The sequence below is a fragment of the Chenopodium album genome, chromosome 26 (genome assembly GCF_948465745.1).
Source record: "Chenopodium album chromosome 26, dcCheAlbu1.1, whole genome shotgun sequence".
In the NCBI taxonomy this organism is placed as follows: Eukaryota; Viridiplantae; Streptophyta; class Magnoliopsida; order Caryophyllales; family Amaranthaceae; genus Chenopodium; species Chenopodium album.
Window position 1 is genome coordinate 36,370,221 of NC_137859.1, and position 59,996 is coordinate 36,430,216.

At 35.6% G+C, this 59,996-nt stretch overlaps 3 protein-coding genes and 1 pseudogene across 5 annotated transcripts; 2 read left to right on the forward strand and 2 right to left on the reverse strand.

Moving 5' to 3' along the window:
• The first annotated feature begins 8,183 nt into the window (after positions 1 to 8,183).
• Positions 8,184 to 8,976, forward strand: LOC145617149 (non-specific lipid-transfer protein-like). The gene is made up of 2 exons (XM_081671832.1): positions 8,184 to 8,551; positions 8,967 to 8,976. The coding sequence occupies exons 1-2, from the start codon at positions 8,184 to 8,186 to the stop codon at positions 8,974 to 8,976; spliced, it is 378 nt and encodes a 125-aa protein (XP_081527958.1).
• Positions 8,977 to 12,127: 3,151 nt separating this feature from the next.
• Positions 12,128 to 16,780, reverse strand: LOC145618513 (uncharacterized). Its single transcript, XM_081673285.1, has 8 exons — positions 16,581 to 16,780; positions 15,068 to 15,682; positions 14,697 to 14,846; positions 14,404 to 14,547; positions 13,870 to 14,190; positions 13,460 to 13,654; positions 13,085 to 13,314; positions 12,128 to 12,420 (listed from the first exon to the last, which is right to left on the reverse strand). Exons 1-7 carry the CDS (start codon positions 16,707 to 16,709, stop codon positions 13,111 to 13,113), a joined length of 1,758 nt encoding a protein of 585 aa, XP_081529411.1. The 5' UTR covers positions 16,710 to 16,780; the 3' UTR covers positions 12,128 to 12,420; positions 13,085 to 13,110.
• Positions 16,781 to 17,603: 823 nt separating this feature from the next.
• LOC145618341 (regulatory-associated protein of TOR 1-like) lies at positions 17,604 to 40,830 on the reverse strand. Of its 3 annotated transcripts, none has more exons than XM_081673118.1 (23): positions 40,589 to 40,830; positions 38,815 to 38,917; positions 36,491 to 36,573; positions 36,193 to 36,351; positions 35,993 to 36,097; positions 35,735 to 35,886; positions 33,464 to 33,618; positions 33,222 to 33,366; positions 30,267 to 30,345; positions 29,998 to 30,099; positions 28,864 to 28,947; positions 28,625 to 28,735; positions 28,123 to 28,476; positions 27,844 to 28,024; positions 25,235 to 25,777; positions 24,543 to 24,872; positions 24,322 to 24,445; positions 21,691 to 21,815; positions 21,440 to 21,585; positions 21,254 to 21,355; positions 19,657 to 19,742; positions 18,880 to 18,964; positions 17,604 to 18,499 (listed from the first exon to the last, which is right to left on the reverse strand). In XM_081673118.1, the coding sequence occupies exons 1-23, from the start codon at positions 40,784 to 40,786 to the stop codon at positions 18,161 to 18,163; spliced, it is 3,891 nt and encodes a 1,296-aa protein (XP_081529244.1). In that variant the 5' UTR covers positions 40,787 to 40,830; the 3' UTR covers positions 17,604 to 18,160. The 3 variants fall into 3 exon arrangements, with proteins under 3 accessions (XP_081529244.1, XP_081529243.1, XP_081529242.1); XM_081673117.1 differs by having other exon boundaries at positions 24,322 to 24,442; positions 35,993 to 36,109; XM_081673116.1 differs by having other exon boundaries at positions 35,993 to 36,109.
• A 16,595-nt stretch (positions 40,831 to 57,425) lies between these two features.
• On the forward strand, positions 57,426 to 58,589 carry LOC145617423 (RING-H2 finger protein ATL74 pseudogene; annotated as a pseudogene).
• The last annotated feature ends 1,407 nt before the right edge of the window (positions 58,590 to 59,996 follow it).

A 59,996-nucleotide genomic window follows, 5' to 3' on the forward strand; every position in this document is an offset into this window, starting at 1 on the left:
CCTGGTATGTCAATGAATTTGAGTATTGATTTGCAACTATGAGTAGTGTTTCATGACTCAATATTATGCACATGTGGAGGACGAAGGCATTTGTTCTTTTAGGTAGCCTTCAGATTTATTTAGATACATTTGTTCCCTTCTTGCTACCCATGTTGTTGCTTGTGCCCTTTTATTGTTTTTAGCCACATTACAAGCCATGTTTGCCCCGTTGGTTACTAGTCCCAAGCTTGGCTAGGGGGAGCTATTAGTGAGTGAGGTGAGGGAGTTTGTAGTGTGCACATTATTTGCACAGTTTGGGTGGGTTTGAGAAGTTATTTGTTCTTGATCATATTTTTGTTTTGATGAGTTTTATTGTGTATATATTTGAAAAAATAAAAGTGTGATGGAAAAAGAAAAAAAAAAGAGAAGTTCAAGAAAAAAAAAGTGAAAAAAAAAGAAAGTGAACTTCTAGAAAAAAAATGAAAAGAAAGAGCAAAAGAAAAAAAGTGTTTAATGTTCAAATTGTCTAAGTGAAGGTTTATCAAAAGAAAAGAAAGAAAGAAGTTGAGTTTCAGTGTAAATAATTGAGTTTTGAGTTCAAAATTTGTTTATTCACTCTAGTTCCATATTATCATATTTTTATGAGTGAAATTGTGAGTGTTGGGATTGTTTATGTTGTTTGGAGTAGTATTTGGTGGATTTGTGTTGGAGTTAGTTTTTTTGGAGATGTGTATGATCATTGTATTTGGTCATGGGTTTATTAGGATATGGCTCCCTTTTAGCAAGGCTTTTCTCTCACATATTCCCAAATTTATCCTACCCTTTACCCTAGCCTTACATTACAAGCTTTAAAAGACCTTTTGACCTTGTGTATAGAGTTGTGTGGATGTGAAAGTGTTGTTTATCAATGCGAGTTATGACTTGACATATTTCGAGTCGACTATTAGGTTGAGTGCTTATCTTTTTAAACACACGAGTGTGTGAGTTTGGGAGGGCATTGTTCACATAAAAGGGTGGTTGGAGAGCGATCGAGTACATCTTTTACTCGCCACATAAATGAGAGTTGAGTGTGTGAGCACTAGTCTTGAATTCTATATGCTCGTGTGGTTTGCTCTATTTGACAATTGTTGGGGAGGAAGAGTGATTGGATGAATGAGATTGATTGATATTGAAGCATGCTCATTAGATTTTCCTTGAATCGTCTGTGCTTGATTTGATTATTGGGGTGAGGAATGTTTTATATGTTCATTGATGAGCTCGTTGCTTAGGGACAAGCAAAGGTTTGGCTTGGGGGAGTTTGATATGTCTAGTTTATGTAGTATTTTACCCCCGTCCCTTGGTCATTATTAGTAGTGTTTTTGGCTCTTTAGAGCCATTTTTATTACTAATATGTGTTTTCTAGTGTTTTCGTAGTTTTGGTTGAGTTTTGTAGGGAATTGCACCTTTGGAGTACTTTCTCGGGATTTTATGGAGCAACTACGAGCATTGGAGGAGCACGGCCATCTTTCGTAGCCCAAGATCGGTTAGAGTAATCAAACCGGTGAATAAGGGCTCGACTTGTGTGAAGACGAGGCATTTGGACCGAATGATTAAAGCCCCAAAGAGGATATTTGGTTTGGGCCAAGTTACGAGCCTAAACGAGGAGTCCAAGCGGCCCAAGGGTGTCCGCCCGGTGGTCTGCCCGATGGTCCGCCCGGTGGTCCGCCCGATGGTTCGCCCGGTGGTCCGCCCGATGGTCCGCCCGGTGGTCCGCCCGATGGCGCGCCCGATCGGGCAAAGAAGACTTATATCGCAACAGCCCTTCGCCCGATCAAAAAGGCGCGCCCGGTCGGGCGCGTGTCTCTGATAGATCTTTTAAGCATCGTTTAGTTTGTTTTAGTTTAGGATTCTTGCTTATTATAAATATGTTTTTGTTAAGCAAGTTGAGGATTCTTTTTTTTACACTTCGTTATTCTTTCTTTACTTTTGTAATTCTTTCTCTTAGATTTTCTCTCTCTACTTAAGCTTATTTTCTCTCTCTACACTATATACTTTGTTCTTTACTCAACTCTTTATTCTGATTTCTTTGGTAACGATTTCTTTTCTCTTAATCTCAGTTATTTATTTTATTCCTTCTATCATGTTTTATTTTGTTGCTTTGATTAGTTTAGATTTAATTATGTGTGAGTAGTTCTTTTTTCTAGGGTTTATGGGGATCCATAAATAATATGAAGGGGTAATTTATTGTTGTTAATTATCAATGCTATATTAATTTCCTATTGATTGATTTAATGCTCTGTGACTAGATTAGGCCTGATCTTTTATGCATGAGTTTGACAATATTGATTCGAGATTCGAGAGATGAGAATTGATGTTTAGGTCTAGTTTCAATAGGCAGGTTAATCTATAAATGGTTAAGTCGAGATTCGAGAGATGAGATTTAATACCGGTAGATTAATTCTGTGATTGTAATACGTAGTGAAAGCCCTTTATTATCTGGTTAATTGATGCATTAATGATTGGTTATTATGTTTTACCCTGGAATATTATTTATTGGTGAACCTATGCCCTAGGTCTTTAATTCATTGATTCCTCTTATTTTATTCTCCCTACTTATATTCTTCGTAGTATAATCTTTAAATTACAACAACATTGGTTACCTTAATAATTTAGATTAAATTAATTAATTAGGAATAGAAAGACTAGTTTCCCTATGGATTCGACCCTACTTCCCTATCTACTTTAGTTAAAGGACTTAGGTAATTACTTTTGATTTGGTGATACGACTTTAGCCTGTCATGAGGCCCTTCTAATAAAACAACTTCTTGATTCTTTTCAAGGTCAATTCCCTGCCCCCATGGCCACTCTCTGGAGATTCATGGTGCCAAGAAAGTATTTTATTCCTGAGATGAGTGTCAGGGCCAACCACAATCCTCCCTTTTCGCTTAAGCAAATTGTTATCCCATTTAAAATCATGAACTGCAACATTGTTCTGCAACTGTTGAATAATGGCTAAATAGTTATCATCCAACTGATAACTTGAGGTAATCAATGCACCCAAATTTGAATCCACTACTGTAATAGCCAAAAACAAGACCTCAGAACCTTGAACTCTAGATAGAGCATCAGCAACCACATTCTCCTTCCCACTTTTATACTGAATTTCATAATCAAAACCCATGAGTTTCGACAGCCAAAACTGCTGAAATGGAGTTGTCACTTTCTGCTGTAATAACCATTTAAGGCTTTTCTGATCAGTTTTGATAATGAAATGAGCACCAACTAAGTACTGTCCCACTTTTGAACAGCAAACACTATAGCTAAGAGTTCCTTGTCATAAACAGACAATTTCTGCCACTTTGAACCCAGGGATATGCTAATAAATGCCAAGGGTGCCCTTCTTGCATAAGCACAGCTCCAATTCCTGTCTTTGAAGCATCAGTTTCAAGAACAAATAATTTCTCAAAGTTGGGAATAGCCAAAACAGGTGCAGTTACCAAAGCTAGCTTAAGAGCTTCAAAAGCCTGCTGAGCTTGATCACTCCAAACAAAGCTATTCTTTTTAAGAAGATCAGTCAAAGGTTTGCAGAGAACAGCATAACCCTTAACAAACTTCCTGTAATAACCAGTTAAGCCAAGAAAACTTCTCAAATCCTTGACACTAGCAGGAACTGGCCAGCTGCTGACAGCAGACACTTTTCTTGGATCAGTTTCTAGGCCATTTTGAGTAATGAAATGACCCAAATATTCCACCCTAGAAGTAGCAAAGATGCACTTACTTTCCTTAGCAAACATACAATGTGTTCTCATAAGTTCAAAAACTTCAGCCAAATGCTTCCAATGATCTTGAAGAGAACTGTTGTATACCAAAATATCATCAAAAAATACCAATACACACTTCCTAAGTAATGGCCTAAACACATGGTTCATCCACCCTTGGAACGAAGCAGGGCATTAGTTAAGCCAAAAGGCATAACTAAAAACTCAAAATGCCCTGTGTGAGTCTTAAAAGCTGTCTTATACACATCATCAGCATTGACTCTCATTTGATGATAACCAGCCCTCAAATCTAGCTTGCTAAATACAGCAGCCCCAGATAGCTCATCAATAAGCTCATCAATCACAGGAATAGGAAATTTGTTCTTCACAGTCCTATTATTCAATTCCCTATAATCAACACACAACCTCCATGTCCCATCCTTCTTCCCCACTAACACCACAGGTGAGGCAAATGGGCTTGAACTATTTTGAATAATACCCCTATCCAACATTTCTTGAACAAGCTGTTCAATGATGTCTCTCTGCTTTAATGGATACCTGTAGGGCCTAATATTTACAGGAGTACTACCGAGCATCAAGGGAATAGAGTGATCAAAAACACCCCTCTCAGGAGGCAAGGTAGTTGGTTCCTCAAAAACAACCCCATACTGCTCCTTAAGAGTAATAAACTCTGAACAAGACAAGACATTAAGATTGTCCTGATCCAACTGCATAACAGAACCATTAGTATCAGCAACCTGTAAGAGACACAACTGAGCTGCAGAATCCAAAAGTTTCACAGATGGATTGCCTTCAATAACAGACAGCTTCTTAGGTGGGACACCTTTGAGTACAAAATGCCTACCATGCAAATTAAATTCCATTCTCAACTTCAAAAAGTCCCATTGAATTGGACCCAACAGTCTTAACCATTGAATACCCAACACCATATCACAACTGCCTAAGGGAATCAAAAGGACATCTGTCTCAAATATATGCCCTTGCATTTCCCAAGCAAACCCTTTACACCCTAACTTACATGGAATATTGTTCCCATCAGCCACTGAGATTGTTTGCAAAGGAATATTATCCAGTGTACACCCTAATTTTTGTGCCACGTTTACATCAACAAAATTATGTGTATTGCCAGAATCAATTAAAATATGCAAATCCTTGCCATTAAGCCTTCCCAAAACCCTCATAGTCTGAAAGGAATGATTACCAGCAAGTGCATTCATAGAAATCCTAGGCTCAGAAACAGATTCATCAACCATTTCCAAATCCTCTATCTCCTCATCAGATTCTTGAAATGCAGGAATTTCTACTGTGAACAACTGAGGCTTCTTAAACTGGCACTGATGATCCCTAGAATAAGGTTGGTCACAGTAATAGCATAGGCCTTTAGCTATCTTCTCCTGTCTGACATCAGCAGGAATGTGTTTGTAATTTCTAGAATTGTGAGGTGTTTGAGGTAAAGCAGGAAAGGGTGGTCTAGATTTTGGTGTAGGTAAAAGTGGAGGTAATGTGTTTGGGTTAATTGGGGTTAAGGGTGTCGTGTTTGAGGTTTGAGTTTTTGTAGAATAGGTGATTGGTTTATTGTGTTTGAAACTGGAAAAAGAAGTACAACTCAATGACTGCTCCTGCAATCTAGCATATTCCACAGCCTGAGTAATTGTTAAAGGTTTAAAGGCCTTAACAAATGGCTTAACAGCAGGTCTAAGTCCTCCCACAGAACTTTCCAAAAAATATGAATCAGGTAATATATGATTGTTCATCAATAACACTGATCTCAACTTCTCAAATTCATCTATATAGTCTTCAATTGAACCAATTTGTTGCAATCGATTAAATTGCTCAACCACATCCAAAGTAGAATCATCCTTAAATCGAGCATACAAATCAACTACAAAGTCATTCCAATCAACAACAACAGATCTCCTAATTGACAAGTAATTCATGACCCAATTCTCGGCCTTATCAATCATATTCAAGGAAGCTAAATCGACTTTTTGATCATCAGCGATTTTACAAAGTGTAAAATATTTGCAACACTTCTTGACCCAAATACGAGGATTCATACCATTAAACTTCGGAAACTCGAGTTTAGGGTTCATACCTAAGGTCCTGGTTGGATTGGACCTGTTCAAGCTTCCATTAGAAGAGGTAGGAGATGAAGGTTCAGAAGTCGAAGGAGTTGAAATCTTCTCAGCATGCAAGGTTTGCATCATCTTCAACATCTCCTCGAATTTCTGCTCGATTTTGGAATTTTGATCCTCCAATCGTTGCTCCAAGGTTTTGAGCTGAGCTTCCATGGCTGCCACTCTTCTTGTAACAGGCGGAGGCGCCAGAATCTCTTACTGAAGAAACAGCAAGATAAGCTCTGATACCAATGATAGAGGAGTAAGCTAGAAGCTTCTCCAATGGCGGATTTATGGGTTAAGAGAGAGAATGAAGAGAGAGAAAGAAGGAAGAGAAATAGAATTGGGGAAAAGAAGATTGATTTTTTTATTGATATCTTCCAACTATTTTATTACAGTATTTATAGACTAGTGGGAAATGACGTGTAATCCACTAGCTAACAAACTTCCACTAACAATTCATGTTAACTAACTTCTCCACTAACAACCACCTAACGCACTCATAACAAACTAAAGCACTAATAACAACTTTCTTGCTTATTTTGCTAATTCTCAGTAATAATACCATAACACTGTACGGCAGCACCTTCAATGGAGGGGAGAAAAGAGAGCGCGCGGTGCAAAACACTACTACTGTAGGTCTGTAGTTTAATACATACTCATACATTTTTCAACAAGTCTTATATAAGGCGGACTTATGTTAATTTTATGGTAAAGACAGTCGGTATAATTTAAATATTAATTTAGTACTTCCTCCGTTTCAGTTTTTTAGTCCCATATACTATTTTGGGCGTTTCAAAAAAATATACCCATATTAAATGTATTCCACTTTTAACTTAGTTTTTATTTCCTATTTTATACATATTAAATTTTGATTGTTTAAATTAATTTATTGTGCATTGATGACATGACTCTAAGTATAAAAATTATTCCCTAGAATTATGCAATTATGGTTGACAGTTTCCTAAAAAAATCAAAAAAAAATTAAATAAGACAAAACTAATTATGAATTGTTTTTGACTTTAATGTTAGATTCCAAATATTTTTCTTTTTTTATTTTTGTAATTGATTCCATATGGGACTATCATATTGAAACGGAGGGAGTAACTCTTATGGTAAATTAAATCTTTTAAAAGATAACAATTATTTTATAAAAAAAATAATAATGAATTAGATTGTATTTTCATGTGAAGTTTCAATTTTTATTTTAAGTGGTTTTAAGAGTTAAATTTATTGGAAGATTTTTCTGTGTGGCTGGATTTACTCGAATTACTTTTTGGTCAGCGATTACTCGAATTCTTGACCGAGTAACTCCTCACCGAGTAACCTCTTGAGTAACCCCTAATTGAACCCTTGACCAAGTAACCCCTTAAGTAATCCCTGACCGAACCTCTCAAATAACCCCTGACCAAATAACTCGAGTAACCCTGACCACACGGTGAGACCAACCAAATATAAAAATTTGTGAAATTTATATTAGAAGATGGGTAACTTTGTAGTAATACAAAAGTCACTTATTAAAAATACTTTTACGGTAATTTTAACACATTTTACAATTACTACGTATTCAAAAAACCTTAATTAAGAATTTGTGTACACTTTTCTTTTACGACCTTTTTTTAAGTGTCTCACCTCCTTTTGACAACCTATTTCATTTAAAAATTTATTAATTCTATCACTTCGCATGGTCATCACTCAAACCCATTACTATTTTTAAAAAAATATTTCTTTTACTCTCATATCCCTTAATTTTTTACTAACATATTAACTCTAATGTTCTTTTTCTTATAAGTTTTTAGAACCTCATATTATATTCAATAGAGTTGCCAAAAACTATGTGTTGCTAACGTGTAACACTTAAAAATAATCGGAGGGAGTAAAAAAACCCCAAGAAAATAAAAGGATAGGTAGACAACGCGTTCAAAACTATACGGCATACACTCTTATTGACTACTCGGTCGTATACTCGTATATATTAACATGGCGGTCCACACATGACCTATACGTCTCCTTAAGATCAGTGGTCACAAGATTCACAACTCCCGAATTTATCAACATCCAAACAAAACTTCCATTCATAATACGTTAGCAATATATTCAGAATTAGTTATGTGTACAACGTTAATTACAACAAAATCAGCAAAAATTGACACCTACGTAAATGTCCACAAATTTAGCAATAATAATCCTTTTAACATTAAATTATGACAACGTCCAACTACCTATATCAACTCTATAAAACCATGCAACGTATTAACACTCATACTACACAACTTCATAGAAAAAAAATACAAAACATTCAACAAGAAAAATAAAAAGATTTGTGAAAATGGCAAGTGCAATGCTAAGGAAGTTGGTATGTTTTGTGGTGGTTTTCATGGTGGTGCAAGCCCTTGTCGCCCCGAATGCAGTCGAGGCGACCTTGCAATCATGTGGTGCGGTGACCAAGTACCTAGGACAATGTATGACGTTCTTGAGGGGCACGGCTGGGGGTGTACCGTCACCTCAGTGCTGTGCCGGGGTTGGAGGTCTTAAGGCCGCGGCTCAAACCACGGCTGACCGTAGGATGGCTTGTAATTGTATGAAATCAACAGCGGCTAAGACTAAGGGTCTAAACTATAACCTTGCTTCTAGACTTGCTTCTCTGTGTAGGGTTCCCGTCAGCTACTCCTTTAACCCTAAAATCAACTGCAACAGGTAATATACTTCGTATTACAATTTTATTTTATTTATGTATTTTTTTTTATTTATTTAATTTTTTTTTTTTTTGCAATTTAATTAGTAATTACATTATTTATATTAGTTCAATTTCAATTATTAATCCATAAAAATTATCAACTTGCAAATATTACTTAAAGAGAACATTAACAAAATAAACACTCTATCTACACAATAATACGAAATAGATGTACATTTTTAAATATACATCGAAATTTACTTTACTTTAGATTGATACTTTAATCAATTTCTTAAAAATGACCCCTATCAAAGTCGGTCTTATTATTTCCAAACGAAAAGAGTAATCAATAATCATATTTCAGTACGTCTTTTTAAGAACTGAAGAAAGCGAGTAATATAATGAGTATGTAACATTTGTTTTGGTGTTTTGCAGCATACAGTGAAGCCTTGTGGAAGAATCACCAGTAATCAATTAAGTCGGGAAATGAAAAATAAAGCAGTCTTCAGATCATACGTAGTTACATCTTTCTGAGATCTTTGATCGATGTTCTCATCATAGTGTTGCTCTAGTTTTGCAGCTCTAGATATGCAATCATGTATGAATGATGTATGTCTTGCTTATATGTATTTTCAATAAGCTATAATGTTATGAATTCCTTATGACCTTATCTATATGTGACATTATCTCTTACTAACATGGTTCAAAATACCTCTCCATGAGTTATGATTCTTGTGATTATTCTACGTGGACACGTATCACTATATGATATACGAAGTACTTCATATTTATGAAGACAACCATTCAAATTTAAGTTTAATAAGCGAATTCAAATCATAACTTTTTAACATTACTACTAAGGGTCCATCAAAAAATATTACTGTTTAGGAGACTTGACTTAGCTCCTGAGATGGGGTTCAAAAAACTTGTGGGATGGACAAAGACAGTATCGCAAATTCGCAATTTTAACTCATGTTGCACATCAAATTCAGAGATTATGTTGATGTACTGCTGTAGAGGCTGCAAAACTTGGCTGCAGACGGGTATGCCTAAGAACAATAATGCCAAAATTAAAAAAACAGAGAACCATGATCACATTTTTATTATGACAGTCACCCTTCAAAGTTTAAAGCATATGCCCCTTAGGCCCTCACAGAAACTTTCCTCTAGTCTCAGATACACTGCAGGTCTGTGGCCTCCCATATATTTTGATGCAGTAGTTGATACGGTTCAACGTTGTAATTAACATTTGCTTGATCCTCTTTGGTCCTACTAACGTGACTCAAACTATTCTATGCAATATATACATCCAAGATATAGCATCATGGCAGGTAAATTTTCGACTCAAATACAGAGCTCTGGCCTTCCTACCCAAACATTAACACAATACCATGTGCAATTTCATCTTTCATATCTCTATGCAGTATGTACGCAAACTGCAAATAATTCTTCCTAAAATATTCTCATTAATGACTAAATGGTATTAGATGATCATATTCCTAAAAAAATTATCAATACACTACAAGATATAGTACTCTGATTTACCATAGACTAGACCAGTAGACCCAAACCCTTTATCAAGACAGGACTTCCTCTGCATCATAGAGGCTTTTGATCATGCATCACGACTATCTGCAATAGTGCAATTACCTGTGCTTTGACATACTCCTTGACAATGCCTATAATCTTCTAACTCTTTGTCGACTCATAGACCCCAAAAATTAGCCAATAACCTCAGACAAATCTACAGATTTGATAGATACTTGCATTTCCTTTACTCATCAGGGTTTACAATCTTAATTACATATTTACATGATACACCTCTTTTCTTTTTCTACATTTCCCTTACTTTTCACTGTTTTTAGTTTATATATTCTCATTTTTACACTAACACGAAGTATTATAAAAAAAATAAAAAAAAATTAATGTTATTAAAGTAAAAATCATGACAAATCTAATAAAATCACACGTAACAATGCCATTAACGAAAAGGTATGAAGTGAGTAAACTAGAAAAAACACAGGGAGTATATGCTTGTGTTTATCTTTAATAGCAATACCAATGTTTCAACACTTGGGATCATTAATCTACAATATTTACTTTAACAAATTTCTACTTAATTGAAATAAGAAATGACATCCAAAATTGGAAAACGAATAGAAATGGTGACACGACCAATATTAGAAATTTTGTAACATTTCCATTAAAGCTAAGGAATTTTGACACCAAGCTTGAATTTTAAATTTTTTTGATGCGTCTTTATCAGTATTTTTCCGTAGAAATCAGCTCAAAATGTCGACTTTAAGAAGTTGTCTACAAGTTTCCAATTTTCAAGTTCATCCAAAAAGTTTAATTTGACAGACAAGGACACCAATATGGATATACACACAAAAAACATACTTCTCAGCATTAAATCTGATCAACCCTCAAGTCCCCAACCATATCAACCTAAGCCAATTCTCTATTATTATGCTGATGTATATATACACATACATTTCTAGCAACAATTCCTTAAACCAGTTCCAACAGAAAAAATTTGTGCACTAACCGGGAAAATGGCAGCTATCTCACTTCTCAAACTAGCTCGCGTCATTGTGGCCATCTGTATGGTATTGGGAGCCACCTCCCGTGCAACAGAAGCAGCCATATCATGCAGCGGAGTCAGTGACACTCTGTCACCCTGCATGCCACACCTGAAGAGCAGTGGCCCTACCCAGGCAATTCCACCAGAAAGCTGCTGCGCTGGGGTAAGGTCACTCAAGGCCACAGCCCAACAAACAGGCGAGCATAGGGCCCTCTGTGAGTGTATGAAATCAACTGCAGCTAACACCAAAGGACTCAACTATGACCTTGCAGCTAAGCTTCCTGCACAGTGTGGGGTTAGCATGTCTTACACCTTCAGCCCCAACACTGATTGCACCAAAGTGTATGTTTCATGTCTCTAAACTCAAAAGATTTCTATTGTCTCAAAAAAAAGAAAAAAAAAAGAAAAAGATTTCTTAAAATTCTTTGCTTCATTAGCTGTACAAGACATCTAATTTCTTTTGTTCTCTTATGTTAATGCAGAACGGGTTAGATCTACAAGGAAGATGGAAAAAGGTTCAATAATAAAGTTCGCGGATGAGACTCTACCTAAGAGTCTCCTTGTTTCATTGTAGTGAAGTTTATATTTCTCTGTACTAAAGTTTGATGTCCTAGAAAACTTATTTCTAACAATAAATTGCAGTTTGATTAAATCGTAATGATAAATTGACAACCTCAAACAAATAAACCTTCTAAATCCCTGGCTGATGAAATTGTTCCACTTTACAAATAATGTAATGAGATTTTAGCCTTAAAAAAATGAATTTTCTCAACTCTCATCTTATCAAGACCAAAATAAGTATCATAGTCCTCTTTAATTAACAAAGAGGCAAAGAGAATTAACAGTGTAAATTTGATCTCAAAACCGGCCCCAATTATTGTGCATAAAGACCCCAAATGGTGACACAAATATATATACACGTACATATAAATATTAGAAATTTTCTTCAAATTATATACACTAGCAACGCTACTGCTACTGCTACTGCAGCTTATACAGACAAGGCTATGTAACAGAGTTTTGCCAGACTTTCATGCCTCATTTTTATTTTACTATTAGATAATGTGAGGATAAAGGAATTGCCTATAAGGACTATAACAATCTCGAATTGTTACACTCGTAAATTGGATCACACTATGAACTAGTACTTACAGCATGGGACTACAGGCACTATATAATGCAATCATACCAGTACACATAATTACTTATACCAGAGAGCAGAAATCAGATGTTGAATATATGCACGCTTATCCGACGATAAACAATCAGCTGATGCTGCTTCTATGGTGAAGGAAGTGAATTCATCTGCCAAAACACAAAGATAAGATAATGAGGGGAAATAGTGCACATTGCTAAGCAGATGAAAAAAACTGACTACGCTAATTTTTTTTAATTAATAACGCCATAGCAGTTCTTAATATCAATGACATCTTATCTTGTGCCCATAACCAAGTCAATCAACATAAACCCTCTGTTGTATCACATATACAAGGAGAAGGAAAGTAAGCAAATTACTTCTGATAAATGGAGAAGATTTCAGGAGTTTGTTGTGTGTGAGGGGAGGAGATTGCATAATTAGTTATGCTTTTTGCTAGAAAAATCCATAGTAGCACTATTAGAAGTGGTTTAGTCTGTGTAATAAGGTATTCAGAAAGATAGTGAGGAATTACTTTGGGATAGACTTTTAGTGAAGATACTTTGGGAGACTCTTCCTACCTCTCGGAGTAGGGAATTGTGTTGATTGGATTATCCTTATTTGATCAATACTACTATCAGTTGCCTTAATTGTATGCTTTTAATTTGATTTAGTGCCTAATCTATCTGATTAACAGCATAATGAACTACTATTAACTAATTGATGAAGATTAGCTGGCGATGGCATAAAAAAAAAAAATAGAAAAAGCATGGGACTCAACATTAGACACGGAAGGATAGGGAGTCTGATTAGTGCATGACTTCATGATCTTACCGAAAACAAACAACTTCCAAAGCATCCTAAACTCCATCAAAGTATTCATCTATAAGCCTTTCTATATTATCAGCAAGTGTAGGAGGAGCCCTCAAGCGTTGGTTATCTTCTTTCAGCTCAGCATTTTCCTTTCTTAGGTCTTCTATTATCTTCCTCATTACAGCAATTTCTCTCTTGAGTTTGATAACATCATTTGCTTCTGATTTCTCATTCTCTAAAACATATTCTTCCTGTACAGTAATGAAATTGTCAATTTAAACACAATAATTTGTTTAAAATGTACTTTTTATATTTCAATCTCTACCTACTCCTTTTAAAGATGACAAATAAGATTATTAGTACCAATATATAATTTGTCAACTTGACAACTATTACCTTAACATTATGGGATGTCTCTGCACTCTGGTCCTCTTGCAAACCATACAATGAGGAACATTCTGCATAATCTTCAGTTATCACTGACAAGTCTGCTGACTGCCTAGAATCCTCTGGGAAGTCTTGGTTATCATGCTTACTTCTTCCCGTACCTTTGTCTGGCTCCTTATCCAATAAAGCATGTCGGCTAGAAATCTGTTTAACAGACAAATAAAAGATCAAAATTTGGCAACAAAAGTCATTTAAGTAGAGCTACAAACCTAACAGCACAATTGTCCACCAGCTGCCAAATTAAGAAATTTAATTATACTTATTCTCTACAATTCTAAAAATATCATGCACACATGGAAGTTTGTGCATGCTAAACAAGGTGTTTCTTTTAGTTCCAGAAAAGTCTTCAAATTTCCAACCTTAGGTGGGAGCCCAATAGCCGCAGAAGTGCCTCTTGTTCTAGTTGACAGAACCTCTTCTCTCTCGAATTCTTCTGATGATATATCTGATATTCCAGAATTCTCTGGAATATCAGCTCGCTGATCATGCTTAGGTGGGAGCCCAATAGCTGCAGATGTTGTGGCTCTTGTTCTAGTCTTCAGAACCTCTTCTCTCTCGAATTCTTCTGATGATATTTCTGATGTTCCAGAATTCTCTGGAATATCAGCTCGTTGATCATGGTTGCCTCTTGCCACCCCTCCCTCTGGTTTCTCATTTAATACAGCTTTCTGGCTTAAACTCTGCAGAGCAATTGACAAAAGAATAAAATTTCAGTCCAAAATATATCATAAATTAAAATAACTTTAATCCCATACCCTGCCAGTATTGATCAGTAACATGATAGTATGTTTTCTTTACTTATACACATAAGCAGATAAAATCCCTGAAAAATGGGGTTTTGCATGCCAATTAAGTTCCACTCTAAGTTGCAGGCTAGTTTCATTATGTCTAACCTTAGATGGGACCTCTTTTGTCATGGATGTTGTGATGTTTGTCCTAGTTGAAAGAATACTTTCTCCTCCCGCAGCTTCCATTAGTAGCTCTCGTATGTAATCATTACTCATCTCAGTTGCTGTTGGTTGCAGCTTCCAAATTACCTGAAGGTACAATGTTAATACCAATATGCCATTGAGAATAAAATACCAAAATTTTCACATTGTTCAATGTATTGGTGATACCAATTCATGGAAGATTGAACTTATTAGTAGATATATTACAATGGCAAAAGCTAATAGAATTTCCTCACCTGACTCTCTTCAACCTCATTGAACTTGGAAGTGAACCAATGCCTTGGGCTGTTACACCTACTACTTTCCCAACGGCAAGCTCGAGGGAAGTCCACCGAGCAACTTATCAAAATTGGACGCCCAATGTCTATATGTTCATAGGACCAAATCTGCTTACATCAGAAAGTTGAAGACCAAATCTTATCATTAGAACCAGAAAGTCTATGTGGTCGATAAGTAAAATGCAACTGCAAGTCAAATACTTCATACTTGGACAAGTCCAGTAGTTTGTAAAGCAATGATACTGTATATTATTAGAGCTTAAGGGCAACATCACTAAGAGCATATGAATTCAAGCCGGCCATCCAGCATAAAGATGACAAGAACTTACTTGGAGAAGAATAAGGCAACCTTCCATGCTTTTTATTTGTTCCTCTTTCCTTCTAGATAACCAATTGAATAGGTCTTCAACAACAGCCCTACCCCAAGCATACTTGGACACTCCCTCGAGGTCTTTAACAAAGGAAAGATAGCGCGAGTCCAGTTTACCATTTGAACTTGGGAAAAGAATCGTCCCAAACATAAATAGCAAGAAATTCCTTACAAAATCTTCACTAGCATCATCACCAAGAGATTGTAACCTTCCCTCAACTGCAGACATACTGATTTTTCGATTAATTATGGTAGCTCCATAGTCCCTTTCCATTTCAGATAATGGATCTTCTTCACTCAAACTTACAGGGCTACCAACAGCACGTAACCCCAAGATCAATGCAGCATCCATATCAGTTATGGTAAGCTCCTTATCAAGAAGTACAAACGCTCTTTTCTCACAGTCCCATCTTTCCATCCATTCAACTAAGAGATTTTTTCGGAGGGTATGATGAGGAACTCTAAGCAAATTTCCAAACCCCACTTTTTCAATAGCAGTTCTCTGATCCTGTGTGAGCTCTTCCACTTTTTTTACAAACGAGGACATCGAAAATTTGGTGGTAAAGTTTCCAACCTGCCAACAATAATAAGGGGCTTCATCTTGTTAAAAACATACAAAAAAAATTCAACACATCCAATCTTTAGTTCTCTTTCTATCTCAACACTTATAACTACACATTTCCTCCTATAATATAACTAAGGGTCTGTTCTCTTTAGATTAATTTCAGTTTAGTTCAGTTCAGTTTAGTTTCTAATATCCTCCTCTCATAAAATATTCAGTTCAGTTCAGTCAATCAAAACAGGCCCTAAGACTAGTTTAACATAGCCGTACACAAATTATTTGTTCCAAGCTTCTAGGAGCTCTTCCTACTTTTTTAACAAAACCCACATATCCTTAAGGAAAAAAAAAAACTTTTTTTTTTCTTTGACATGCATACTTTGATCTACAAACCATTGAACAGACTCACCCTTCTCACATTAAGCGATTTTCATCCTACACCCGGGTGTAATTTTAATTCGAAACATCATTCACATACTCATATCCTACATAAAGGTAAGTAAAAGGTAACAAATCAGATTTTTCTAACACCTTCCCCTTTCAATAACCTTTTTAAGCACCTAATAACTTTATTTTTCAACAAAAAGAAAAAACCTTTTGAATTTTACTCATTCTGACATCAACATTGTCACATGAACTACTACATTTCAGCAAATTAATTTGAAAAAAAAAAAAAACAGTTCTCACTATTCAAAACAACTACTACTTGAAGAATGTTCATAGTCCGCTTCGGGGGGTGATACTCAAGACCCGAGTTCAAATCCCGTCTACATCATTACCCTTTATCCGAATTCAAAGTTCAGAAACCAATTTCTAAACAGGACACCATGAAATTAAAACCCAAAGCAACAAACAAATCAGTAAATCACATTAAAAACATATTATGCATTATAAAAAGGAAGAATTGATGTACCGGATTACGGGTTTCTTCGGATTGAGGAAGAATGGAGGAAGATCTTCTGGTACTAATTCTGTTGGAGTCAAAATCGAGAGAACTGTGAATAGAAACCGCCATTGTTGACCTTCTTGTGCTGCGTCTCATGTTTGCGAAGATAAATTGTTCAGAAAAATGGAGGAGAGAGAAAGTTTTGTGAAGATGAAAGAGGAGAGAGAATGAAGAAGAAGAAGAGTTAAGCTTGCGAGGGAAGCTTTGAGTGTGAGTGTGAGAGTGTGAGTGAAGGTAAAGAGGCGTTAAACGTTTTTAAAAAATTAAATAAAAATAAAATTATTGGGGAACTAAATTACGGAGTATATAAGTGGGTAAAGCGGGAAATGGATAATATACGGAATATTGTATTATTTTGAATTTATTGTCTTAAATAAGTGTTTATCATTATGTTAAGATTCTCATCTACTACGTATATACTAAAGATTCATTGAACAAACATATGGAGTTACATACAATACGTCAATACTATGACTGGCATATGAAATATAAATGGTGTAAAAGTCAAAGTGTTGCAATTATTATGAAACGAATGGAGTATTCATTACACCTTTCATTTTAAAATAAATGAATGGTATTCATCACTATTGTTTTTATTTAAGTGTAATGATTTGATTTTGATATCCTATTATTTACATTTGACCAATGTCTAGGCTTTATACATAAGAATAAACATAGCTACGAGTATTTGTTACAAATAGTCTCGATTTATAGTTTTTCAATATATTCTTGATAATTAAATTATAATTTGTCAAATTTTCGCACTAGTAAATGTGTCGGTCTAACTATCAAGATTAAATCAAAATGTGTACTCCCTCCATCAGTATTATTTATTTATTTTATTTATTTATATTTTTTTTAAAAGGAATACTTCCCCGTCAATTTAATCTTTACACTTAGATCATTTAAAAATGACAAACAATTGGAGCAAATTTCAATGAAAATAAGGAAATTAAGTTTAAAAAAAAAATTTATATATGACATCTTGGAGAGACAAATGTGCTGATAAAGAAATTTCCACATTCACAATTTACACAAATTCTATATATATACATAATGTTACGTATTGATTTTCAACTTTTCAAGCATCCCCTATTCCCTCTACAACAAGCATTCTTAATCAGCTACCTGTATATATATATGCAACAACATCCCTCTATCGACTGAACCGTGTGCATAAGTCATCCATATTCATTGCCCTAAAAAATAAAAATTGAAAGAAAAACATTACAAAACCCCTCCCTTTACAGAAAATTATGAAAATAAGACATAATAATAAATGATGAAACAAAGACACAAGGTATTTACAAATGTACACCGTCGTTGCCTATATAGCAAGCCAAACTGCCAAAGCCTCCCTGGTATTAATGGACTATATTTACATGGAGGCTAATGAATGTGCAGCAGAAAACCAATCTCCAAAAGCTAACCTCCACAACTCCATTATAGCCTGTATGAGATCAAGTAGCACGACTAATGCATCACCACTACCAGTATCTTCAACATAGATCTCAATCATGACCCCATGTTTTGTCTTGTACACATGTTCATCTTGTGGGATTATTGTCATCGGAGTATAAGGAAACAAAAGGATTGACAGCACCAGCAGCGAGTAGAACTTGATAGGGATGGAAGGTGAGACAGCTTATAGCTCCACTCCTCTGAGTCATGAATGATGGATGGCATCGAATGGTGCCTAGTTGCTCACCTTCTAAACTGAAGATTTTAATAAGCTGCTTTGCAGAAGCACTGGCTATAATTGGAGCATGCCGATGAACAGCTAAGGCAGTGAGAGTGCCCCTGTGGGCATCAATTGTGAGGTATGCATCGCTGTGATTTCTAATATCTAAGAACTGAATATCACCAGCCTGAGATGCACTGACAATCTGGAAAATGAAGAGTGAAAAACACATGGTTAGGCAGCACTGTGTGATCTAATTTACAGAGTTTTTGCCCCCAAAAAAACTCGGATTTACAACAGTAGATATTACTACCTCCGTTCCATTTTGTGCTTTACACTTCTACTTAATAGTTCCTTTTTCCAAAATAATTTTAAAAAAATTAATGACTTTCTTACCCTCGCCATTAATTGGCCAAATTTTTATGTTTTGCCATATGTTTCGTACTTTGTTAATCTCTCTTCTTAGTTCTTACCTTTACGTGCAAATAGTAACTTAAAAGAGTATTAGGAATAGGTACTAATTTACACTTTCATCTAATTTTTTCTATTAGCAGCTACATAAACAATCATTTGGCAAGTACTTACCTTTCCCATATCTAGCCCTGGTTGAAAGCCGATTCCCACAACTCTTTCAATTCTCTGGATATGCGGGTGGGCAGCACAAACAAGCCTATAAAGGAAAATAACAACATTTAGAAAAAAAGTCGGAGAAGGTTACGTATATCTTTAGACTTTAGCCATGAAAAGAAGTTTGGGAGAAGACTCTTAATCTCACCAAACATATATAGAGTAAAGAATATCAAGAGCAGCAGAATAAATGTCAAGTATTCTCATGCTTGGAATTTATATCTAGGCATTTAATATTACATTTCATTAAATCATCTATAGATTTGATAATTGTCATTGTTACTCATATATATGAGCAAGGTACACAAGGAAAAGCTTTAAAATTAGTGAAACAATCGATAAAGAGATAAGCTTCAACCAGTCCCTTCCATTGGCTCTAGTGAATATCTAAACTTTAGCGTACTCGTTTTTTTAACTATACAACCCCTTCAGTCATTCATACATCGTTTTTTTATTTCTTAACACATGTAGTAAATAATGGCATTGGTCATAGTAAACCATAATACAGTTATCCAAACTAAATATCAAGGGCCTATCTGCAAGACTGTAATTAGTATTATCTAAGTCTTCCACAAAGTAGCAACACTATTGACATGTCAGATGCACTAATCAAGTCAATTCAAACCCAAGAAAAGCACAAGTATGACAGGGCAAGCTACCAATATGTACAGCTTCGGCAACATACAATGCATTCATTAGCAATAAAAGACAAAAGACGACCCTTAATCAGCTCACATTTCAGGTGTTCTAATGTCAAAGACTCTGACAGAGCCATCAGCGAACCCAGCAGCAAATTGACCAGCATGAACTTGAGAAGCAGCCTGCAAATCCAATATACAGTGTTAAGTTAACTAGACAATAGAATCTAATCAAACAAAGAACAAAAGGACATCAGCTAATTATAAAGAGTATGGTAGGCTAATCACAAACAAGAATGTATTTGTGATTAAACAAAGACCAAAAGCTAACACTTTGGGGATTTATTTCACATGTGTTTCACTTAAAACTCCCCTTTAGTGCTGTTCAAGATAAAGAATATTTCTCGCATTGGTTTTTGGGAAGAGGTTTGGAGAGGAGAGCAATCATTCGATGTTACTTTCCCTTGATCATTCCTTGTCATAATGGTCCCATGTCTGGATTTTATTGCGGAAATGCTTGGAAATATTTCCAAAGGCCTCCACTTGAGTACGAGATACAGGAGTTTCCTTCTTTTATTGAGATTTTCAACATTCAATTGAATACAGTAAAGGATCCAAGGGTATGGATACAGCAAATACCCCCATTTTAACCGAAGCAAAAGAAGTATTTTCCACAAGTGGTTTAACACAGACCCCTCAGTTTTCATTTTTCCTTGATGAGGAAAGCCACATTTATTTTTACATTTATCTTATTATCCAGATTCTCTTGTTGTAATAGTGCTCTGTGCTGCACCTGAATATCTCTCTTATGCCAGCCTTTTTTTTTCCTTCTGTCCTTTATTGTGAGATACTCTGAAGTGGCTTGTGGCCACTTTATATATATGGTCAAAGGTAGTATTATGGGGTCGATCAATGAGGATAAACAAATTCCACTTTCTCTATATATATTCCTTTTACTGACATTGCTGTGCCAAAGGCTGGTGAATCAAGAATTCTGGGTTTGCCCTTTAATGGAGGTGAATTGGCTACAAATATGTTCTCAGGGTTTGTTAAGGACAAGGAGAGCACAGGGCATTTTTATGGCAACTTTGTGCTGTGTTTGGTTGGATCGAAATTCCTAGGAGCATCTTTATCTTCTAATTTGGTAGGGGACAAAGTAACATATTTAGCATATTATGGGCTAATAAGGCTGCAGGGACATAAAAGAGCTAAATTATTGGAGAAATTATGATAAACTGGCATAATCTGTAGTTTAAATTTTTTATTGAAGGACAGACTTCCCTCTTTTACTCATTTTTTCAGCAAATAATTAGCCCTCCGTTCAATATTAAAGGTTACAATTTCCATTTGGATGATCCAAGAATGGTTACACGTTACCTTTTTTACATATCCTTACTCTTTTGGGTCGATAAGGTTTTCTCTTTCACCATTGTTTCTCTTTCCAAATCCCACTTTTCCCATAACTCTCTCGCAGTTCCAATATTTTTCTTGGTTTAGAAAATGAACTACTGAAGTGTAACCATAAAAGTGTATATTTTTCTCATCAGAAAAAAAAAAGAAAAAAGAAAAAAAAACATAGAGTAAGATAAGAATTGAATGAATAAACGAAACACTAAAGATCAGAACTCGAACATCAATACAAATGCAACAGGCAACTAAAGTATTTTGCAAGAGTAGGGATTAGAAAAAGATACCAGTGCTGATATACTGCTATCAAGGGATGAAGGAATGGAATGCAAAAGTTGTTCAGTGTCAAGATCCCAGACCTTAATTGAAGGTACATCCCCAGCCACAAACTACAGAAAAGTAGATGGAAATATTTTAGAGTTTAGACTATCTAGTTGTATAAAAGTCAAATGGCTTACTAAACAAGTGCTTACTAGGTATCCAGATTGTTGTTGCCAATCCACATTAGCATTTAAGTTACAAACAGTAGGTCCATGAACAGGCAGAGAAGAGAAGGCAGTCACAAGCTTCTGTTTCCCCATTTCCATGTAGTCTTTCCATATTCGAACATTTCCATCACCTTCATGAGGAAGATATGAGTTAAATTCAACCTTGGTGCTCATAATATTGGTGTGAATTTTCAGACTCAGTGAAAAGTAAAGAAACATAGACGAGGAGAATTTACCAGAAGCAACAAGAAGCAAGCTATCATCAAGTTCATTCAAAAGGCAGAGCTTAGAAATTCCAGAGTCAGGAAATTCATGATTGTCAAAAGTATTCAAAAGGGCTGGTTCCTCGTAGTTCCAAACCCTGACAGAAACAAAAAGTGAAAAGACACATGTAGGTGAGCAAATAAAACGAGTACTTCATAAATGATCAGCTGCCTTCGACCAGCTGATAGCATAATAATAGGTACCACATGCAAAAAAAAAAAATATATATATATATATATAATATAGGGGCACCAATAAAAAAATGTAGATATGCACTTGAATCTGGTGTCAAATTATAAGAATAAACAAGCAAAGAGATTGACTACACTAATTTTGCTGGAAAAGATAATTATGTTTCAATATTCAAATCAAGGTTACCTAATTTGCTAAAATGAGTTCCATTACAAGTTTGTATTCCACTACTTAGTTTGTTAAATTGAGCCAAAAGTTCCCAATTCGCTAGTATAAATTGCCTGTGTCGGCTCATGGTAAGCAGGTGTGTGGCAAAATAGCCAATTGGGTAACAAAGGTTCAAAGTTTTTTCATCAACTTTTAAATGCAAAGCCTCTTAATCTTTGCCCAATTTGTCCAAAAGCCCACATGCACAATATGTGCAGACCACCAAACCAATAGCAATTACTATAGCCCAAAAGATAAAAACTGAGACACAAACCAATAACAGAAAAGAAAATTGCCATGAACAAGCTTAAAAAATAAGCCGGCTGCTGAAAGCATAGTTTCCAGAGGTGTGTTATGGTGTATTTGACATTTAAATACCAGATGTAAGCAAACAGGCAGCACTTGCAAGACAGTTCAGCTATGTTTCCCACTTTATGCTCTAAAAACCCTCCAAATATTACAGACTATTGAAGCCCAACACATCAATCATCAAAGCTTGAGCACAAACCCAAAAAACAATCACCTAAGAAATAGTCGCTCTATTTCAAATTAGTGCATTACTTTGACGGACACATTTGCCAATGCAAAATTTTGACCATAAATATCTTAATTGCATATTACCAAAAATTATACTCCCTCCATTCCGTAATTATCGCAACACTAGGCATTACACAAAGATTTAAGAAAAATTAAAGGTGGGGACCAAAGGGGGAATTTTATAATATAAAGTGTAGTTAGCGGAGATGTTTAATTGCTAGTATAAGAGAGAAATAATAATAAAAATAAATAGTGCAAGTGGGGTTGGTAGAAGAGAGAAATAATACGAACTAAAATAATTGTGCAAGTACGGAGAGTAGTAGAGAGATAATAAATAGTAGTTGGTCTTTACCAAATTACAAAATGTTGCAATTATTAAAAAAAATTGATGCAAAGGGAAAGTGTTGCGATTATTACGAAATGGAGGGAGTAAAAAGAGTTGATATTATGAAAATATGCATGGTGACTAATCTAATAACACTTTGCAAAATAACAATTACATCAATATATGATCAAAGTTAGTGTAAGAGTAGTGCAAAAGGCAAAGTTATACACTCAATCTGAAACAGAGGAGGCAAATTCTGCAAAAAAAAAAAAAAAAAAAAAAAAAAAAAAAAAAAAAAAAAAAATCCATTTGTATACGCACTCTTTTTTTAAAAAAAAAAAATCTTGCACTTTGACCAACATAGAGTAATAAGGTAACTTAATTGACTTTAATGTATTACTGTAAGATGTAAGTGGGGTTGAGGTATCAAAAAATTATAAGAAAAGATAGTGGAGTTAAAAGTTTATTGAAAAGAAGGGATGCAAGAGGAAAATAAAAAGTCGCAGCGGGTTATAATTGAGATCAAGAGAGGAAAGAGATAATATTAAAAATTTAGAGTGTGATAGATTTTAAAAATGGAAACGGAAGTTTGACACTTATAAAAATGGCTGCAAGTGAACACATAAAAAAAACGGTGGGAGTGACAACTTGTTCACTTAAATTGAGAGCATCACATGTATACATTACGCGCATACAGAACTGTGTCACGCAGAGATGGGCAGCAAGGGCACTTAGTGCACAAAAATAGCACAGTTACATTAACCCTTGATCTTCAATATCTCCAACTATTTTGTCTATAATCTTCCAGAAAGAACCGGTATCAAACTTTCCTACAGCCAGAACTCCAGAAGTGGTTTTGATGATTTACAATAAGAAGCAAACCACAACAACCCCCGTCACAGAAACCACTACACTATTAAATATCAATATGAGGAAAGTAATCACATATTACAAACTGTTCTGCTGAACTATTGAAAGAGAAACACATTCAGAAGTCTCAGCAATGGAATAAACATCAGATATTTCACTACTTTACATTCTATGTACCCAGAACCTAACAAAATATAGACTTTGAAATAGCATCTATTTAAATGCAAAAACCTACAAATTATAACCTTCTAGATGTACTTTGTAAGCATTTTAATAATAAAGTCCTTTTATAAGAAGCTTGTATTCCTTTTTGGGATAAACCCACAAGCATATTTGTACTCCCAATGAACTTCCTTAATTCCCGTGAAAAAAAAACTAAATAGGCTTCTAATAAAAGGACGGAGGGAGTACTAAATTCTCAAGATACAACTAAGGCATTAGAAAGTAAATAAATTAACAAATATTTTCATACCTAATATGTTTCTTCTCATCCGCTGCAATCACAACAGGAGAAAAAGGTTGTAATAAGGTGGTTTTTGTACCATTTTCAAACTTGGTATCCCAGCTTGCAATCTGATTATATAGCTTGCTAACTGCTGCAAACCAAAAATTTTAAATAAAGGATCAACATGTCAATCAATGACAATCGGAAGAAGTTCAGATCACAATCAACTCAAAACAAAGCCAACTTACAATAATTCTGGCATTTCACTATGAGGTCCAAGGTTGATCTTTCCTTTGCTTCCCTCTTAGCTAATAATTCTTCAGCATCATCTGGTGGCGTAAGAAGAGGTTTTGAGAAGTGCCCACAGCTCCAATTATAAATGTTTGACCGTGGAAGAAGACTGGATTCAGTATTAGCATCATCAGACCCACCATAACCTAGTGGATCTGCCAACCCTAAATCTGGAGAGTTGAGCAAGTGTGGTCGAAACTCCGAGGAAGAAACTCTTCTTATTCTTGTCAAGTAACTTGCTTTAGGAATGCTAATAGGTGGAGTTCTGAAAGCTAATGGAAAATGACCTGTAAAGCCACACAAAGTCAGCTCAGTATAAAAAATCTTAGCAAAATACCAACTAAATCTGAATACAGAAATTGTCCGAGGAAGATACTGCACTGTAGCTTCAGAGTACACAACCAATGATACAATCAATCAACAGCACCAAATATTCTCGCTAACACAATATGAAAATTAGTCGGGGTGTATGTTTGTTAGCACAACAGAAAATATCGAAGGAAGAAACTACACTGTAGCTTCAGAGTAAACAGCCAATGATACAATCGATCAACAGCAACAAATATTGTCAAATACATTATTAACATTAATCAGGGTGTATGTTTTTCAGCTTCAAAGATGATTCATACCAGATCTCTTATCAACATACCAGAATTCATATCAAACCATGATGATGATCGAGCTAGTCCAGAAAGCCGCACAGCAGCAGAAGTGATAGGCTCACTTGGCCGAGCATTGCTAGTGGAGGGCACGATGGGTCTTGCAACCTGTTCAATGCCAATGATAGAGAGAACTCTCTGCCCAAGTCTTGCAATGCGAGGAGATGGGTCCTTTGCTAACGTACACATGGATAATATGCAATCCAAATAAACACTAGTATCAAGAGGTCTAGGTCTAACATGGTTCATTATTCCATTGCCGACACCATCATTTGATGCACCAGAATCAGAATATTGAGATGAATCATCTAAAAGAGGAGACCCATGCATTATTCCAGTAGTAGCCACTGGATTACTTGTGGAGACTCTCCCATCTCGAACAATTAGAGTACTGTCACCCCCAATCCTCAACATACCAATTTGAGAAGTAATACTTCCCGAATTACTGACCCCAGTGTTTGGCTGGGATTTCCAATACATGGCAGCAACAGACTTGAGATGCTTGTTATGGCCAAAAGCGAACCGAGCTAGAGCTGATCAAATAGCACAGGGAAACAGTTAATGGCAATTTAAAAGTTGAAAGGGAACAAAATATACATATTATGAGGATGCACATGTGGCAAGGTAGACACAGCTTTCACCAACATGATTCCTGATACATCAAAATATGTTTACTCAATTATTAGTGTAACAGACTAGTTTCATTAACAATAGTCTAACACAAAATGTCATAGAACATTGTCTTCTACAGACCTTCACCACATCTAGCTAATAAATTTCACCTCACATTACAATAAATTTCAATAAATTCAGAAGGCGTAACACATTAGCAATCCAAAAAGATGTAGAAAGTTAGATTCAGTGGTGTTAAAATTAAAACAAAAACAATTGTTTTCACCTCTTTTATGTGCAGTGCATAAATGAACACCCAAACTCCATGGATCACACCAATACTTTAATAATAAAAAGGGAAATTCGCAATAGTGACCATTAACATTTGCAAATTACATGTGGTAGCACTCTGATAAGGACCGATACTGGTCAGTACTCAATGTGGCCTTAATGAACCATTAAACATCGGTTGACAATAGAAAAAGTTGATTTGGGGTTTACTATATTAATAATGGATTCAAAAAAAAATTATGACGAAATAGTCCATGGTTAATTGTTCCATACAACATTCAAAGATCTTCCCTCCAACTATAGCTCAAAAAAAGCACTTCATCCTCTATCCTCGTACACTTCTCATCTCACATATTTGCATGTCTTCTCTTCTATTTTTATTTTATTTTATGTTTTGGCAGTACCGCACTTACCCTTAAAATTATACATTTTTCAATACAAGAAGCAACCTTAGAAGGGCATATTACAAGTGCAACATTTGCTGGTTGTTCATGTGGTTAATAATGCTGAATACTTCTGTAGAGAGGTTTTTCTCTGGATTTTTTTATGTCTGTGAAATGAGGTAGGAGAGTTCTATTTATAGAGTTCTCCCAAGCTAGGGTTTCAAGATGACCACTAAATGGGCCTCATATCCATTTCCACCTCCTTTCATAAATGACCCATTTAAATTAAATCAAATCCATTTTGTTGGACTTTATTATTAATTAAATGAGTTAACTAAAATAAATAATACGGGCTAAAGTAACCCATATTAATTATATAGTCAATATATTCGAGTCAACAATTTGACTTTGACCCGAACAATGTGTAACGACACTTGATAAAATTTCCGTGCCTACAGTAAGAAAAACTAAATTTTGAAGATGATTATTTAAAAAAAAAATACAATAAACGATCATTGAAAGAGAAAAGGAATGGGTAGTGATTAATCATGGATTCATGGAAGAGTGATATTTTTTAGGGGCTGTTAGTAAAGCTTCCACCAATCCAACATTAAACGACGATTACTTAAATACTTAAATTATTTTTTTTTTTTTTTAAATTGCCACATCAGGAGATTTCCAAAACTTTTTAGTTACTAAAAATTGTACAAAATTTAGGGTAACTATTGAAGCTGACATAATGGTGTTGAAATTTTGAACAAGGAAACAGGGACCTACTCCAATCAAATATATAGAAAATGTTGATATTTTAGCACAATATAGGCATGAGCAATTGAGCATGCATAATTTGGATGGAATCTTCAAATACTAAATATGTAGTCACAAATTATGGGATAACTTTTATATAGTGATATAACAAATCAGGCATAATAAATTAAATCATAGTTAATAAGTTATTGAAATTTTAACTTAAACATTCAAGAATTCAACACAATTAGTCAGAATGGGTTAGGTTAATGTCCAGGGTTTTCAGCTTATTATAATATTAATTTGAAACGACACAACCCGTTTAACAACCGTAGTCATCATTGAGAATTTCCAATATTTATTATTGCCCCTGTTCTTTTAGTTGCACAATTTGGACTTTTATACGATACCCCCACCCCTTCCCCCGCCCCCTGACAAAATTTGTGAATTATACGTAAAAAGATTATAAGCCTTTAATTTCTTTTTAATTTTCCAAAAAGTTGATAAGGATATAAATGTTTACTCCAAGTTGTGCAATTAAAAAATGGAGGAAGTGTACCACTTACCTACTGCAACCTCAGCCCTGACAAGAGGACTTCCATCTGAAACAACACTTAAAAGGTATCTGATAATACTAATTTCAGCTTCTAGCTTTTCATCATCATCACACTCATCCCCTCCATCTCTAGAAGAGTCAAATCCAACACCAAGAAAAGTTCCCAATACAAATACAGCAGAGGCTCTAACCTGAAATGTAGGCATTGTTTGCTTTCATACATGGGAAAAGATAACAATTTTATTTTATAACAAAACACATTTATTGCTATGAAGTACGATAGGCAAACCTCAGATTGGGGCTTAGACAGTAGAGACGCTGATATCACAGCAGCACCTGCCTGTAAACCTAGTAACTGAGCCTCTGTAAAACCCTCCCACATCTTTCCCAGACAGAGACAAAGCCACTGAAGAAATAAAGGTTCAGACTGAGCATTGTTCGGAGTTGAATCTTGAAGGTGCTTAAGGCACACATCAAGTAAACCAGCTTCAATACAAGCCTCTTGTCCCTCTTTATGCCCATCAACAATGACGGCTAAAACAAATGCAGCCCTCGCACGCTGCTCAGGAAAGGCTTCCAAGCTGTCAAGAAATCTAATAAAACGTGTATGACCTCCAACTTTCACTAGATCAACCTGACATGACTGACATTCAAGCAAAAAAATTCTTTAGAAAGAATCCAATATGAATGGGTAACTTCATACAGCATCTTCAAATATGTGAAGACAAAAGCAAATTGACAGCGGACTACTGGAATAGTAGATATTATTAGACACTATGTTTCGTATTTACCTTATCATGAGCAAGAATCTTACTCCAAATGAAAACAAGAGTTTGTTGTAGTTCAGGAGCTGCAGTTGGCAACACCTTAAGAAGAGTTGGGAAGTTACCAACAGACAATGCCTACAGAAAGCAGAAACTCCTTATTGTCAAACTTGCTGTGAGCATAAGCTATAAGAGGAGCAAAAGGTCCCAAAAATAAATAAGTAAAAGGAGATTCAAAACCAAACGTGCTAGTCTCAAATAACTACCAAGTCAACAGCCCAGGGGCCCATATCAAGGAATCTCGCAAGAAGCTCCAGCGCCCGGAAACGATGACATTGACTTAATAGAGCCTACATCAAACAATGAAATTAGCACTATTGTCAAACCAAATGCGATGGTCAAACCACAAATAAGGTTAGGACCAAAAAGATACAGTAGTTTTAACTTGAAAGAAATGAGAACATATATAAATAATAGACTCCACTCTCCACCTCTAGCACATCCAAGAAACCTCTTCTTTTTTTTTCTTTCTTTTTTTTTTCTTTTTCTTTTTATTTCCCATAATCCGAGCAAAAATAGCTAATAAATTGTGACAATAGGAGGGATTTAGGGAGAATTGTAAGAAAGTCACAACCAAACGCAGATACAATCAAGATACAGGCTTGGCAATCAACTCTATCCAACTTGTCTTTTTCTAATGAAATATGAAATTAAAAAATATGATCTCATGGTCGAAAAGTGATTAGCCTCTTTGAATTCATTATTACATCAATTAAGAAGACCAAAATATTCACCCACTCAAATATCCATAGTTGGCCTTGAACCAACCCAAGCCTACATCATAAGACTAATGCATAAGCTGGCTACCAAAATCTTGCTTTCACTTGTCAGTTGGACCCCAACACTGCCTTAGAAAAATAATTATGGAGTATGGTTTTGTAGCAGATAGCTGCACTAAATTACTGACAACGCAGTCAAAGCTTATCCAAAAGTGTAAAAACAACAGTCCTCAATGCAGTAGAAAGAGCACCAAGAGCAGAGACATTACGTTGTATCTTCAATTCATAGACAAGTTAATTCAAACCTAAAATCCCTTTTCACTGCAGTAGAAAGATCACCAAGAGCAGAGACATTAGGTTGTATCTTCAATTCATACACAAGTTAATTTAAACCTAGAATCCCTTTTCCAAAAGTCGAAAGGGGGCTTTCACTCAGAAGGTCGTTCAGTTCTGTCCCTTCACTTGCATTGTAAACCTAGGAGTATTATCATATCCAACACTAACATCCCCACCCACCCCCCCCCCCCCCCCCCCCAAAAAAAAAAAAAAAAAAAAAAAAAGAATAGAAAAAGATGATACTCATGAGAGAGAAAAAGACAGAGGGTTACGTATTTCCTACACCTGAAGAACAATAGCCAACTGCTCCGGTGGCTTCATTTGCTCAGATCCATGTGCAAGCCATACTTCAAATGCTGTCAACTGCTCAGTGAAGAAAGGGCTAGGCTGAAAAAAAATAATCACATCATTACTCATTAACTCGTGACAAATTTATTTTTAAACAGATTCCCAGAGTCCTCCAGGATACTAGGGTCATGTTTCTAAACATTGTTCATCTCAGCTTAAAGTGAGAGATCCATATTAAATGGACAACAAGCACATAAGGCACACACCTGGAACTCCACAGTTGGATCATGAATCAGTGATGGAAGTTGAGAAAGACAAATTTCAGCAGCCATGTCCCATGCATCCCTACAGTCAATTTAACAGAAAAACATTAACAAACTTGTTGTGAGGAAGAATAGCTCAAGCATGGGTTGCAATTACGTAACAAATGCCATTGTAATTTTTGTAATTTTAACAAACAGAATTGTTTAGAAGGTAAGCAATAATTGCCAAGTAGGTACCAGTTTTTATGAAAAGACTGCTTTATACAATTTTGTGGATGAGTTTATGGAATAATCACTTTTGGTTCATGTAGCCAACCCCACTTATGGGATTAAGGCTTTGATTGATTGATTGATAGATACCAACTTTTATGAAAAGACTGCTTTATACAATTTTACTCCCTCCATCCCTTAATATGCTCCATTTGACTTTACACGGTGTTCAAGATACATCTTAGTCCGTTGACACAGACATTTCTATGCGTAAAATTAATAAAAACTTTATATTTTTAAAATACAAGTCGTATAGAAGTCTAAAAAGATACCACTTGACTATAAGTCTATAAGATTTCTAATAGATTGGTGATTAGTGATTTTTTTTTTTTTTTTTTTTTTTGTAATTAAAATATGTATTTGATTAGCAAATGAAAAAATAGTGTCAAACATCAATTAAGACTTTGAAATAGAGATGTCTTTAAACTATTACAAAAGTCTACTCCTCATCTATTCAGTAGATCTAACAGAGACCCTAAACACAATTTCTCTAAGAGTCATTACTCTTAGTACCTTAAGCAAAAATAATCCTATTTCTACAACACCAAATTGAATATATGATTTTTGTGAAAAGCAACAAGTACAAGAGAGTATAGCAAAACTACTAATATTATACATCTTCTTGACGATTCTCATTGCTCGCTGTATTTCAGCATCAAAAAGCCATTACTTTCCTTGAAAATTCTAACAGTAGCAAACAAAAATTGACAGATCAAAAATAGATGGTGAAAAGTCTTCCACACATCACATCAGCTGCAAATTATTCTATAGTCAATATGCCATTTAGAAAATCTATTTTTAGCAGTAAGATGATCTTATATTGTAAAGACAACCACAGCATAACTCCAAGGACTAATCTGGCTACAAATAAGCTTCCTCCAGGTAACTTTTTCATGTACAGCTTTAATAAAACAATCTCTCCTTACATAACAGTAATCAATCCTCCACATTGATCAACATAAGTTCTGCATTGCAAGATCTTCTTAAACATGCAGAAGCAAGTAGTTAGAATATTAAAAGGGAACCAGATTTATTCTCCTTAATATAGTAAGAGTTTACAGATAGTGAGAACACTTAAAAGTTTTTTAAGTTCGACCTCCAAAATGAAGTTGGGGCAATCTTTTGGGGATAGAGGGAGCAATGCAAATAAAATAAAGGTAACACGAAAAAAAAAACAACGCGATACCAAAAATTTATCTTTCTTCAGCTCTTTTGGGGATAGAGGGGGCATCTCTTTATAAGTTCAAGGGTTAATAGGGTTTTAGAAAAGTGAAATATATATTCTGGTAAATTCTTCATCCATTCACTTTCATCTCTTCCAACCTTTCACATAACTTCTTATACATCTCCATCAGCCTAGATATAAATTTGTTACTACTACTTCAATACATCAAAGAAAAGCAACCTCTCCAATCTCTGTCAAGCCAAACTACCGGAAATTTGTCATGATTAGGAATTTTCCATGACTCTGATGAAACCCCTTAGACCACTACATACATAGGAGTTTGGACATGGTGGTACTCTGAAGTCTGAACCTCCTATCAAGCCTATTACCTCACTAAGTTCATACATAAAAACTGTTTTATGTTCCCTAATCTAAATTATGCATCATCTATATAAGCCTTTAAAGAAAGGTTGTGTGAAGTCATTATACTTTTCTACTTTTTTCTATCTTTTTCTGTAACATGAACTATTTCTTTAGTATGTGAGATCATGAATACCTTGAACTTCCCTCTCTAAGCCCGAGACCAAAGGCTTAGCATCTCAACTCATGGTCTTCACCCTCTGTCGCTTGGATGAAGATTTAATTCAACGAAAGCCACCACATGGTTACTAGCAACAATTCTCATGGTATGTACATCAAATTCTTTTGGATGTCAAGTATTTCAATTCGGCAAAATCTAAACGAACATGTGTTGGTTGCCAATTCTCATAGCAACGATCACTTAGCATGATAGCTATGTGTACTTCACTTTTTTTTTTTTTTTTTTTTACCAAAGATAATCAAATTTTAACTACGTTGTACCCTGCTAAAATAGTAAATGGTATCGACTTGAACAAGTAAATCCTATATCCCTACAACAAACTAATAGATGACACCCTAACCCCCAAGCCTTTATGATGAAATTGTGCCATTTGAGAGTCATTTAGAGACATGCTGAAGTTGCAACAACGAATTCTCAAAGTTATATTGTTTGATTAAAGTCAACATCAACCATGTAACATTGCTTGGCTTATCATTTTGGAAGGTAAATCTTCTTCCTAACAAAATACGATGTATAAAAATCAATGCAAAACATAATGGAAAAAAAAAAGTGAAACACACAAAAATGATGCTATGAATTAGCACAGCGTAGAGGTCATTAATGGCAAAATTTGGGATTTTGGAAAGAAGATACTTTAGTTTTAATAAAAACTGAATTACAGCAAATGTGAATGACAATTCCAATTTTCAGAGGTGGATTCTCTCCCAATTTACCTTAACTGATCAAACCCAAACTACTCAAAACATGTCTTACCCTCCCTAATCTTATACAATTCTCGAATTTCTTTGACAACAAACACCCTAACTTATTTCCAAAGCTACACATAAATAACTTACAATGAAAAACCTCAAATGCCCTTCCCCCTTACATCAGTTCCTTGCAGATGGATGGTGCAGGAATAAGCTCAAGTTTATATACTTACCACATATGATGCTGATGAGTTGGCGGCAACATTGGGTACGAAATTGGAGAGCAGTTGGCTGAACGCATTATTCTCTCTGCTAGTAAGAAGTTGCGGAACAGACTGGCAACTAACTGATCTTGCCTGTATAACCTCTGAAAAAGATCTGTCACAAGAAAAACATATCCAAGCATCTCAAACTTTTAACCAAAACACAATCACACATCACAAACAAAACCCAAAAAAAAAAAACCAGCTTTTACCACGTGGGAGAACATTCCATGCAATTGTGTCAGTCACTGCTGTAAATATCCAATTCAGCTCACCAAGAAGTGTTTTACGATCACTTAGGCGGCCAGGAATATTGTCTATGAGTGAATGATCAAGAGATTTATGAAGCAAGGATCGCTTGCAGAGCCTGATAAACAAATTCAAACAAAACAAGTGAGTAACTACAGAAATGTGACATGACAAGCAAGAATATAAGATTGTTATTAGGATTGAAGCATGAAAAACTCTATAGGCATCATTATAATCCCAATTATTTGAGATACATATAACACTACAATTAAAAGCATATGATGTTTACAAGGGATAAGTTTTTGGACCCAAGATCATCTAAACATAGGTAACCTATGAAATACTACCTCCGTTACATGTTAAGTGCAACAAACTCATGTGCACGGTTCCCAAGAAAAAATTTCTTAATGGTTGTTTAAGAAAGTAAGGGGCATGTGATTAAGAGCATGAGAGAGAAAATGAGAATAGTAAATAATTCAAGGGACTCCACGTCTCAACCTTATCACCACTACCTTGTCGTTCTCCCACCGGTAGCAACACCAACCAAGCCACCATAATCAAACTCACTGCCCTCAACCCATGCCACCTACCACCGCCTTCAACCTCATTGCCCTCAATCCACGCCACCTACCACCGCCTTCAACCTTACTGCCCTCAACCCACATCTCAATCACCACCCTCGACAAACGGTCGACCACCGCCTTCAACCTCATCACCCAAACAACCACGTACTGTCGAACACTCCGTGAACATGGTCGGCAATTGCAAGCCGCAACGAAACCCTAAAAACTTACCTCCCCACCCCACTCGCCTCGAAACCACCCAAAACCGTTCTAAAATCAACCCACCAAGCCCGAAACTAGCCCACCTACCCTCAAAATCAACAGATTTGACTAGAGTGGGAAGGTGGGCAACAACTAGAAGGGGGTGAAGGGAGTTGAGTCCAATTAGCACTAGAAGGGAGGCGCTTTTTTATTAGGCATGAAAAAAGGATGGTGACAATGTGGTGGTTGTGGTGGTGGTTTATGAGGGAAGGGAGAGGAAACGTGGTGGATGTGAGAGAAGATGACGAAAGTGGGTAGTTGTTCATTGGTGGTGGTGGCTGTGAGAGATGTGACAGGAAGTGTGTTGGTGGTGGACTGGTGGTTGGAAAGGAGGAGAGAGAATATGGGTTACAAATTATAATCATAATGATGGATGTTAAGTTAAATTAATCAATGAATTAAATTGGGTTAATTATTTAACAGTATTTGATTTAATGTGTTAATTGAATTTTAGTAAGGGTATGTTAGTAATTTCAGCCAAATAAATTTACTAAAAATGGAAAGTATTAGTTTGTTGCACATAATGTGTAGCATCCCTTTTTGGCAAATGTTGCACATAATGTGTAACGGAGGTAGTACTATGAAATTATGTTCTAAACTTCATCAATCCTACTATTTGGCCCTACATAAGCAGTCTTTTCTTCACCAAATTGATTGACAACATTAACATTTTTGACACAGCTTGCTTCTACACAGTTCAGTGTAGCAAGAGTCATAAGTTTGCCCTATATCCAGCACTGTTTTCTAACACTTAGTAAAAGTTACTCATGTACTTGATAGCCATTCTCTCTTATCTAAAACTGAATCCCCACCTTGTTATTATTACATATACATAGCAGAGATGCAGAGCTACCGCCACCACCCACCAAAAATCAACCACTTCTCTGATCGTTCTCAGAAAACCACCCATCCACTAGCAATAAGGATACCACAATGAGGCCACTCTCCAGTGTTTTGTTCCATTTCCATGCAAAGTAATGGTTCAAGCCCTTCAAGGTTTAGGTCTAGGTTGTCCATAGTAAACTCTACTATGCAAAAGAGTATTGATTTTGCTTGCTGAATTCAAAATTTTGAAACAGAAAACATGGATTAACTGAGACCTCCAAGACCTCAGCACTACATGTCCACACTTGGGTGAAGTTGGACTGTCATATGACAAGTCCACGCACCATAAAAGGGAAAAATTGGCTTGAGTGAGCCCAGTAGATTGACATATTCTTTCACAGCAATGTAAACGTTAACGAGGGCCAAAGAAGCACAGCAAGATAAATCATTTTCTAACATAACCAAAAATGAAATTTTTTAAGTGAATCAATTAAAATATCACACATACACATATCTCTAGTGACTAAACCGGTAGGTAGTTGGCAACCTTGACTTATAAAAATAAAAAGTAAGAAAGATTATTACCATCTCAAGGCCATCTGCATAGGTGTTGTGAGGCAAGATGTGAAAACATCAGCAGGAAACTCAGCGCTCTGAGGAAGGATCTCATGAGCTCCACAAGCTGCAAGCAAGATACAATCCTTTGCAGCACCAGAGGAAATAGAAGCATCGATAAGCTGTCAAAAATCAGAACTAACAATATCATCTACAAAAAATTTACCTTTAGGGTCATAAGGAAAAGGGCATTTTAAGCACCAATAAAAAAGGTCTATACTACTATACCTCTATGAAAGCATTAACTATATTTCCAGCAGCAGAACAATCAAACACATAGATTGAAGGTGATTTCAGCCAGGAATCCAATTCAGTGACTCGCAAGGGGATATACTGCGTATAATTCTGCATAAGTGCAAATTGAAGCAAAGAGACAACTCCAGGAATTAAAGCTAAAAGGGAAGTGAGACACACAAGAAGCAGTTTACCCTATTTAAGAGCCACATTACACCATCACTCGTTGGTTTTGGTACTCCATGTCCATTGTAGTGAAACAAAATTCTCTTTTTCTTCGCAAAGCTACGATATAAATTACAAACTCTCTCCACTTCTTCTACAGTCGGATCAAGCTGGTACTTATACTGAGCCTGTGAAGAACCAAAAAATTAATATCGAGCAACATCATTCCGAAAACAAGCCAGAAGAGGGAATAAATATGATAATAAAAAATAATTATACAAAAAAGAAAAAAAAAGGTGTGCTACAGTATAGATAGAAAGTAGTCACCTTGGGTTGCCATCTTTCATATTGCAACTTAAGGGCCTTTCCAATGGCTTCCAATGCTTTTTGAGGTGGCAAGGCCAATGGGTCTGACACCATAGAGCATAGGCTAGAATGAGTAAGAAAATATAATACATATAACAAGAGCAGATAACAAAGCAGCAGCAACAGAGAGAGGATAGAAGCCTCAAAACAACACAGCATAATATCACACTAAAGAAGAAGAGATCAAGAAGAATATGAAAGAACCTACTAACAATTCATTCACCAAAGTCATCAAGATTCAAGAAGAAACAATTCATTCACCAAAAATGCCCCAATCAATCTTTCATGGATTCTTACTTAATTAATTGTTTTTGCTTTGCTTAATTCGATTACACATGAGTTGATCTTTCAAGCTAGGTGATAGAAGCCATTTTATACCATGATATTTTGCTTTTAACATCACAAATTTGTAGATAAGGGCATGAGTTAAATATCTACCTACAAAGAACTAAAATTGAAAGATAATAATACCTTCGTATCATATTATCTGCAACTCCAAACACGGATGCTACACATTATTGTATCAAAACTTTCCTTTTCTAACCAATTTTTTAAATGAATTTACCAACATACTCTCACTTAAATTCAATTAACACATTAAATTAATATAATACACTTATTAGCTTTATTAAAAATAATGGTTCTCACCCAATTCACCCCAAAAATATTAAGTCAACCATTTCAATTCACCCCTATTCAACAAAATCATCCTTCAACTCAATTTTATTTCTCTTACTCTCCTCCAACTACCACCTTCAATAGAAACCACCACCACCACCACCTTGAATGGCAACCACCACCAATCTCTACTCTCTCTCTCTCCATCCACCCACATATTTCTCCTCTCTTTCTTCATCTACCTTTGAATTTCGACCACCAACTTCAATGGTGACCACCACTTTCATCGTAAGAAGTCGTCGTCGTCATCTCTTTCTCTTTGCATCCGTCTCCCTCTTCTCTCTACTCTCTTTTTCTTTCATCATCAAAGCTCTTGGTTTTTATGGTCAAATAAAGTCCTAATTGATGATGAGAAGGTAATAAATTGTCTTTTTGTTTCATCTTATCCTAATCAAATGTTCCCCATATCACCCGAACATTATGTCTTGTATTTCAGTCAAAAGTTACTTCTTATTTAAAGATATAATGAAATAATCCCTAATCTCTCACCATTAATGACTCTAATCTTCTACTAATCTACTCTACTCAATATTGTACAATTATTGTGAATTCAATAGCATACAATGGTGACATGGTCCGCGTTTAACTCATCAGATCCATTTTTATGACACCGCAACAACTACCACACCCACATTTTGAACCATGCTTATAATTTAACTGAATTATGCCATAGAATATCTATAAGCATGGTACAAACACCTTAAGACTTGTAAAAAAATGAATACAACTCCTTTTACTTTAAAATTTAGTTTAGTTAACAAATTAACCAAAGCATTATTTGGTTACAAAAATAGCTTATGATAATTGAATAAAAATTGATAGGATTTCCTCTCCTCGTGGGATTGTCCTTAATTTGGTTAGTCTCTGCTAACAAATGACAACGAGCACTTGCTGCATTGTATAATTATAAATCATCATAGCCCCATTCATGGATTTCGAAGGTTCTCTTTTTCCCTTCGCTAAGCACCATACATCAGTAAGAAAACCTTTTCAAAGTTTCATGACATGCAGAAATGGCAGCAACTTAACAGCAATCAAACTATTCAAAAAAATTTTTTACTTCTTATTATCTTCATCAGATATTTCAATAGACATATTCATTCTGCCATTATCATTTAGGACCCGTAATTAAATAATCAACATTATGCCATCTTTAATGTAACATTTCAAATTTAGTATTATGTAATGGTGCTAAGAAATTCGCTACATACTAATCAAAAATCAAGGAGACTATTTTTCATTAAAAAATAAAAATTAAAAATTAAAAATTAAAAAAATTGACCATAAAGATGCTAAACAAGCTTGCTTGACCCTAAAGGAGTTCCCAAATTTTCAATAGCAAAATTATACAGAGTAAGTTCATTTACCAGCACAGTATTATTAAGAATAGTTCTCTTGCCTAAAAATATGAAAGTATCAGACAACCAAACACAAAAACATTAGGAACATCTCATCTCCAAATCCATTGAATCGTCATTATTAACAAAGGGAATTTAGCCATAAGGTTCTTCTGGTGCACAATGAGCCCGGGATCACAATCCAGTAATTAGCCTAGCCGAATCTAAGTAACATATGTTGCAATTAAACATGACAGAAGTTAGACTTACCTATCCAGCACTCCAACCTCGCACATGGAGATATCTTAATAAAGTCAGGTGGGTCACAATTGATATCTAGACATAGAACAAGAGCTGCCAACACCGTCGACGTCTGCAAAAATATATTGGTATTGTAAGAGATGGATCTACAGACAAAATCTTAAGTGGTAAGCATTGAGCAACCAAATCTCATCCTAGGAAAAATCAGAGTCATGATAGAAGGAATAAAGAATGTCAGCAGTGTGCATCAAAAGCCAATATACGTTTATATCTGATTCAAAATCAAATTTTGAGAAATTTCTGTGACCTAAAACATTGAAAATATGATAAAAAGGTAATGTTCGAGTAAATATTCAACAGCCAACCCGATGATTGGCAACTAGGATCAAATTCAAAGTGAGTACTAAATGAGCAGAAACCACATTATGAGCATAAATTTCTATTTTGATACTTCAAGATTGACATAAAATCTAAGCCATTATGAATGATAAGAACAAGCCAAGCCCCTTGTCCATAAATTCCTGAGCCAACAGTTAAGGTCAGCCATCCTTATCCTGCCTCTTTGTTTACTTGTATCCACTAAAGCAATATCCAAAAACACAAAAACTAGCTTTCTCATAAGTTTCTTCACCTATATGATGTCTGCTTTCAGAAGATATCTCCCAATGGCTAAAGCACTAGCAAATCACCTCTTCTCCAATCTTCACCCAATCTCTCAAGTCTATGTCGAATTGACCAAAAAAGGCAACTCTTTCCATTCCCGATACATGGAACTAAGCATCCTAGGAAACTACTTACCAAGTAACCAGGGAAGAATGAACTACTGGACACATTATCTTACCAACAAACAATACCAGAGTGCATTTCCAGGAGAGCTCAGATAATTTTCCAATTTCCAGATGATTAATACTTCGGAGTATTTCCAAGCTCTTTATAGGCTAAAAAAATCAATTCTATAGTTGTCTTCTTAACAGCAAATTATAGACATTAGTCTAAAAGATTCAACAATCTGTGGTTTTTCCAATATAGTTCATCTCTCCATTTAATTATTTTTATATCGTTTTTCACACAAATCCATACAGCACTGTTAGATTCTCCCAGTTTCTGAATCTAATGCACTCCATTGTACATAGTAGTCGTACCACATTGCATACTCGATGAAAATTAGTTGAAGATTATCTCAGCACGAGTAATGTTCACTCTTGACAAATTTGATTAACTAAAGATAATCTCAACACAAGCAAGGTTCACTCTTCACAAATTTGATTAATTGATGATAATCTCAACACGAGCAAGGTTCACCATCCACAAATATGATATGTAGACTTCCTAAAAGTATCACACAACTAAGAGTGTATCTTGTAATCCTCTAATTCGGAAAATTGGAACTCAAGTAATCATTATCCAACAACAGATTTCTAAAATCTCACAGAAATAAACCCAAATTCTACCCAATTATTAAAACAAAATCAACATTCACAGATATTCATACAATATACAATTACCCAATTCACATATAATTCTATTCACACAAGATAAAAGCAGCAATTAGTCAATTACAACTAAAACAAAGCTACTCGACACTTATGATCAGATCCCGTCTACATCATTGTCCTTACGCCTCACTCCACACCCAAAAAATCAAATAAAAAACCGAAGCAAAGCAACTCAACACTTGGGATCAAACCCCGTCTACATCATTGTCCTTGCGGCTCTCTCGAAATAAATGTAAACAACAACAACCAAATCAAAACTAATCTAGGAACATAAACAGGAATCTTACTCGATCCTTAAGCCGCCATTTCGAAACAAACCCACTATCAGAGGGGACAGAATCCTCGTAAAACTCAATACTAGGAGGAAAATACATCGTACCACCGCCGCCACTGGCGGTTGCGGTGTCGGAAACTTCCTCGGCACGACTGCGATACAACCCGACATCGGCAAGAGTGGCAGTCGACCTCATGGAGTAAAGGTCCATTTTCTTGGTTTGGTCCTAAACATGATTTAAGGTTTTTATTAGCAACAAAATTAGCCACCTAATTTTTACACCAAAAAAAAAAAAAAAAAAAAAAATTAGCCACCTAATTTGACTTTTTTGAACTTTTTGAAGCATGCTCGAAAATATACATTAAAATTGACTTGATAGTCGACTCCGTTAGTAAATTTAGTAGGAGTGTATTTTGGGTAGGAAATGGATTCAATTAATTTTATTATTTACGAGTAATTGTTTAGAAGATTTGTGTATGGTGCATCTAGGGATGACAGGTGGGTATAAAAATGTGGGTCTTGCACCGCACCCGCCTCAATTAGAGTAAATATGGGTACAATTTTGACGGGTAAGTAGGAGGGTATTGTACAAAAGTCAAACGCATCCCAACGTGGGTAGTAAATAGGTGGTGAATTTGATGTCATACCCACCTACTCGCTCAAAAAATAATTTTCTTTTTTTTTTGTTTGGGCAGTAAAAAACAATCTCAACTTCTAACATTAGGTCTCATCCCACAACCAAAAACACATAAAAGGTCCATCATTTTTTCCCACTTTGTTTAAAAGATTCTTTCTCACAAAATGAGTAGCATAACATAAAATTAAAGGTACTTTCTGACAAATTTTCCAATAAATTATACTATTCCATAGCTTAAGGGGTAAATATAAATTAATCTATGAGGTACACAAATTTTCAAATAAATTAATGTTTAATGGTTCAATGATGGTGTATCCTTTGTTATGTTGAACTTAACATCTATCATATTAATCATATATTCTTGCACCATGTGCTCATATTGCACCTTAAATTTTTAAGTCTTTGTTACATAGTACTTTAGTGAATGAGTTGGTCATGCAACAAGCTAAGCCAGAGCTTTTAATTTCTAGAAAAACTAAACTTGATTTGGTTAATATCAGTTAGAACTTGCATTTTTCATAAGATACATGAAGTTTATCATCATGTATACTTAATGTTTGAAATTGGCTGCTAAGGGGTATTATTGGAGGCTGTTTTACATTGTGTTCGTATCTTCGTTTAATAGCTAGAGTATTTAGCCAGAGGCATGTATGACTGAGCTTAGAGTATTTACATTGTTTAACATCTTTTGGTTGAAGTACTCACGTACTACTCAGTATGATGTATTGGTGGATATAATTAAGAGACTGCCCTTGGACTTTCGGCTTTTTGCTGTATGATTGGTGAGCAGGTCGTGGTTGAATGGTTGATAATAGTACTCCGTAATAGACTCAATGTCAACCTCTAGTGTTGTGATCAATCTCAAAGTCATGGATATCCCCGTGCTTAAGCAAATAAATGTTAGATACTGTGCTTTCCTGAAGTGCATGCTTGATAATGAGCGCGCTAACTCTTGGTCTGTGTTGTTTCTTGGTGAAACTTTTGCTTTTGCTCACACAAGTTATACCAAAATAAAAGATACTGTAAATGTTTTAGTTAATTGGTTCCATTTTTGACGTGTTAACTCTCGTTGTGTCTGTGTGCTCAGCAATGTGAAAGCCTTAAGTAGTAGAAATGTAACTTATTGAATCACTAGATGAAACTGATGCACGGTGTATGAATATGTATATGCACCTCTCAGATGCAGCAGTTGTCGGTTGATTACACCTTCCTCAGTGAGTGTGGAATACTCATGTGTGCCGCCTGCTTGTGCTATCAGAAGAGGTTGAAATGAGCTAGTTGATTATACACCTTCCTCGGCCTAATGTGTACTTGTGTTAAACTTATGTGCAGGAAGCTTTAGAACGGTTCAAAGTCTGCAGTTATTTGGTGCATCATGTATAATTCTGTAGCACTTGTTATCCGTGACAATTGTCCTGGACTCAAGCTGTTCAGGCTGATCTCTTGTGCTTTGTAGATCAATGCCTTGTCAATAGTAATAGACGGCCAAAAAATCTTGGAGTTGCTGGATACCCACCATAGTGTTCGTGTTTCTGACTAAAGACTGGTTCGAATGAAGAGGAGATTCACAATAAGGCTAGCTGCTTGTATGAGTTGTATCAATGTGCACTTGATAAATGAGGTAATTCTCTTGTCAAAACAGATTATTTAATCTCACATTATTTGGCACGAATGCCTTAGGATCAATGTGACCAGTAGACGCTCATACCACCATCAAATTACCTACTAGAAGAGTTACCGTGTTGTTTATCCTTCAAATCCTCAACTTCATTGCGGGTTCTGGAAAAGTTTTGAAACGTCGAGTAGACACAAAACAAGAAATATAAATGGTTAAAGGTGTGTATCAAAAAGAAATGATGTACTAACTTGCCCATCCTTTCTCATTCTTCCCTAAGCAGATTCAATTAAATTCTTGTTTTTTTATTTTACAAAAGATTCAATTAAAATTATAGGAAAATATTACAGGTAATTAAGTCAACCTTGCTATATAATTTGTATAACTTGTAGACAATTTAGGGTATGTTCACATTTACTTAATTTCAGTTCAGTTCATTTCAGTTCAGTTCCAATCAGTTCAGTTCAGTTCAGTTCAGTTCAGTTCAGCTCTTAATTTCTCTCTCACATAAAATATTCATTTCAGCTCAATTCAGTTCAGTTCAGTTCAGTTCAGCTCCAATCAGTTCAGTTCAGCTCAGTTCAGTAAATATGAACAGGCCCTTAGACATAGTACAAATTCTTAAATGGACCTGGTTCACACTAATTTATTGTGGACCACTAACATTAGAGAAACTATGGTTGTTTTATTAATACAAAAAAAAGTCACTATAATAAAATAAAGGTCACTATGTTGAAAATAAAAGTCATTTTGGTAATATATAGGCTATAAGAGGTTAATTTTTTTAATAAAATATTTTATAAGGTCAATATTAATAATAAAAGTCACTATGTTAAAATAAGGGTCATAACGTCGTACTTCGAGTTCACAATTGTATTAAACATTATGCAACTTTTAATAAAGGTTACTATGTTAAAAATAAGGTTACTATGTTAAAAAAAAAGGTCACTATGTTCAATTTAATGTCAGTTGCGTGTGTATAAATAACCTCGGGTCCACAATAATATTATTGTGAACCAGGTCCACGCAAGTATTTCTGTAGACATAGCTAGTACAACTGTACAAGTAGTCTGATAGACTTTCCTATAGTAATTCTACATGCGTAACAAATTAACGATGATGGATTGATAGCCATGATATATGCAATGTCCGGCTTTTTTTTGTTTCTTCCCACTTCACTATAAATATTGTAGACGAGATTTAATTTCAAATTTTTGATTTAAACCCTCAAAATTATACAGAACAATGATAGTTGACCATAAATCATCAAAGCCAACGTACGTAAATCTCAAAATATCTCTATTTCACGGCTTGAAAATACTAATATAGGATACATCATTCGAAATGTCCGATACATATTGGACACGTGGCAACAACTGATTTACGGCCACAACATACGCCACCAGGCACCAGCCACCCCTTATTCGAAATACTCCGTAGTACTCTTACAACAAATGAAGGCATACGTCATGAAAGGGTGCAATGCCGGAGTTAACCCCTATACGACGTGGGTCCGATGAGTCACGGGCAGATGCAACTTATTCTTATTTCTCATGGCTCGATCACATGACTTATAATAGTAGGGGTTAATAAAGGTCGGACCCATTGCAATGAATTCTCCATTTTATCACTGACTAAACCATTTTTGTAACTTAGTAATAACTAGTTTGCCTATGTCACATGGACCTTCTTAAATCTTCTCAACATTATTGTTCATCTTCTATATTTGTATGCAATTATATGTTATGATTGGCCTCATGATTCTTGTTTTTGGTACTCTTCTATATGATTTCTTCACCTGTTTTGTATTTCTGTCTCTTGATTATTATAGAGTGTTGTTATTTGTCGCTCCCATTTTACCGGGTAACGCTCCCTTTTTTTCTTGAAATTCCAATTTTACCCCTAATATATAAATACGGTTTTTTCCTTCCCGACCAACATTTCTCACTTCTTTACTTCTCTCTCTAACTCTCTTACTCTCAAACTCTCTTACTCTCTAACTCTCTAAAACAATTTTTTTTTTTTAAAAAAAAAAATTCCAAAATTGTTCTTAATTGTTTAAAAAAACAACAATCATCATAAACACAAAAGAAAATGGGTGATTCGAGGCGGATTAGGCTGAGATTCGGAGGGAGGACCTTCGGCGGCGCTGGTGGCAGGGGCGTCGGCGGCAGCGATGGTGGAGACGAGGTAATTTTTTTTTTTTATTTTCGGATCCCAGGAACTTCCGCCCAAAATTTCCGGAAGTTCCATGGAGGATCCGCCTGGAATTTCCGGATCCTCCATGGAACATCCGGAAATTTTGGGCGGAAGTTCCAATTTTTTTGTTTTTTTTTTTTTTGGCCCGTTAATAAAATTGTTAATTTTATTTTTTTTTTCGGATTTTGTTTATTTTTTGTTATTTTTTGAAGTGTTATGGTGATTATTGTTGGTATTATTATTATTGTTGTTGTTATTATTGTGCTTATTATATTTTAAAAAATATGTTAATTTTTATTATTTTGTTGATATTAGGTTTTTATTATTAATGTTAAGGTTATTGTTGTTGTTGTTAATTTGTTTTTTTTTTTTTTGGATTTTGTTATTTTTGTTGTTATTTTGAAGTGTTATGGTTAGTATTATTATTATTGTTGTTATTATTATTGTTGATATTATTATTATTATTATTGTTATTATTGTTGTTATTATTATTATTATTATTATTATTATTTTTGTAGTTGTTATTATTATTGTTGTTTTTGTTATTATGGTTATTATGGTTATTGTTATTACTAAAATCAGATTATTTTTTAATTTTATGTAGATCGAGGAATCTGGTGCTCGACATGCAATATCACGACGTCTGAATGCGTCTGTTAGGAGACAGACAACTTGATCTCCACCGGTTCAGCCCGAGCAGCAGCAATACGGGTCTACTAGTGGTTGGTCGGGAGACCAACAGTCTGGTAGTAGTCGGCCCTTGTACTCTGCAACTGGAGCACCCATATCTGACGAGGAAGACGAATGTTCGGGTAGTCATGCTGGTGACCGGGATGAAGAACAGGACCTTCAGGATTTCCATATGGTATATAGGGGTCAGTTTGGGAGATTTGTTGGTAGTGGGTCGAGTCAGCCTACTTCCAGGCTTCCAGCTCTGCAGAGGCATGGTTAGTGCAGGAACCGATGCCGGGTGGGCCTGAGGATGGGTCAGTTATCCCTAGTTTTGGCGGTCACGTGGCACGGTATATCTGGATGGAGCAGGAGCGTAGTGTTTTACGCTGTTTGAGTAGGAAAAAGTTATGTTCTGACTTGTGTACTTGGCGAGGCCGTCAATCTGTGGAGGACATTGCGGAGATTGATGCTAGTTGGTTGTCTCACTTGCCCGGCCTGATGTTTAAGAGACTTGATTGGCCGTTGATTTCTGCTTTTGTTGAGAGGTGGCAGCCAGATACGAACACCTTTCACATGCCATTTGGGGAGATTACGATCTTGCTGCACGACGTGCACAACATACTTGGGTTACGGGTTGCAGGCAATATGGTGTCCACTACTCCTATCACGGACGTGTTACGGGACGAGTGCTCGGTCACCATGGATATGACTCCAGATTATCTGTCTGAGGTTTGCGGCACAAAGACCATTTGGCAGGGTAGTGGGGTGTTGACTGATAAGATTTTTGAGTCGACATTGGCGGTCGACCGGGATTTTAGTGAGCAGCTTGTTGCATACTTGTGGTTAGTGCTTGGAGGTACACTGTTTGTAGACAAGAGTGGTAACCGTACGCATCCTTCCTTCCTCCACGAGCTATGTCACACGGATGTCCCTATTAACGAGTATGCTTGGGGAACAGCTACACTGGCCTACTTGTATCGGCAACTGGGCACGGCATCACGGAAAGGTGCTGATTCGATTGCTGGTTGTCTCACGCTTCTGCAAGCGTGGATTTACGAGTACTTTCCGTGCTTTCGGCCACAGCAGGGTACCTTGACCCGGGACCTTCAAATGCCTCGTGCGTCTGCTTGGGATGTAGGAGCGGGATGTCCTAGCAAGAACCTGGAGCGCCTGTTAGCTTTTCGTACTAGAATTGATGCGCTTACTGACCGTGAGGTGAACTGGCTACCGTACGGAGCTGATCCTGCATTACGAGTGCCCCCCACTTTATTCATTGGCTGCATCCAGTACCGTCACATCATTGAGCCGTACATGCCTGATAGAGTGGTCCGCCAGCTTGGTTTCGTGCAAGGCATTCCCCGCGAGATCATCAGGCCAGAGAAGGCCAAGAGGCCGACTAACTTGAAGATGTATCGGGTAGACTTCCCGACTGAGATGACAGCTGTGATGTGGAACCGGTTTGTCCCTGGGGTATCTCAGAGTGTTGTTTTAGGTTCCCTACCCAGGCTTAGTGCTGCAGCTCCTTCGGTTGCGCCTGGTTACATGCAGTGGCTGTACAGGTTTTCTCACCCGCGGGTATCTCCAGGTCCAGGAGTTACAAGCAACCTGCCTGAGCGGACTAACACTGATTACGTAAGTATTAATGCTTATTATTATATTAACAATGACTTCTATTAATTTTTGTGTTATAATATGTTATTGTTTTATTTGCAGTGGATGGGTCGGTCCATGGAGATTCACCAAAGAGCACTAGCTGAGTATCCTGAAATGTCAAGTGAGACTCGAACAATGACTGAGCAACTTGTATTTGATTGGAAGTCAAAAATGGGACTTTAGATTATTTTGATTAGATGTTCTGTTAGTGACGGTTTTATTTTTATTATGTTATGAACTTATTTGTATTTTATTTTTAAAAATGTAATGTATAAACTGGACACTTATTTTATTTTATATTTGATGTTTTGTTGCATATCATGTTAGATTAAAAGCAAATACATATAAAATTTTCTTACAAATGTTCAAAGTTAGTGAATGTACATTACAAACTACCTAACTAATGCATCCCACATGTCCCTTCTCAATTGATATGCTTGATCCCATCCATTGACACTATCCTCGTGGTGTTCCGTCCACCAACCGGCGATCGGCGGGAGTGGTGAATCAGGTACAAGGTCAAGACAGATAAAATGTGATCCACCAACTGTAGCAATCACAAACTCTCGAGTCGGTGACCGAACCCCGTTGCGTGCCCTAAGCGGTAAGACTGTGATGCATGGGTAGTAGCAAGTTGGTACTAGGCCTACTCCGAGACAAATCACCCTTAAGTTGAACCACGTAGCAATAGGAAATAAATCTTGAATTGTAACCATCCAATGCCGCTCCCCGACAGCCCCACCATCCCATCGAATACGCTCCACGTTCATCCAAAGTCGCCCAAGCCCGTAAATCCGTTCGTACAAATCAGGATGACCAGCGACCTCGTTCGCTATTGTTTCCCGAGCGTCATACCACTTATTTTGATCGCCAAAGAAGAAGTCGGCGACACAACGAAAGCCACAGTTCCCATCACCAATGACATCCTTCCAAGACGAAATGTACGGCAACATTGGGGCTGGAAGCAAGTTCAAATACCTGCATTGACTAATGTCACTTGGATCTACAACACAAAAGTAAAAGATAAATTATTAGTAAAGCTACAAGTACTAAGTTTACATATTAAAAGATAGAATTTTAGTATTACCTGGTTCTTGGTCACCACCACGTTGAGTGTGTTGACGGTTCACATGCTCGAAATAGCTACGATCACGCCTGGTGTTATTTCTTTTCGGTCGACCACGAGTGTTAAGGTTGATATGTGGTTCTTCAAGGTGTGAATGATCTGGATGTAGCTCCTCCTCAATGATTCGCGTTACATTTCGACGTACGGCCGGGTCACTTTCCATGACTTCGTCGATCAGGGACCGAAAATGTGCAGCCTCCTCGGTCGAATCATTTACCACTTCAGGAATGTTAACACCATCACCGAAAATAACCAGTGTCTTCCAGAAAGAATGAATTTGGCTGCTATACAATCCCGTCTGTGCAACTATCGATTCATGTATCTGGCAAGCACATGGAAGACCATGGGTCACACGCATAGCACATCCACCCCGTTCATGGACCTGGTAACTCAAATCCCGCATCCTTTTCGTCTCGTTATCCAGAACTTCCAAGCAATGTTGAGACACTTTGCCATTTATACGTGACAGTGGCAACTGTTTGTACATCTGACCAATTTTAGACCTTGATGCCTCCAAGTCATTACGAATTTGTATGATGCGATTACCGATATGACAATGGACTCGGGCCCATACGGTATCCAAAGCACCTGCCAATGATTCTAATTAGTAAATTCAAATACAATTACAATTAATACAATTACAATTACGTAACAACGAGAACAACTAATAAAATAATACAACTAACCTGTGGATGATTCTAACCAAGTTTTCACTGCTGAATGTTGGCTCTCAACTCTGCAGTTGGTGGTGTTACCAAAATGAAGAACCTGGTTCGTCCAAAATTTCACAAATTTCTCCTTATGACAAAGCCAAGTTCTCTGAACATACTGAATCACTTCCGGATATTTTCCCCACCTCACTTGCATGGCAGTTAGAGCACGATCATACTCCGCCTGTGTTGTTGCATTCACGATTTTGAACCATCTCCCAGCTCTAAAACTGACACCAACCATCTTGTTTCCAAACATCTTCGTCACCTTAGCCTCCACATCTCTGTTGATGTGCCATAGACAGAGTAAATGTGACGTACCTGGAAAGACTTCTCTCAAAGCCGCACATAGGCCAAGATCACGGTCTGAAATAAATACAGATGGCTCTTTATCAAACCCAATCAACTCCCTTAATCTCTGCAACACCCACCGATAGCTAGCCGTGCACTCGTCGCGCATGAAAACATATCCAACTAGAAAATTCTGGTTTGTCGGTGTCACGCCTACTATCTCAAAGAAAGGCATGTTATATCGATTGGTCTTGTAAGTAGAATCCATACCTATGACATGTGGGTATGTGCGGAGTATGTTGACCATGATCGGGTGCACCATAAATGCATGTTGCAAAACGTTGTAATCATCATTCGTGAACCAGTAAATGTATTTACTCTCTCTCGCCAGATGAAGAAATTGCTGAACAACTCCTCTTCCTTCGGACATCTCTATCCTGAAGTCATTTCGGCAATTGTAAATGTGTCGGATGTTTGGATGATCATCAGGAAATTGCTCGGCAATAGTGGACATGATGTTACGGGGAGCAACCTTGGACTTTGTCAAGTCCCGCACAACCTGTTTTGCACCCAGACTCAATCCGCTCACTTTACGGTGACCCTTTGGGTACACAATCATTGGGTGGTTATGTGTCCCGGTGTGATCATTTTTCGCAATGATCTTCCAACTTTCGGTGCTGACATCATAATATATCTTGATGTAGAATGGACAACCATTAGCTTTGGTTTTGGTGTCCTTCCGTATCGCGTTCTCCAAATCTCTCGGCTTGCTCCTTCGTGACCGATCACATCGCAAATACCGATACGGCCGACCATTTCTGGTTTTGTTATAAGACGATTTCACCAATATAAATCCCAATTTTATGGAAACACCATCAGCCCATGTAACAGCATCGTCAAATGTAGGAAAAAACGTATCGGTGACAAAATTCCCACTATAATTCAGACCGTCACCGCCTTCCTCAGATTCCATATCCTATACAAATTAAACAAAACATGCTTTATGTCAAAATAATAATAATAAAAACAATAATAATAATAATTATTATAATAAAAATAATAAAAATAATAAAAACAATACTAATAATAATAATAATAATAATAATAATAATAATAATAACAATACTAATAACAATACTAATAATAATAACAACAAATACAAAACAATAACAATATTAATGATAATAAAAAATTATAACAACAAACAATATCAACAACAACAACAACAATAAAAATAACAGCAACAACAACAGTAATAATATCAACTACAACAACAACAATAATATCAACATATTACTAATAATAATAATAATAATGAAACAAAAAATAAACATATTACTAATAATCATATTAATACAACAAAATTACATTAATTATCAAATACTAAATCACAACAATAATCACAAGACCACGAAAAAAAATACATAAAAAAAAAAAAAAAAATTAATAAACGTACTTAAAAAAAACAAAAAAAAATTATAGGGACATCCGCCTAAAATTTCCGGATGTCCCTAGGTACATCCGCTTGAAATTTCCGGATGTTCCTTGGTACATCCGGAAATTTTAGGCGGATGTACCTAGGACATCCGGAAATTTTAGGCGGATGTCCTAATTACAGAAAATAAAAAAAAAAAACTTACAGAATGATCCGACGCATTCTCCGGCGTACGTATGTTCCACTCGCCGTCCATGACCCAAGACCCGTCGGCAAATTTAACGATTTTTGAAAATAGAAAATTTAGGTGGTCGTGGGGACCGATTTGGGTCGTGGGGACCGATTTGGGTCGTGGGGACCGATTTTGGGAAGCTCGGGACAACAATGTCGTGAACTAAGGGGACCGTTTCATGTATTGTGTCCAAATGGGGAACAAGGTCCTTTTTATAACCCAAATTGCATAAAGGGCATAGTGGTCCATTCAAGTCAAAAAGGGAGCGTTACCTGATAAAATGGGAGCGACAAATAGCAGTTGAGTTATTATATTATCTTTTTGTATATGTGTATAGGTAAGTGGACTTCAATCTTAACTTATTATTAAACTAAACAAAGAAATTAAAGTCGCCATCAACTCTCTTAGATGTAGGATCTGTTCTGATTTACTGAATTGAACTGAACTTAATTGAGCTGAATATTTTATGAGATGAAGAAATCAGGAACTTAACTGAAAATAAGTTGAAGAGAATAAGCCCGTAATTAACATATAACACAATTTTTACACCTTACAACTAAAAGACTGATGTGTTCATTTTATATATATGTTTATCTCCGTCCCTTGGTCGTAATTAGTAGTGTTTTTGGCTCCTACGAGCCACTTTTATTACTAATTTGTGTTTTCCAGTGCTTTGGTAGTTTTGCTTGAGTTTTGTAGGAATTTGCGTACTTGGAGCATTTTCCCGGGTTTTTCGAGGAGTATCTACAAGTGTTGGAAGACCGCGACCCAGTTCGATAGCCCATGGCCGATTGGAGGTATCAAATCGGTGACTAAGGGCTCAGTTCGATGGCATTTGGGCCAAGTTCAGAGGCCCAAAGGTAGAAGCCCGAGGCTAAAAAGCCTCGCCCAAGCCACAAGGCCCCGCCCGAAGGCGCGCCCGGCCGGGCGGGGCGGAGCAAGGCCTGAGACTTCCCGCGCCTGAAGACGCGCCCGGACGGGCGCGAGAAGCCATCAGAGGCAAAGAAGGCGGGCCCGGTCGGGCGAGCCACTGCCCGACCGGGCGCGTGTTGATCTTTAGGGAATAGTTTGTTTCCGTTTTGTTTTGTTTTAGCGATAACTCTTGCTTAGTATTAATGTAATTTTATTAGGCAAGATTAGACTATCTCTTATTCATTATTATTACTTTAGTTTTATTTTCTCTTCCTTCTCTCTACTCAACTTTCTCTCTCTAGATTTTATTTTCTTTCTTGTTCCTCAACACTATTGTAATTCCGCCGTCTTGGTACGATTTCTCCCTTAATTAATCTCAGTATTTTATTCTTTCCAATTTCTTTCATGTCCTGTTTAATTATTATGTTTTGTTTAGTTTTGATTATGTCTGAGTAGTTTCCTTCTAGGGTTTATGGGGATCTAATAAATAATATGAAGGGGTTAATTTTATGATTGTTAATTATTAATGCTTAATTGATTTCCTATTGATTGTTTACATGCTATGCAATAAGATTTGGCCAGGTTTAATTGTATGAGTTTAGCAATTTTGATTCGAGATTCGAGAGATGAGAATTGATGTTTAGGCTTAATTTCAATAGGCAGATTAATTTATAAATGGTTAGGTCGAGATTCGAGAGATGAGATTTAATACCGGTAAATTAATTCTGTGATTGTAATACGTAGCGAAAGCCCTTTACGATCTGATTAATTAATGCATTGATGATTGATTATTGTGTTTTACCCTGGAATATTGTTTATTAGTGAACCTATGCCCTAGACTTTATTATTATTAATTTCTTCCTTAATTATTCCCTTTACTCATAATCTTCGTAGTTTAGTTAATAATCACAACAATTATTGGTTACTTTAATAATTTGGATTATAATAATTAATTAGGAATAGAAAGACCAGTTTCCCTGTGGATTCGACCCTACTTCCCTATCTGCATAAGTTAGTGGACTTAGGTAATTATTTTTGATTAGGTGATACGACTTTAGCCTGTCAAAGACTTTTCATTTCGTTTTGAGTAAGTGCAAGATACGTTGTACTTGTGAGCTCACTAGTCACTCCGTGATTACTCCAAGCCAATAATACTTGGAATACGATTACTTTTTTATGTACAAGATTTACATCAAATAGAAATTAAACATCTTGTAATAATGATTGAACATAAACTAATTCAACTTGATTAGAGCTACTTGATGTGTGTATAATTCATCGTTATTTGTCTAATTGTCTGTTGTAAGCTTTAACCAAAAGTTAGCTAAAATGCATATAGAAATGGACAATCCTAATTTAAAAGTGTAAGAAAATAATGGAGAAAGTACTCCGTATAACTTTTAGACTGCATTGGTTTACATTCATGATTAAGATTGTTTAAAATAAATGTTTTGGTAGAAGTGGTGTATCTAACATAATTGATTCTCCATATTTGTTTGGCAAAGATAAGAGCAACTAATTCCAATTTGACATTGAAAACCTAGATGATCAACTACGATAACAAATTCAATTCTTTCTTTAGCCAATACACCTGCGATATATACTCTTTTCGTCTCTATTTATTATATTAGGAGTTCATATAGATCGGTATTAAGAAAGCATGCGTAGGACATGCATACGTACTTGTGTGGCTTAGAAATAGTTACTATAATGATGATCCCAATCCATGGCTCAATATGTATACATAGTTTGTATATGTGTATGATATATGTCCTTCGTTTCATAATAATTAATATTTGAAAAATTATATTGAGAAGTTTTTAACAACACTATATACACCGAACAAAACAATCAAAGTTTCTAAATTTGACCTCTAAAAAAGAGAAATGGTAAGGTGCAACTTCATTATTCGACATGTATAAGTACTATGAAATCAATAGAAAATCCAACCAAATTATGCAATAATAAAAACTCACTTTAAAAGGGAAAAAAGTATACTGCTGGCGTATTTCAATTTGCTATGAAAGATCTCAAGTCTCAACAATGATAACTAAAGCAAAAAGGTTCTTGGAAGATATTTATGTAATCAATAATTTTAAACTTTCTTATAAAAAAATTAAAAAAAAAATTAACTTTCTAATGATGATTTATATTTGTCCCTACTCGTAGTACTCATCTCTAATGATGTAGCAAAAGGTCACTAATTAATCAGTCAATATATGAGATTAAGGTAGGTTTAATTCACCTAGTTTCCCACTAAGTATTTCTTTTTGTACATTATTATTAATTTATTATCTTCTTATTATAAAGTACTTTATTAGTAGCTAGCCTAATAAGAAAGTTCTACTCTTGTTACTTGAAGAGGAACCATAATTCCAAGAGGTAGGAGTTAAGGTTTGGTATTCTAGTAATTAAAATCTAGAATAAAATAAAGTATAATTTGGATGACTAGGTTTGAAAGCAACCGAAACAAAAAGATGCTTAATCCATATCTCATACATGGAAAATGTTCTTATCAAAAGGTATATGGATCTATAGTGCACGATCTCCTCATTTTCGTACATTCGATAATATAAAGATGATTTTAACAAAAAGGACATACCCTGAACTACACTTATATCTGCTCGTCTTGTGTGTAGCTGGTCATATCGTGTGGCCACTTATAAAATAATAAAGTAACTCCTATAACATTGATCAAATAACCTACCTCTGTAATACTAACTGAATAACTCCTATAATACTAGCCGAGTAAATCCTATAACTTTGACCGAAGTAGTCCCTGTAACACTGACCAAATAACCCCTATTTTATTAACAAAATAACTCATATAATAGCTGATCACACCGTATGGCTAACCATAAACGAAGTATATTACTACTTCCGTTTCGTATTAGTTGCAACTTTAGAATATTTTATATCTCACAAATAATACCCCAAATTTGCAACTAATAAGAAACGAAGAGGTAGTAATTAGTTTTGTAAGGCCACAACTGAATTGAATTGGAGCTCTAAGTTGGAAAATATATGAGTAACTAAAGTTGTACTTGTATAATATTTTGTGCCTTCTACTTTTTTTTTTTGGCCTTCGTTCTAAGCATGTATATACAGTAAAATGTAATCTTAGAAAAATACTACTCGTATTAATCAATTATATCATTATTTTTCTTAGTTGGTACATACGGTCCAATATGGAGCTATGAAAAGTTAACACTGAACAGATGTTGAAGAATCTCTTACAAAATTTTCTTAAAACCTTTTGGGATAATGTAATAAAATACTTGTAGATTCAAGCTTTTTAATTCTGATATGAGACCCAGAATAAATTTGTGAAAATTGAATGATATCCCCCACTTAAATTTCCAAGATGTTCCCTTCTAAAAAGCAAGACTCATTGTATTTTTGTAAGTGGAAGTTTCTTTCTTTAAAACTAAATAAATAAATTAGGAGATTTATAAATATTGAATGTTGTCAATCTTGTCACATAGCTCCATGTATATCCTTCATAGAATCATAGGCTTCAATTACAACAACTACAAAAGGGAGAGAGAGTCTACACGAATTTAAAATAAATTATCATGAAACCTTAAAAATTATTTTTTCAAAAAAAAACAAATGTCAGCTCCTAAAAAAATCATCTAATGGTCTGTTCTTTTCAGCTTATTTTCAGTTCAGTTCAGTCAAGTTAAGTTCATCTCTAATAAGTTCGGTTCAGTTTATTATTTCCTTCTCTCATAAAATATTCAGTTCAATTTGGTTCAGTTCAGCTCCAATAAGTTCAGCTTAGTTCAGTTCAGTTCAGCTCCAATAAGTTCAGTTCAATTCAGTTCAGCTCAGTTCAGTTAAGTCAATCAGGACAGGCCCTAAATTTCATTATACTTCTATTTTTGTAAGAGTTGGCCTTAAAAATTTATTGTAAAAAATTTCTAACATGCGAAGCATAGTTATTAGTTACAAACAAGAATATACGTACATAACTACATATATACATATATAAGTACCCAATTTTGCATGGATTTTATTAATTCGATGGTTTCTCATCAATTAAGAAAACAAACTCTATTAAATTGTTTTATAATTCCAAATTTCCTAAAACTTGGAAAAAATAAATAAATAAATAAATAAATAAAACACTTAGTAAAGGTGATAAAATGTGTCAAAAATCTCAAAGTATTTTTTATGCCTTTAATCAATTTTTTTTACCCATAAGTTCACATTTGTTTCTCCTCCCGCTATTCTCTCCTTTTTTCAGCTTTGCTCTTGTGAATTTGTGATACACGAAAATGAATAACAAGCTAAAGTATTTATTTAAGTATTGTCATAAGTCAACTTTGTCACCAATAAAGAATGTACAAGAACATAGCAGTTTAAATTCCATGTTCAAATATAACTTAAAGCAAGAAGAACAATTTTTGTAAGCCACATTAACGCAAAATGTCTACTAATCTGCAAACAAGGATAAACGTCTGTACACTTATTATTGTCTAAACCTTTAAACTGTATCGCTTTTAAATAATAAATTGGTATCACACGTTCACTTTATTCTTACATAGTCCGTCCTTCATATGTCCTCAGCTGCTTAAATCACTCCACACCTTCTCCACAAAACAAAGAGGGACCAAAAGTTTGGTAATATTACCCCATCTAACCTTCCCTTTTCCCAGCATAAAGGAGGTCACACTCTACTTGTGTCTTTTACTAATTTCATCATCTTGATAAATAACTTATTTTATTATTAATAAAAAATTAATTGACATCCATTTTTTAATTTAAAAAGAGTAATCAATGATTCTATGGTTGATTTTAAAAAATAAGAAATAACATTTATAATTAATTTTAACATAAATATAAATCACAATAAAGTATTATGGTATGGTAGTCATCAAAGGATGACTATCATAGAACTTTTATAAGAAAATAAAAATAAAGAAAAGATTAATACTCAAATCACTCCGTATATGCATCCCTTACTAGTTACTACGATATATAAGAAAATAGAAATAAAAAAAAAAAATTAATACTCCGAATACTTAACACCGACTGATTTATATGTACTGTCATCAAATTTCAGACGTATACTATTGAAATGCATTTAATGCTTATATACAGTCTAAAGAACTACTATTATATACTCCAATTTGAATAAATCGTAATTGTTTTTTTAAATAGAATATCAATTGTCTACTACTCACAATAATTAATTTAATATTGGTAGCATTCTAGCTTTCATCAACTTTTAGAAATTCTAGAAACCACAAGTATAACCGTACCACTTCACATCAAAACAAACAAACGTAGGTAAACCAAAAAAATCTCATACACTATAAATTTAAATTATTCCTCCTATAATTTTTTTTCAAGAATTTTCACTTTCTAGAGAAAATAATAGAACTACTACCCCCAAAATTTAAGGGAATTAAATCATCTAATTATACCTACAAAAACTAGCCTCTTGGTCCCCAATTTGGATAACAATTAACCAACCTTTCAACTATACTACCTTACAAATACACATAATACAACCCCTTCTTTTTTGGCCTTTCTTATATTACACCTCTTTTGTTATCTCCCTTTGCTTAGCTTATTAGCTTAGCTTATCCATTTCTCTCCTTCTTAAGCTCTATCTTGTTATTGTTATAGTAAAGCTAGCTATGATGATGCACCGGAAGTTGTTAGAGATCGCGGTAGCGGCACCGACTACGACGAATAACCGGACGGGTGCACCATCTAATATGGATACTCAGTTGACTCAAGCTAACTTTGACACCAACATGGTGATCATCTTGGCTGCTTTGTTGTGTGCCTTGATATGTGCTCTAGGGTTGAACTCTATGGTACGGTGTATTTTAAGGTGTGGGCCACGGTTCGGGATGGAGACCGCGGAACAGGCGGCCGCACGGATGTCGGCCACCGGGCTTAAAAAAAGCGCGCTAAGGAAAATACCTGTCGCCGTCTATGGGGCAGACGGGAATAATAAAGGAGGGTCATCAGACATGAGTACGGATCCAAGTGATGACACAGAGTGCCCCATTTGTCTAGGGGAGTTTATTGATGGGGATAAAGTGAGAGTGCTCCCTAAGTGTAACCATAGGTTCCACGTGTCGTGTATCGACACTTGGCTTGGGTCCCACTCGTCGTGCCCCAACTGCCGCCACTCGTTACTAGAGACTATTGGCTCTACGTCGAAGGGGGCAGGAGGGGACATAATAAACGATGGGGGTGGCCTACCGACGCCACCGCCACGTGACGGTGGCGACAGGAGTGGCAGACAGGACCACGTGGTGGTTGAGGTGAGTGGTGGGAGTTGAGTTAGTATTAATTGTGATTTTTATAGTTTATGTGTTTGTGTATTGGTGGAAAAATGTAGTGGTCCTGTAAAAAAGAAAGGTAGATTGTTATGTATTACAAAAAGAGGGAGAAGCTTAGCTAAGATAGCTAAGTCAAATTGATCAATTACACCAGTCTTTTTTTTGTTGAGATGCCATTTTGGAAGGTACAACCATTTTCCTTCTTTTGACTATCATCTTTCATCTTCTATTTGGTGTTTCATTTCCTTTTGTTTGTCTAAATTTTTTGAGTTTTGTTACTCTTTTTAGAATTTTAGATGCTTGATAGAAGCAAGAAGCAACACTATACATTTGTTTTGTACATAAAATGGAAAGTTAAAATGTAAAACAATGTATAGAGTACAAAAATTGGTATATATGTATGTATAACTATACCTCATATAGTAGTTTTATTTTGTTGGTCAATTTCTCAATCCGGATTCTCTTGTTAAGTTATTAAGAGAATTTTTTTTTTTTATGGTAAGGAAAAGGGCCCTATCAGGCCGGAACCTCTCACAGGTCCAACCCGACCCGGGTTAGCGGACTAGACAATTTGGGAGTGAGGGGGATTAAGAGAATTATTGGAGAGGTGTTTTTTAAAATAGATGTTAGTATAGTTTTCTTCATTTACAATCCGGTAATAATGTGATGGTTCAATAATAGAAGAAAATCATCCTAACATATTACAATCACAAAAAACTTTAATAGAGTTCTAAGTGGCCTTTTGGACATTTGTATTTGGGTCCATTATATGTATAGAGATACATGTTCAAATTTTTGTTTACCGACGAAAATATTAATTTTTTTTTCATCCAAGTGTAGTTTGCTCAACATACCTCATTATTTAAATAATTTGGTTATGTTGTCACATTAGAGTGTAAAAATACATTAAATTACGCAATTTATTAGTCTTTTAACTTTGAAGTGAAATTTTGAAAAACTAACCTTTTCATAGAAATAGATGGGTTGGGTGAGATAGTGAGAGAAGCACTCCTTTATGTACAAGTACAATAATGGCTTTTCATATATTCTAAAGGAGTAGTTGTGCAATAGGCATTTTGATTAAAGTACATGTTCACTTTATCTCTAAATGTTTCTCTATATTATGAATTATTTTTTCTATATTCATGTCCACAATTATTATTTTTTCTATGTGTAACACTCAATACTAATTAATTTATACAAAAACTCATTTAAAAACACAGAACTCGGATATTCAAAAACCAAAATATAACTCTTTGTAGGTGTAAGGATATGTTGTACCTACTTGCATTGAAACTCAAACACATAACAAGCAATAAGCATTGCGACACGCATAGGGAATTTTACACAATTTTGATTTTAAACGTAAAAATTAGAGTATACAACTTTTCAACAACTTTTATGTGCAGAGTATACTTCTTCCGTTTTTCGTTACTTGCAATGTTTTCCTTTTGTGAAAGTTGCATTTTACTTGCAACTAGGGATGGCAATATTAAGTGGATATCCACTAACCCGCTCCACCCGCAATAAATAAATGGACGAAAATCCGAATTAAATGGATGAGAAGCGGGTGATGGATGAAGCGGATGATGGATCGGATCGGATATGGATGATACTTTTTTCACCCGCTAACA

Excerpts from the sequence above, each read along its gene's own strand:
- LOC145618341 (XM_081673116.1), bottom strand. The coding sequence starts at position 40,786 with ATGGACCTTTACTCCATGAGGTCGACTGCCACTCTTGCCGATGTCGGG. Across the intron at positions 38,918-40,588 it reads AATGGCGGCTTAAGGATCGA|ACGTCGACGGTGTTGGCAGC; the intron begins GTAAGATTCCTG and ends ATATTTTTGCAG. Across the intron at positions 21,816-24,321 it reads GATGAGAAGAAACATATTAG|GGTTTGGAACTACGAGGAAC; the intron begins GTATGAAAATAT and ends TGTTTCTGTCAG.
- LOC145617149 (XM_081671832.1), top strand. The coding sequence starts at position 8,184 with ATGGCAAGTGCAATGCTAAGGAAGTTGGTATGTTTTGTGGTGGTTTTC.
- LOC145618513 (XM_081673285.1), bottom strand. The coding sequence starts at position 16,709 with ATGAGACGCAGCACAAGAAGGTCAACAATGGCGGTTTCTATTCACAGT. Across the intron at positions 15,683-16,580 it reads CCGAAGAAACCCGTAATCCG|GTTGGAAACTTTACCACCAA; the intron begins GTACATCAATTC and ends TATTGTTGGCAG. Across the intron at positions 14,847-15,067 it reads GTTGCCTTATTCTTCTCCAA|ATTTGGTCCTATGAACATAT; the intron begins GTAAGTTCTTGT and ends TGATGTAAGCAG.